General features: G+C 32.8%; 1 protein-coding gene and 3 long non-coding RNA genes across 11 annotated transcripts; 1 reads left to right on the top strand and 3 right to left on the bottom strand.

Moving 5' to 3' along the window:
* Window positions 1–14,279: 14,279 nt before the first annotated feature.
* Window positions 14,280–16,877, bottom strand: LOC143231950 (uncharacterized). Its single transcript, XR_013017309.1, has 2 exons — window positions 16,082–16,877; window positions 14,280–15,036 (listed from the first exon to the last, which is right to left on the bottom strand). It is a non-coding gene; the product is annotated as an uncharacterized LOC143231950 (long non-coding RNA).
* LOC143231945 (uncharacterized) lies at window positions 15,861–24,222 on the top strand. 3 transcript variants are annotated; one of them, XR_013017298.1, is made up of 5 exons: window positions 17,397–18,321; window positions 18,943–19,021; window positions 20,250–20,405; window positions 21,170–21,339; window positions 23,806–24,222. XR_013017298.1 is itself a non-coding variant. In XM_076466838.1 (4 exons), exons 2-4 carry the CDS (start codon window positions 18,969–18,971, stop codon window positions 23,903–23,905), a joined length of 309 nt encoding a protein of 102 aa, XP_076322953.1. In that variant the 5' UTR covers window positions 15,861–15,943; window positions 18,943–18,968; the 3' UTR covers window positions 23,906–24,222. The 3 variants fall into 3 exon arrangements, 2 of the variants coding, with proteins under 2 accessions (XP_076322953.1, XP_076322952.1); XM_076466838.1 differs by lacking the exons at window positions 17,397–18,321; window positions 21,170–21,339 and adding an exon at window positions 15,861–15,943; XM_076466837.1 differs by lacking the exon at window positions 21,170–21,339 and having other exon boundaries at window positions 17,388–18,321.
* Window positions 24,223–27,610: 3,388 nt separating this feature from the next.
* Window positions 27,611–63,656, bottom strand: LOC143231946 (uncharacterized). 6 transcript variants are annotated; one of them, XR_013017301.1, is made up of 3 exons: window positions 32,778–33,199; window positions 31,131–31,375; window positions 27,611–27,901 (listed from the first exon to the last, which is right to left on the bottom strand). It is a non-coding gene; the product is annotated as an uncharacterized LOC143231946 (long non-coding RNA). The 6 variants fall into 6 exon arrangements; XR_013017304.1 differs by lacking the exon at window positions 32,778–33,199 and adding an exon at window positions 63,111–63,656 and having other exon boundaries at window positions 27,611–31,267; XR_013017300.1 differs by lacking the exon at window positions 32,778–33,199 and adding an exon at window positions 63,111–63,642 and having other exon boundaries at window positions 27,611–31,375.
* On the bottom strand, window positions 51,394–56,864 carry LOC143231951 (uncharacterized). The gene is made up of 2 exons (XR_013017310.1): window positions 55,983–56,864; window positions 51,394–53,221 (listed from the first exon to the last, which is right to left on the bottom strand). It is a non-coding gene; the product is annotated as an uncharacterized LOC143231951 (long non-coding RNA).
* Window positions 63,657–72,089: the final 8,433 nt, after the last annotated feature.

Here is a 72,089-nt window from a genome sequence, read left to right as displayed (position 1 = left end):
ATCCATCGCCTCACAGAGAAAAGAGAAAAGTAGAGATTGAAGTGGCCGAGACTTGATGAAATTCACCACTTGAATAACTTGATTCATAACAGACTGCAAATCTTTCGGCAAAGATTTGGAGGCGAGCGCCTCTCCGTGAATCATGCAGTGAACAATTCTAATGTTTGGATTTTGTTGGCGTACCAGAGTGACAAATCCCTTCTTTTTTTCCTTGCATTGAAGGACAGCCATCGATGCAAACGCTGACACAGAAATTCCAATGTAATTTGAAGAGCAAAATGTTTTAATTCACCAACTCGAAAATGTCTCGGCCTTTCGCTGTACTTTTTAAATATTTGCAAAGTAAGTATTCGTTTACGATTTTTCCATCTTTTATGAATCGAACAAAAGCCAGAACTTGAGCTTTTCCACTAACGTCAGTAGATTCATCAACTTGAAGAGACCATAACAGAGACAATTCATCTTCAGGCACTTCGAAGTGTTGGCAAACTTAATCCTTCAAATCGGACGACAAGTCTACAATGATGCGCGAAATTGTGTCATTGGACAGTGGAACTTGCTTTACCTTTTTGGCGGCATCCGTTCCAAGCATAATTTCAACGATGATCGCTAACGCTGGCGCAATGACTGATTCGGCCTCCGTATGCGCTTTGCCAACAATTAAGCAACCTTATAGCTTGCAATCAATCCTTTTTCGGGCAGCTTCATGTAGTTTACAAGCTTCCTTGATTGTTCATGTTGTTGAGCCGCGAGAATCTCGAAGTATTCTTTTGGTTTACCCTTCACAACTGAATGTTTTGTTTCCAAGTGTCTTTTCAGTTTGTTAGGAACAAGCGCCTCGTTCGATAAAGCTGCATTGCAGTGTAGGCAGAATAGTAATTGAGAATGTTCGACTTCCAAAGCGATTCTATGTATTCGTTTTTGTACTTTCGTTTGATTCCTTGCTTTTGATTCTCCTTTGCAGCACCAGACGTCTTTAATATTTTTTCATGGATAAATGACAAAGCTAATTCATACACGATAAGCACGAAGTTCTGCAGTTGATATAAAATTCCTACCTATAGCGTAGTAGCTGTAGCTTACCGCAGAATGAGAACGTGTTCCAGAAAGTAGTTTGATTGTTTGATGCAACATTTATGACGTACGAAGTGCTTGTTACGCCATAATTAAAATAACAGTCGAACTGCTGCAGTCGAGAATGAAATTTAAGTATGATCTTCTCAGTGCTCGAGTTCAATGAAAACCGTCGAATGTTTTGGAAGGTTTCAAAGTGTCTCTATAGTAGCTTTTATTAACTGATGTGTTCGACTTGCTTGTAAAATCCCACGAAAGTTGAACGTGTTTCAAAAACACCGCCGCACACCTGCCAATCCCCTCTGCGGCACACGAGTGCACACAGGTTGAGAATCACTGCTCCAAACCGTTGCAAAGTGGCACCAATTGCCACGTTCGTCCCACCTAACAAACAACCAGACGTCAATCTTCTTGAAACGGTAACTAAGCACAATATGCATACAATTTCCGCTTCGAGACCTCGACTCAAACCATCGCGAATTTAACTGCCGGAAAACACTCCACGATCGCAATATTCTACCCAATTATAACATGCGCCACAAAAAATTACAAAACATTCTAGATCTCACAATCTCTCATTCCATATATAATTTCAAGATGTAAGAAGAAATCGGAGACGATGACAACCATATTTCATTTAATGTAAACGTCAGCCCCAGTAACATAAACCCAACCTTTGATCAAAACTTTTTACACTTCACTAATATAAACTGAAACAATTTAAGGCAAACTACAGACTCGTGTTTACTTTAGCTTCGGTTAAAATCAAGCAATTTCATATCGCGATAATAAAGATGTTGAGCATCCATTTTGTCGGATAGACCTTCTCTAAGAAATCACGATATTTAACTATTTCTCTAACAATCAAAGAAATAGAAATTTATATTACTTAATTTTAAAATTAAGTTCAATGCACACGGATTTGAACTGCAAAAGTACAAATAAAAACGGTGTCATTTATAAATATGAACAGTCTCGTCATCATCAATAGTAACACACCCGCTCAGAAAATTTATTATTCCTCGTTATCGTATTTAGTCATTTATTGCCGCTGTGCCGATTGTTTACAGTATGTGTAAACGTTGGAGGTGATCATAACCTTGCTTTCGGGAAGTTGAAAGATAAACCCATCGATAGACCAACGTATTTGCACCCACCCAGTATTCAACTTTGGCAAGGCTAACTGGAAACGATTTCAAAGTAACCTGGAAAGTTTTCTATTCCCACTACACACGTCACCTGGTTCCTTGATTCGTTAGATAACTACTACCGACGAATTTCACTGATGCAATTTTAAAAAGCCGCAAAAAGAAAAGTATAAACCTTTAAATATTACATAAACGCATAAAAAGAATACGTTTTAAAGAGACGCCGACTTACAATAACCTTTAATCTCACATGGACACTTCTCTCCGAAATGAAATTAATAAAGAAAACAATATCATTAAAGAACAAAGACACTTAAACTGGCAATTATTTTCTTACTCCACCGATCACAAAATGTTGTAATTCCAAGTTATCTTCGCAAACAGAAAAGGTAATTTTATTTTGCAAAATCTATAAAACATAATGACACACAAACACGAAGTATAATTTCAGTTTTTCACAAAATATTTCCCACTTCCTTCCACCTACCCACATCTGCTACGTTAGGGGAATACTACGTTTAATATATTTAACAGATATATCGAAGACAACACTGATACCTTCCACTATTGATTCCCTACCCACCACTCTTTTACAATCTCAAATAACGCAAATACTTAAATAGACAGATCCTACTTAATCGCTGAAATCTTAAATTAACATTAATTCACTTGGAAATAAATCAAACGGCGGTGATCAAGTCCTACTTGCTGTCCTGAGACATTCCACTGATCTTCTTTCAAAATACTTCCATCTTTTGCGTGTAATGTGCCCCTTACTTAAGCCTACTGCACATTCTAGTGACAAATAACTATTGCAACAGTAATATCGAAAACAATTTTGGTACAAATAACCAGGATAACTTCCATCCGACCAGCTTCTCCTGTCTAATCGTCTTGTACCCATCCTAGAATCCAATATTCTACTAACTGAAATGTTTCCAGAAACAACCTTCAAACCGACCATCAACTTGTAAGTCTTATTACACAAACCGTATTTCAAGCGTTCAATAAAAACTGTTTATCGTAGCTGTTTAGCAGACTTTGAAGAAAAAGCACTTAACTCCGTCTGGCACAAGTGCTTTAGATACGAAACTGACTTTTCCATCTTCAATTATTCAATAGGATTTCGACAAACCAAAGGTTAGCATTTCTTAATAGCGGAATGAGTACTTAGGTAAAGTTAGCATCGAATTTGAAGAAAACGTAATAAACAACAACATGAAATAAATCAAGATGACCTCAAAATAAACAGTTTCCATGAACAATCTTCGATGTCGAATAGAAACAAAATTTAAACGTACCATTGTACATAAAAAGGAAAGAGTAATACACGAAAGTATTGTCAGAAGTGGGATTCGAACCCACGCCTTCACTGGGACACCAAAATACACAATCCCGTTATGCTAACGAAAGATTTTCATACCTTACATCAGGCGCCTTAGACGGCTCGGTCATCCTGACTTTGTGAACACACCTTTTAATTTCCAATCTACATATAGAAACATCATTACCTTTTTTTCTCCTGACTTTTTTTTATCTTTTCACAAATTTGTAGCTTTTACAAAGCCCTACAACCAATAATAAAATGTCGCATTTGCTTTGAATAGAAGTCACACAAGTAAAGTTATTTCACAAAAACTGCTCAAATTTGACCAAACTATTTGCGCATTCCCACTACACACGTCACATAGTTTTCTGATTGGTTAGATAACTACTGGGCCCGAAATGGTCTAGCGTGTTAAGGCGTGCGACTCGTAATCTGAGGGTCGCGGGTTCGCATTCCCGTCGCGCCAAACATGCTCGTCCTTTCAGCAGTGGGGGCGTTATAATGTGACGGTCAATCCCACTATTCGTTCGTAAAAGAGTAGCGCAAGGGTTGGCGGTGGGTGGTAATGAAAAGTTGCCTTTCCTCTAGTATTACACTGCTAAATTAGGAAGGGCTAGCGCAGATAGCCCTCGAGTAGCTTTGCGCGAAATTCTGAAAAGCAAACAAACATTCTTATATTGTGGGATGTTCACAGGTAATTTAACTGTAAGTTATTTATAAGTTATGCTCATGATATTTATATTTATGTTGGAAGGAGTGATACGGGCATCTACTTCACAATTTATTCTTTACAAATCCATAACTGTATTAAGCCATATTATTTTGTCAATTTGTTTTCAACTTCGCGCAAAGCTACACATGGGCTATCTGCAGTCCTTAATTTAGCACTGGAGTGAAGACTGCTCGTCATCACCACTTACTGTGAACTCGTGGACTACTCTTTTACTAACGAATAGTGAATTGATCGTCATATTATAACTCCCCACTGCTGAAAAGGCATGTTGGATGTGACAGGGATTCGAGTTCTCGACCCTCAGATGACGAGTTGAGCGCCTAACCACCGAGCTGTGCTGGACCACAACCTGAGGGACTTATTAAGCACTCAAACAACTTTATTTGCAAAAGACTATAAGATATAATAGAACCACCCATTGAAGGAGTTGATAACCTTCTTTTCTGAATCGGCTAATAACACTTATTAGCATATAACCTCCTCACCTTACCGAGCTTAACCAGGAATGAATTTTAAAATGTGAATAAATATGTCCAAGTAGCTTAACTATTTTTAACATTTTTTATAATTACACGAGTGTGGTCAGCTGATAAAAAAAATGGTTCTAAAAATTTAACAGATTTTATTAATCATTGTACTAAACGTGCTTTGAATCGACAGTAGATTTGTTCTTAAACTATGTCTCTATTTACTTTGAATATATTGTAACGTTGTTGGAAACCAATATTATACTGATGCGGTTAACCAGTACTGCATTTGGTAGACATGAAACGGAATTGAGTTGATACCGTTAAATAAAAACGCGGTTATATTATCAACTGAATATTTTAAAGCATTTTTAATTCGTAATGGTATTGTAATGTTATGATCACTGTAACAATACTAACTCTTCTTATTGTTTACTTATTACATGCTTGTACTTTTCAGAATTGCACAGGTGTTTCCAGTAAAATGTCACGAGGCAAACCACTCCAAGTGAAAATACCGTGCGAAAATTTCTGGATAATAATCGCCGTCCAAGTGTCCTAATAATTCCAATACTTCAAGACATAATTTAAGGAAGCGAAGCAGTAAAATGTAGCGAAATATATTTGTCCAAGCAAATAGTCTCGAAATGATATTTTATACGTTGAGGTATCTGAGTATCCTTCTTAAAAACTAACAAAAGTTACATCTATTTTACACACTCTCTACATCTACCAATCATTTATGGTGTCAAAATAGAAATACTAATTACTAACAGCTACAGTAAAATTGTTAGAACAAAGATTATTTAATCCCATTGTAATCGTAACAGAACCATTTACAGAACAAGTGAAACGGTTCGTACGCAATTACGTAATTTTTCAGCCAATAGCGAATAGAATTTGAAAAAGATTTTAAATTATATTATTAAACGATATTTACTGGTACGCACGTGGTAAAAGTGTAACTTAGGGTTTCGATAAATCGTTAAAGATGGAAGTGTTGCAAAAATTGTTTGATAACACGTATGTTGTTGTTTGTCAGGGCGAGAGGCGTTTTCAAGCGGAAGTTGGACATGCATTCTTGGGAATACAATTCGCAAGCCCATTCCTACAAAAGCATCCAGTAACACACTGTAGTGTGCAAACTTTCTACGAGTGTGAAGGATTCCTCAAGACGTCTGCACTCGTATAAATACCACAGGACATGTAAGTTTCATTGGGTCGGGCACACAATTCTCCATGTTTATGATGAACACTGTGACCTTTTGAAAGAAAAAAAAAAGTAATTTTTACTTTCTGTAAAATCTGGCCCCTAAATAATGGTATATTGTGAAATTGCAAGAACACAATAAAGAACCGAAAATAATTATTGATATGTATATTATTAGTAAATCTTAGTACTACACATCTTAGATCTTCAAATAGAAATGTTTATGCTTTGCTTTTATATAAGATATAAATCACCATAAGTTTTGATGACCACAAGAGTCGAACGATTTTGGACGACTTTGCTTGACATGTTTCGCCCGATCCATCACTACTACTCTGTCATCTTTATTGGAATTTATATCTTATAGCTCCTTCAAAATCTATGAATTGTCACATCAAAGACTAATGTAGTAGGAAGTATGATCTGCATTTACCATAGTTTTTTCTGGTTTCACTTAATAGGTAAAGATTAAAGGTAATTTGATATACACATAAGCTAGTAAAAATGATTTCAAAGTTACACAAGGATGATCAGTGCATAATAATCCTTAAAAAACTGCAAATTATTGGGGTGTTCTTGACTGACAGACTAATAGATTTAACTGTCCTCTATAAAGCACCCACAGCCCCAAGTGGAAGTAAGCTTTTGATACATTAAGCGAACATTTTATTCTGAGATTTAACCGTTCCTACAGCTGACCAATGGATTACCTTTAGTCCAACATAATAGCAGACAAAACGACAAAAGTTTAGAGCCGGATGTGGCCTTACGTTTAGCCTGTTAGACCGTGAATTCAAAGGTTATTTATTAAACCACTCCCAACCCTTTGGGGCCGTTGTTACTCTGTAACAGTGAAGGTTAAATCTCATTTATCATTTTGAGTGGTTGCTACTGACTATTTATTTCTCATTCAATATATTAGTTCAAAATTAGGAACGACTAGCGTAGAGAGCCCTTGTGTAGCTTTACAGGGAAATTCTGAAACTAACAATAAAGATATATACTTATTTGTATTTTAGTTAATTTTATCTGCAAGTCATTTGGATAAATACAGTCGCTATGCCCAATTAGCATTCGCGACACTGAAAAGAAGTTTAACACTCAATGTCACCTAAACTAGCAAGCAATGACAATAAATTGTTTTTGTTTATTTGAAGTTAATCACAAAACTACATAAGACTCTGCTCTGCCTATCAGGAGTATCGAAACTTGGTTTCACGCATTGTTAGTCAGCAGACATAACGTGTAGCTGCATGATGTGTGGTATGGAAGGCAGCTTATGATCAAATATAAGCCACAAAAACTTTGTTTTGAGGAACATAGGAAACACAACTTTAACAGGATAGAGCTCGAGATTGGGGCAAATACCCCATTGGTGTCAAAAGTATATGCAGACAGTTTTAGAGTGAGAAAAGGTAAAACGGTTTGCAGTGGTCCACTTCAGTAAACAATTGAGGGCAGTCTGTAGCTGCCGCTCAATAAAATCATGCTCAGTGACTTAGACAAGATGTGGAAGCCATTGACATACAGTCAATTTGCAACCGTAGTGGGGTGTTGTACAGTAATAGCACTAATCTTTATAATGAAAGTGTGGCACTCAAAACATAGCCCTGGGAGACTCCAAATTTTGTGGAAAAGAACGGGAAAGTTTCAAACCCACACAAACTTGGAATTACCGGTCCATTAAATGGCCTGGCATGGCCAAGCGTGTGAAGGCGTGCGACTCGTAATCTGAAGGTTGCGGGTTTGCATCCCCATCGCACCAAACATGCTTACCCTTTCAGCTGTGGGGGCATTATAGTATGACGGTCAATCGCACTATTCGTTGGTAAAAGGTTAGCTCAAGAGTTGGCGGTGGGTGGTGATAACTAGCTGCCTTCCTTCTTGTCTTACACTGCTAAATAAGGGACAGCTAGCACTTGATTAGCTTTGTGCGAAATTCAAAACAAACAAATAAATTGATCCATTAAATTTTTTTCTTATAAAATAGGCAAACAGCCCCATAAACTACATGAATGGAGGTCTTGCAAAATATCATATCTCCAAGTAGTATCATAAGTTTTCTCAAGGTAAAAAAACAAAAACTGAAATAAGATGCTGTGTCTTGAAGAATGATTCCCTGATCAAAGTTTCAAATCAAATCAGGTGATCCATGGTGGAGCTCTATCGTCAAAATCCACATTGGGTGGGTAAGAAGTGGTTGTTTGATTCGAGGAAACAAACAAGACTAGCATTAGCCATCCTCTAAGAACTTACAGAGACAGTTTGTGAAAGAAAGTGGACAGTAGATTGAAGGTATGTTAGAATTCTTGCCATTTATTCTTGAAATACAAACAAATGCAAACTTACAGTTTGTGTAACTATTAAAAACACAGAGCTGTGTTACTTATAACAATAGCTGATTCTCTGCATTTTGTTGTTTTAGTACTTACAAATTTAGTTTCAGGAAGAGAATATGTAGCAGAGATCTTTAACACTGTTTATGAAGTTAACTTTTGATGTTCCTTTTCACAATGCATGATTCATGGATGATACTTGCTTTTTTTGTCATTTATAAACGTTTTTGACGTCTGTACATGTCATGCTCATTTAGTAAGTAGTACTTCTATACTTCATCTTCTGATAAGACTTCATTGCACATCTACTGAAGGTTCATGAGGATATGTTTTTCCTAATTTGGTAGTTTTCCAATTAATAAACATTATTCACAACTGATATCGCTTCTCAACAATCTTACAATCTGGTAATAAGACAGTTAGCTGGAGAGTTATTCAACACTTACTCAAAGCCAAAAAAAATTTTATATGTATTATATATAACAGTTTAAAACATTACAAATAACATCTCTTTATGAACTGCTGCAATGACAGAAAAGGAAGAATTTATATAAGGTATTGAAACAAAGAAAAACAAACCAGAACTTTTGTTTTTTGCATTTATGATGTATTAAAATTTCCACTTGTTAAAGTTATTTATCTATCATTTAGCATAACATGTATTGGAAGTGGAGTCAACTTAACTCACTGAGAACTGGCACAATGAAGGAAGTTCAGGGTTTTGGACTGACTTTCCTCTTGGCAGGTAATATAGGAAAAAAACATCACTGAATTATTCAAATGGAACATAAAACAAATGATCCACAAAGAAGGGTAAGAATAATGAGCATACCTAACAGACTACCGGAAGTTGGAGTTAATTCATGTGATGAGAGGACTTGCCATGGGAAGCATCAGTGAACAGGTGCAGCCTCAACTTAGATAAAGATTGTGCCACATTGATGTTAGCACTAGAGAGGTAAGCCAACAATACAAATCCTTGGCTGGAGGAAAGGACACATGAACTATTTTAGTCAAGATTACAGTCAGTGATTCTTCTGCACATGCAAGGCCCAGTAGAGAAGATGCATATGTGTCTGTGGGATCAAAGAGTTAGCTGGTTTTAGTAAAGCCATGGTCCTCATCATCAAATTATTCCTCATGAACTATAAGTTGAACAAGTGTAAATCTCAGTAACAAATCATTCATAGGCAGATAAAAAGGGCTGAGCAAAACTGAGAAAGAAGCTGTGAGGCATCACTAGATATTTGGATGCCTCATAAAAGTAATTGTAATAATAAATAGAAAATAATGAAGTTTAAAAAAATGTGTTAGAAGCAATGATGTTTATAGAATAACAACAGTTAAAGGAGACATCCCAAAGAACTTGTTGCCATGTGATTAATTTATAGTCAGTTTATGAAGAACTGACACTATCAAGGACAACAGAGGAGTTATATGAAACAGAGATTTAGAGAAAGCTGCTAAAAAAAATAGCTGCTTGTTTAGATTGGAACAGACAGACACTATCAGGGTTAAAAGGGGTTAGTCATCATGTTGATAGAGTTAAAATGATTGCCTGTGATAAATATTAATGAAATAAACTGTATAGATACACGTGTGTAAATATTAAGTGTTTGATGATTTAAATAAAATGTGTTATTGGAAGCCCTAATCTCAAGTCTCTTTGGTCTAACTATAAACCCTCGAATTAGTGCCTGCTTGCTCCATTCACCCACTACATCCTCACTTTAAATAATTATTTCATGTAACAGCATGTAGTATGAGTTGAACTACAATGGCTACACCCAGAGAATCCTCTCAGTCTGCCTGCAACCATATTACAGTTGAGAAACACTCTCAGGTGAATATTAAGTGTGAAAAAGGAAAATTCAGAAGTATTAATGAACAACATATTTTTGATATACTGTAGAGAGTTGAAACTGGTTGGAAGAGGAAAAAGGATAAGGAGGGTAAGAGAAAGAATTGGGGAGAAAGACTATTGGTAAAAATGCAGAATTATCCCTTTGTGCACATAAAAGTGAGACCACAAGTACTCAAACCATGACAAACAGTTGCTCATAAGATCCAAGCGGATTTAGTATTGACTGACAACCTCATGAGTCATAAACTAGGTAGTAAAGGAAAGTTGTTAATTAGAAATTAAATAGAAAACTGGGGACTAAAACAAGGTATAGTGGTGGAAGTTTCAGTTTGAAATAGTGCAGAAACCAACAACAAAATGAAGGACTGATTTTGGTAGCCTCAGCTTGTGATTAAATCCAATAAGGACTACCACAAAAATGTTGTGGATAAAAGAACACAGGTAACGATAATCACCTACGAAAATTTTCTGGGGCACAGTGCAGCACCTCAGACTTTGGCATAGAGAGGAGAGGTAAAGTATGGTTAAAAGAATCAAGCAAAGACAAAAATACTGAGAACTAAAAAGTGAAACCAATACTGAATAACCTGACCCCATTCTCCCATAAACAAACTTAACAAGAGAAATTCCAATTGTTGGAATCAAGGAGAGGAAATTAAGAATCATTAAAATTGAGGATATAAAAATCAGACAGATGTGCAGGTGAAGCTTGAAGTTCCAAGAACAGAGTTGGTCAAGGAAAGATAAAACAAAGAGTAATGGTTAGGGTTAGAAAAAAGTGAATAAGAATTGCATGACACAAGGGATGGAGAAAGAATGATACATAACCATAAAGGATGAAAGTTTTCTTCCAATCATGAGAAAAGAAGACAATGAAATCCATCCTCCTTATTGTCTTCTCAAAATACCAAAAGTAATACCTGATGAAGGTATTCTCCAGATTGCATGTAAAAACAAACTTACATATGCACAATGGCCATTACATTACCCACTGTCAACGTACCTATATAAGCCATACATAACTTGTATGAGGAAATTATTCACTTATACAAGTAACAGATGTTACATGAACAAGTCAAGTTCATAGTTTGTACACAAAAAAAACTGAGTGGGAAGATCCTTAAACATCACAAGTTGCATTGAATTAAAAATGAAAAACGCATCTAATGTGTTCAGTGCTGAGGAAAGGGATGAAGATTAAAGGGAGTGAGTGCACAACATGTATCACCCACTTACTTGTGAAGGGCTTTTGTTTCATAATAATCTCATTATGAAGTAGCACAATTCACAATAAAATATTGTAAGATTAGGTGGGAGTTCACTGAGGATAAGTCAAACCCTAATCTGTAAAACAGAAGCATAAGATATAGCTATGAGCAGAGGTGTGGTATTGTCTTAAAATTATTACTCAAAACACTTGGATACTCTTAACCATTGAAAACAGCTCAGGCAATGACACTTTTGTAACTAATCTTAACAATGTAGTATTTAACTTTTCTGATTTTGTTTAAAATAAAACAGAAAACAGTATTAACAAGTCTCAAGTTTGTAACCCCTCCTTTGAAATGTAAGATTTAGTATTATCTGTCCTCTTTCAAAAAATCATTACAATGAGTTTCAAAATGAAAAATACAAGCTGATTGTAACAAATCGTTTAATAGTTTGGTGTAAGTTTTGAGCAGTGAAAGACCGTAAAGGCAGCTAGTCGTTACCACTGACCATCAACTCGTGGTTTAACTTCTGCCAACGAATAGTGAGATTGACCATCATTTAATGGCTTAGAAGATAAACAACTGGAATAGTTCTACTATTGTTTATCATTAATAAGTATATGGATATAAGAAATGTATTAAAGGAGAATTGCTTTTAATAAGAATTATTAGTAAAAACTGATAAAACAAATAAAATTAAAAATAACAAATGTAACACAAAGTTCTTGTGAATAAAACAGATAATTCTAAAATTAATAATAATTTAAATTACAATACAAAGATTACTATGTTAGAAAAGAATTGTACAGAGAGTAGAGAAATATCATGGAATTATTTGTGAAACTACAAAATATTATAAATTATATTTATAGTCAATGATAAGGCCATTAAACAACCATATGGCTATATTCTATGGAATTTCTAAGATATTATTAACAGGACTGTATGTAATTATTGTAGCCTGAGTTAGCTAGTTTGCTGTTTAAGTTTTTCAATATGAAAATTATACTTAGAATGAGTATACTGTTGAAGAGAGTTGTTATTTTTCTAATGAAATGAAAAACAGTTTAGTAAAAATACTTTTTATGGACATTTTGAGGTACATTCTTTGTGCATTAACATTCAATTAGTGAAGACTTTAACAGTTAATTATTACATTATAAAGAAGGTAATTCTGAAACATACATTTCAGAAATGATTAGAATTTGTTACCAAGGTATCTCATTTTCAATTTAATAACAATATATCACCAAATTCGTGTGATTATATCTATTAGCACCATCTTGTACAGATTACAATCCATGTTCTCTGCTTGAGCATTTACCTATCTCCCACTTGCAGCAGCCACTTCCCATGCTGCACTTGACGTGACGCCCATACAGGCAAAGTTCAACCTTCACTTTTAAAGTAAGAGAACAGGCATAAATAATGTTGATGCCAAATTTTATTTGACAATAAAGATATTCTACACTAAACTGTTAGAAAAAATCAAACTATCATTCATATTTCAAAATATGATGTGATTGTAACTGAAATACTAAGGATTTAGATTTACCATGTTATTGTTGAGTGGGTCTTAACATGTCTGAAATGCTCAAACATTACTTCACATGGTGGGTGGTATAAGTAGCTTATAGCTTTGGTTCTGAGTAAAACCAAGAGTGTAATATAATGGAACATTTTTAAGGATGAGAAAATAATTTAAACTGATAGACTAATTTCAGCTTTTCCCACCACTGGAGATGAATACTGTTACTTGTCATTTACTAATCTGTTCACTTGTCTTTATGAAAAACAATATTTTGGAAAATTAGTAGAGTTTTTTACTGTTCTAACCCTGATATTTCTTAATACTTATTATCTGTAAAAAATATTTATTTGTTTTGAATTCCTTCATTTCTCTTTTCTTAACATTTACATTTTACTCAGTTTTAATGTCATATTATTTATTTACTTTATAAATGCTCATTATAATTTATCTTTCAAGTTAATGTTTTAAATAATACCTTTTTATACTCTTTATATCCAAACTTATTGTTTCATAGTTTATTCTTATAATAAAACATAGAATTCTGTGTTCCTGGTCCCCTCATTCCTTTACAAAGCCCTAACAAGCTAAAGGGGTTAAATGTGAGGCATGTGCTCAAGAATCGTGGGTTTGTGTCCTAACAATATTGTTTAATATGTATAATCCCCTCTTCAAGTAGGATATAAATATATCTGGAGATAATGGAAGAATTTCTATTACACTGGGGTCTCTGCAGATCATGAGATGGTTTCAGAGCCCAACAGTACAGACCAAATATTTTATACTTGTTCTAAAAACTAAGCTAAATGTATGGGTTTGTTGAATTTTCATGAATTATTCTAGTGAATGATCCATTAAAAAGTAACACTTCACACATTTACTTCACTTTCAAACCTGACAAACAAAAAATTCAAACTGCTTAAACAACAAAAGGAATGTAACCGTTGGTTAAGTGAATTTCACATATTATTGTTTTAAAAACTTCAACAGCTCAAACTCAGTATATTTATTTTATATACTTCAAACTTATAATCACTTCAAAGTGTTATATACAATTTTGAAACATCTTAGATTTGTAGAATTCAACAGGAACGATACAGTTGGAGAATTGAAATTTAGTTGAATGCCATTATGTCCTGGCACAGTTAAAGTAATCTCAGTCAGATCCAGTATAATAGCTACCACTTGAATTGATACAAGAACATTTCTGTACAATGCATTGCAGTGATAACCAACAGGACAGCTGCTTCTTGAACACTATGTGAAACTTTTCCAAATTTGCTCCGAGATTCAGCTTCTAGAATTTTACAATTTGGTGAAAGAGAAACTATGACTGTAAAAATATGAAAATCTGATTTTCAATAAAAATAAGACAACCCCGTACATATTTCAATTTTATTTAGGAATTATAAATAACACATTAACAACTCACTGGTTGAAAAAGTTCTATACCAGTAAAGTTACACAACATTTAATTGGAAAACATTGACTGGAAGTTAAAATCAAGAAATAAAGTTGGTAGGCCAATCATAAATATATAGAAAAAGAAACTTGTATGTGAAAAAAAAAAAAAATTTATTGTATGTTAAGAAGAAGGTCAAGATAGGTAACAATATTTTTGCTAACAATATTCTTGGTTGCAATTAATTTATGTATATTTTGATTTTACATACATTAAAAAGTCCTTTTATTTATTTGTATTGCTTGACTATAATACATTTAATAATAATATTCAGTACTTAGGGATTTCATTTACATTTGAACCACTGGAGTATTTTACCACTGCTACTGCACACTCCATACATAAAAGACTGTCTTCTCATGCACAAATATTTCTATAAATTGTGAACAAATACAACTTAACTCATTGTATATGAAATTGATCCATTGGACTGACCCCATATTGAAAAAGGAATATCTACTGAAATTATAAACCTATCAGAAGTACCTATAAGAAATATAGAAGGCTTGTAGTGAAACATACAAGTCTGTTATACACAAAATATCCAGATAAATCACAAAGATATGTTTGCGAGTTGACGACATTTGTTTGACTCAGACTAAGATATCAGAGTCCAAGGCAATGCTCATGTGAACAATAAGGTTTCTTTTTTGTCATTGTATAATTTCCACAGCCTCTGAAATGAATATCTGAAGTTTTTGAAAATATTACCATATATATATATATATATATATTGTACCTATTACCCACTTTCATCTAACATAAAATGCTTTTAAATCAGTAATAAAGTATAAAATAAACACATATTTAATAACTGACATCAAATACATAATACTATGTTGAATGGTTCTCTCTAAAATGTCATAAAACATGATCTTTGACATCTACACATACAAATAGGCCTAACATGAAAACATTTACAGGGATGAAAAGAATATCTAAAAATACTATAATAAACTTCTAAGAACCTTATGTCAATGTCTTTTAAACTTTCCACAAAATTATGTTGTTCATATGTACAGAAGTTACATTTAAATCACATTATCGTGGAAGTATAAATTATTCCTCATGTAAAAAGTTGATAATATTATCCAGTGATAACTAAACTTTTGCTCCCTTACTACAAGCTACTTTAAAAGGCGACAAACGTTAATTGAATGATTGATATTTTGTAATTAAGCACAAATTTACACAACTGGTTATCTTTGCTCTGCTCACAACGGATATCGAAGATTCTCAGTGTAACTATTTCTTGAACAGTGAAAGTTACGAATCCGGTAAAAGAAGGAAATAAAAGGCATATAATACAGTATTATTCATATCCACAATAAAATTTTCGATATTTTGGATATTACTCCCAGTGACAAACGATATATATACGGACTTACAACATTAAAGATCTGGTTTCGATACCCGTCATAGACAGAACGCAGAGAACCAATTGTATAGCTTTATCTTAACTTTATAGACAGATAGAGGTTTGGTTAAATATATATATTTGTTTCACTAGGATAACAAAAAAAGAAAAACTAGGAACAAGCCTAAAAGCTTGAATTGTTCCAAGGAAAGTTTCAAAGAAGAAGGTAAAATATCTCTATTTTTTGTTTGTCTAGTATTAAAAGTATTAGCAAATCTTTTAAAATTTATGAAATGTTTTCCTAAAATATTTATTTTATCATGTACTACACCCAAGAACAAAACCGCCTCTTCCTCCCACTTACCAAATTTACACCAATTGCAAAACTTCAATACAAGCATCGAAAGTATGGAATTTAAAAAACCAACCTCAATTCAGTTACTTCTCTTCACCATAAAAACCACAAAAAGATTTCTCAAACAATTTCAATTCAAAATCGGAGTTAAGAAATCTGCAAAGAAAATATTTCATATCAAAATACTTATTTCAACACATGAATTTCCACTTCCTGAAACTAAATTTCTTGTTCCTTTTCAAGCACTAAACAAAGTCAGGTGACTTAGTCAAAAACGAAACAGTTGGTTTATCTTTACAAAAGCAAACTGAACCTGAGTTTCGTTTCAAACATTTAATTAATCAACCTACATGTCGCAATAGTGACGATAATTGTGTAATTTGTGCAGATCGTGTACAACTACCAATATCACATCCACCAGGATGTAATAAATCAGAGTAGTCTCAAGTGATTTAATGGAGAACAATCGTTAGTATATACATTTCCCTTTTGGCTGTTACATCTAAAACATTTAAAGAACCGGTGTAATAGTTTTAGAGGTAAAGCTCATTATCATCGGTTAACAATAATTTTCAATACTTGAAGAAGATGGAAAAATTCACGTTTAATTTAATCAAAAATTCAAAATATACTCGGAATATTCAGCTGATAAAAGCGACTAATCATGTAGTTGTAGTAAATAAATATCCTGAGCTCTTGTTAGAATAAAGAAAGATTACATGAGCCTAATATTTCAAGCCATAGTTATAGAGGACTATGAAAACAATTCTGGAGATTACAAAATTGACACATATCTGTACACAGATACCAGGTACTTACCAAACCAAAGTTAGTTAAAAAGGATCAAAACGTAGAAAGCAAACCATGATTATTAGAGGCCAAACCTTTATCCTATAGATGTACATCTCAACGAACATTCGAATTAAACACCACCTTCATGTGCTTCTGTTGATTATACTAGGCTAAACACCAAAGTAGGAACTGTGTACTTCGTGTTGAGTTCCTACAATTCTAACATAAGTCTCGACATATTCTTACAAAGAAATGCATCTCTGTTTCATGATTCATTAAATCTGTTTACTTTTTGTTATTTCCAATTGTTCCCAGATATCGTTGGCTCTAATACTTCATGGTTAAAACAATATTTTAAAATGTGTTTTTTCTCTTGTAATACTTTGTTATGACCAAATTTTCAATATTTTATGTCTTCTACATACTTAATGTAAATGATATTTTAGATCACGTTTTATTTATCCGTTACAGTTTCTTCCATGTATAAATTTAAGTATTTTCTATTAACCGTATGTTGCTTTTTTCATTACCTAAAATCTACTTTATCTTTATTAACGATTAAAATATATTTGTTGATTTTCAGCACGTTAAACAAAACAATAATTAAACCTGAAACATAAGGCACAAGAAACATTGCTTCTAATGCTTCAGTAAAGAAGCACTTTAGGCTAATATAACAATGAGTTGGTAAACAATAATTTATAAACACAATAAAGTGATTTAGTTTGGGGAGAACGTGCAACACTTTTCGAAAGAGTATTGGTCTGTCTTCTTCAGACATGGTTTATATACAAGTTCAAATACAAGAGATACAAGAATCTATAGTAAAAGAAATGTTTTCACCAAAGCTACACAAAGGCTATCTGCCTTAGCTGTCCCTAATTTAGTAGTGTAAGACTAGAGGGAGCATGAAATGGTATGTCGGTAGAACGGCTAGGGTTATTGTAATACATTGTGTGGTTTTGAACATTAATACAACATGATCGTATAACATGGAATAATTCGTAAAGATATCAGTTAAAAATTTCTTAGATGTCAAATTGTTAATGAAAAGAGTTTTATAATATTTTTTCTTCAGGTTTAAAATCAGACAAAACCAACCATGATGTTACTGAAAAAATAAAATCTTGCTTTTGTCAGGATACCACATTTTTTTTCCTAGGGCAATCAGTGACACCCTGTGTGAACTCTGAGAGAAATCAGTTCCGCCAGAGAACGCTTAACATTGTAATTTGTAATGCGATTATATCAGTAAAACGTGTACGTGCCATAAATCACGAAAAAATTATACAATCTATAGGATACAAAACAGTATGAGATACGAACTTGTAAGCAAGATAACAATATTTTTAACCTTCATTTTGTTTTTATATGCTCTTGAAACAAAACATGTTAAAAGAGTCTTCACCCAACATCTTGTTTGTTAATATAGTTCGTGAGTGCAAATCTAAGAAAAGGTGAATGGATGATATGTTCAGTTTATTACTTTCAGTTTAATTCATTATTGGGAAAACAAAATTATTGAGGCAAATATCATGAGATGATCCCTCAGAAAATAATGTAACCGTTAAATTAAAATTACAATAGCAAACAGTTTGAGCTCGTGATGATGCCATACCAAAGAACGAAGCTAGGCCATGACCAAATCGGTTAAGGCGTTCGACTCGTAATCTCAGGGTTGCAGGTTCAAATCTACGTAGCATCAAACATGCTCGCCTTTTCAGTGGTAGAGACGTTATAATGTGAGGATCAATCACTCTATTCGTTGGTAAATGAGTAGCCCAAGAATTGGCGATGAGTGGTGATGAGTAGCTGCCTTCCCTCTCGTCTTACAATGCCAAATTAGGGGCGGCTAGCGCAGATAGCCCTTGTGTAGCTTTGCGCGAAATATAAAAACAACAACAAAGGACAATACGATGTAGTTATTAAAGTCATAATTTACCTCGTGTAGAAGCTGCTGTTATTGTCTTTTGAATTTAATTATTTAATCCAGCAGATTCCTTACTAGATAACAAATCAGAGCTAGTTTAGATATTATTTAGTTTTATAGAAATCAGCATTTTTTTACCTTATTTTAGGTGAATCTTCGGCAATCAGTAACATCATGTGTGATGAACAAGAAACATCAGTTCCTCCGGAGATTTCCGTACCCAAAAGGTATGTATTCTCAAGTAAATCATGACTCCTAGCTTTAATGGTTGCCAGGACGCTCTACTCACAATTTGCGGAACGCTGTTTTGAACTCCCATCACACCAAATATATACACCTATTTAGCTGTAAAGAAAAACTAAACTATGACGGTCAATTTCGCTATTCGTTCGTAAAATGAGTAAACAAATAGTTGAAGTTGTTTGGTGTTGACTAGGTGTCTTTCTTTTGCTGGTTAGTGTATTATAGCCTATGAATAGTTTCGCGCAAAATTTAATAGAAACCAAATCACATTGACTAAGTATCGAATAAACATTTTAAAACTATAAAACATATGTTCATATCGTTTCTTAACCAAATGGATCACAAACGGTTTAAGATAAATACGTATCAGTTCATGTACTGTTGTTCTCATTTGTCTTTATCTCACCATGGTGAACTTATGTTTTTATAAGAATGTGTACTATTGATGATTATAATCTGTTATCAAGCAGAAAAACTGTTAACTTGAAATGCAATCAAAGATATGTAATCCAATGATGTAATTAGGTTTCATAATTACTTATATAATCTATGTATTTCTTCAATACTTTGCACCTTTCCTGCTAGACTAAAACCAGTTAAACACTACCTGTCATATCATCTTTGCCCTCAACATCTTGTAGAGTGGTTTTTACTTATAATTTCTTTTATTGTATTTGTGATTCAAGCAGACAAATTTGGTAAAATATGTTTTATGTGACCCTGAAATAATCATAATTCGTTATCTATTCCACCATATAAATATTCAAGTACGTTTAATAATCATTTTACGAACCTCAACTACTGTTTTTCTCTATACACAATTCCAACCATTTCATATTTTAAGTAACTTTAGTGTGGATATTATAGTAACTTGTGAATGAAAGTAGAGAAGAATATGTCAACTTCATTACATCTCCTATATCCACTATTATCGAGGACCTCTCTACAATACCAGTAATCCACAGTTTGACTGGTACACGACAGATCTAGTAGTTGTTGAAATACTGTTGTCATTTTGTCTGAGCAATGACTGTTTTAGAGTGAATCGTGATATTTATCAATTTTATCTAAGTTGTTAACCATTAACACTAAGGTACTGATTTATCAATATAACACTGTCCATTTAAATAAATATTGATTTCTCATACAAGTCACTTATGTGTAAATATACTATGACATATTCATTACATGTAAGTATTGCTTCTATTCCAGTGACTTTGACGTGAACAAAAAATCACTTAGGAAGAGAATCTGGAATGGCCTCAGAAATGTGTTTTGTTGTCAGCATGACTACAAGCCATTCAAACAGGAGACCATAAGAGGAATAACAGATCCTTTAGACGAAACAGAGTCCTGGTGTCACGACTCGTAAGTTCTAGGTTTTTATGATTTAAATAGGATACCGTATTTTCATACTACATATACTCAAAGTAATGTATCGCTTTACAAAAAGCAAGTTTTAATACATAAAAGTGGACAAGCTATGGTTTGACTGGATACCGATATTTTCTATTGATGGGTATTCTATGCTCACAAGGGCCAAATGATAAGTCAGAATCACTTAACATTCCTAATTCTAAACAACTGACTAACAACTCATTCCTATAATAAACTTTAGTCATCTCCTAGAGTCGAATAATGGGGCTGACTGTCATTATTATAACGCGAGCACAACTGGAATTGCTGACTGTATTTAGTTGCATTGTGGATCATATTTTAGATACAGAGAAACGCAATCCTGCACCCTGAATATCGGCTACTGCTGGTCTGTCCAAGTATAATATAATAAGTATAAATTAATGTTAACTTTCAACCTCTGTGAGGATCTCTTTGAAGAAAGAGTGATTTTTAAATGTGAAAAATGGAACAGTTTTTTACATGACTTTGGGGTAACCGAGGATTTATAATTTAAAATATATTTTATAGTGAACTATAATTTTTATTGAGTTTGTATAATCATACAGCTTCGTTGGACTTCTTTTAACAACCATGTCGTGGTTTTTTTGTCTCTTACTATCATCCGCGTGGTATGACATTAATTAAATGTCTTACCTTTTTAATTCATGCTTGTAAAAAAGGAAAACAACAATATGCGCTTTAACAACATTTTTTCTCTCCAAACCATACTGTAGTCCTAACAACACTGAACAGGGATAAATGAACAACTTATACCTTGCAGACTGCACGAGTGGTCGTGTAATTGAAATTCAATCAAATGAAAATCGTATAGTGAATGTAATAAAACCTAAGAACAAGCCCTACGGATTCTTCGTAACAAAGTGGAGATTGAAGAACTGTAAAGGTAAGCAGCTTCTTGTTTGTATCAGAACAGCGTTTCTTTTGTTATTATTATTACAGTAAAAGATGACCTGGAGAGATCACCTGCTTTAACCATTTCCACTACTTTATAGTAGTATGTTGTCTGTCTATAACTTAGTTATGAGACACTGAAATGTTGTCACTTAAGGGACGCTTAACATTGCATTTTGTATCACGAAAATAATTATAAACTCTGTAGGATACAACACAGCATGACGTATGAACTTGAAAAGCAAGAAATAAAAATATTTGTTATTATTCGTTTTGTTTTTTACCTACTCTTGATACAAATAACGTCAGAGGTCCCTTCGCTAAACATCTAGATTATTAATATATTTCGTGAGTGCAAATGTAAACAAAGATGAAAGGATTATGTGTTCAATATATTATTTTCAGGTTAATTAATTATAGGGGAAACAAAATTATCATGGCATAATCCGGTAGAAAATAAGGTGGCGGTTAATTTAAAATTACAATAACAACAATTTTGAACTAATGATGATGATGTCATATTAAAGGTCGATATGATGTAGTTATTAAAGTCAGGATTTTCCTGCTGTAGAAGTTGCTGTTATTGTATTTTGAATTTAATTATTTAGTCTAGCAGGTTTTGCATCGTAACTGAAACAATTTTATCTTAACGTTTTTAAATTTCACTTAAATAGTTTTGAGCCCAACATGGCCCGGTGGTTAACGCACTCAACTCCTAATCCCAGGATCGCGAGTTCAAATCCCCGTCTCACCAAACATGCTTGCCCTTTGAACAGTGGGGGCGTTATAACTACGGCCAATCCCACTATTCGTTGGTAAAAGAATAGCTCAAGAGTTGGCTGTGGGTGGTGATAACTAGCTGCCTTACCTCTTGTCTTACACTGCTAAATTAGGGTCACCGAGGTTAGATTGCCCTCGTGTAGCTTTGCGCGAATTTCAAAAACAAACAAACTTTATTAGTTTTACATTTTGCGCTGAAAAAGGTTTGAAAAATAAAGTTTATAAATAGTTAGGGTGAACATAGTGCAGATAGACCTTTGATAAGATTAAACGCGCATACACACAAATTTACACAGAAGTGTCATGACAGATTGAATAATTTATGTTTTAGCATATTCTTTACTCAAAGCCACCCATGGAATAACTGCTCATAGCAGTTGTAGATTTTAAACTGATGAACAAGATAGAAGTTAATTACTGAATCATACCCTTGTCCTTTTCAGCCTACTACAGTCCCTACCCACTTAACAGTTTCAACAAGGAAAAACATAGAAATTATTCTGTATGACCTAATATGTTGTCTCGCCACCTGTAGTTATCAGCCAAGAATAAGTTTCTAATTTGATGATTAAGTCAGGTAATAAATATGCGAATTGAGCACAGCCAATAATGACCCATTTGCTCAAGGTACGATGTATTACCAATAGTTACATAACAAAGCCTGGAAACAAAATTGTGTAATCACGTCTACATAGTTGTAAATTGCTGTTCCACGTGTCTTTCATTGATTTCTTGTTATTTTAAAGATCGTGTATGTTGTGAAAAGAGAAGAAGATAAAAACAAGCCGCAATGCGTTGTTATTTTTTGTGCCAAAAATAGTTAAACATTCAATATAACTGTTATAATTAATTTGTTTGAAACATTGAACTGTCAGTTTGGGAAATACTTACCTATAGAAAATGATAAAGAGTAATAAGAAAAAAAGTAGTTTCCCCAATCGCAACTGTCGAATGATCAACGGGAAGAAGATAAATTAATGGAAGAAGGATTTTAATTGGCTAACCCGATCTAAACTTTGAAGCATTTTGTTTCCTTATATAAACAATATTTTTTCAAGATATTTTGTATTCGTGTCCAACCTCACTTACATGTTGAACAAAGGAAGTCAGCTATTCACAGATGAATTTTAGTTAAGTGACATGTAGAAATCACTACAAAGTGTATATTGTATATATATTGGTTCAGAAGTTTTCATGTCCAGGATCAAAGATCATGAAACATTCATTTCGTTAAGAGGAATACTCTCAGTATTGTTATAATTGAGATTAAATATCTATATAGCCAAAAATGTTACAAATATACACAGGCTTTCATAGGGTGTCCTAACTTTTTCCCATTACTGTATGTAAAAGTACTTTAAATGACATTTTCGTTAAAATAGTAAATTGTAAAAAAAATGTATAAAATTATCTGTGTATTTATTTATGCTACTTTTAATGTTTAGTGTTGTAAAATAACAAATTAAGAAAAGTTTAAATTATATTCCTCATTGTATTAAGTGTATTGCAAAGAAAATTATATTGGATTTTATTACTAAAAAAATGAAATAAAACCAACAAAATTCAAGACAGACTGGTGTCATACCAGTCAATTCAAATTTCTTAAATTTATGATGATTTTAATAAATCTTATCTCTTAAACTGTGTGTGAACCAAGCTGTTTATTGTTTCCTTGCAGGTATCCTTTTCATTCTATAAGGAACATGTTTACGTTGAATACTGAAGAATTTACCTTTAAAAAAGTTCACACATCTAGCCAGTGTCGCCAAATAACTTAATCTCACAGTTAGTTTTGCAGATTATCCCTGACAAAAATTATTTCTTAGCTTTTTTATTCTTTAAATTATTTTATGACCTCACGACACTTCTGCTAGTCCTCTTCATTAAATTTTATGCTTTGTCAGTTACATCCTCCATCTGTACCCTTAGGTAGTAAAATATTTTTTATCTCTATTCACAACATTGGTTATTGTCCCCCTCTTTGGAGTAATCACCTATAGCTGATGGCCTACTTGTCTTCTACATCTTTCTCTGACCCTTTGGTTTTCTTTCCATCCAACATTTCCTCATCTGCACAAACCAAAGACTGAAATTTATTATTTAACAGAATGGACTTATTATAAATAATTTTATTACTCTTTCTGCTTTCTTGAAATTTATTGTCAGCTGATGTATCCCTTGTATGTAAAAACTTTAGTTCCTTCAGAAACTGTGCTTCTATTTCCCATAGTGTGTTCTTCTCTTTTACTATTACCTCTACTTTATTAGGATTGGCTTTAATTTCTCCTCCATCCTACATACTGCTTATAAAAATTGCATATCTCTATTACTATCTTCCTTAAAAGTATAGGGGTGACTTACATTACTAAATAAAATCGACCATACATTGCACTCGTTACATCTGACAAACTGTGAACACTTTACTCCAACTAGTCTTAACCACTGGATTTATACTTGTGGCTTGAAAATAAGTAGTCAGTACCAAATGTCAGTATTCTATTTTTTAACACTGTTACTGTTAAGACATATGTTTAAGAAACAATTGACCGGCATTGCCAGGTGGTTAAGGCTCTTGACATGTAATTCATCAATAAATGTTTGAAATGTATTTAGGATGTTTTAAAGATTATGTAAATAATGTTTGAGATTTTGAGGATGAAAAATAGTTCTCTTAATCCTAACATGAAATCCCTTTACATTCAGACTAGTTACGAAACAGGCACTATTTTCGCAAATACATTTCTAGTAAAAATATTTCATTAAACAATCTGTAATCTTTACTAAAAGTATACCAAATTTTGTAAAAATACATATGCTATATAAAAGGTTATAGCACAAACACTTAATGCGTGGAAGAGTGTAGACGAACTCGTGTATGTTATATCAAGCCCACAGTGAAAGGGTTAACTAAGTTTGTGACACCCAAATTGACCTTTATTGTGTCCATTCAATAACTTATATGTTTTGTTCATCTCTACTAAATATCAAAAAACTTTCAGTAGTCATCAGGAACCATTTTGTGACAAAAATACAGATTTTTTAATGAAGTCTTTTCAATAAGTATTTCTCCATGAACATATGGAGTCAAAACGTTGGCTGCTCGGAGTGCAAAATGATTTTTATGTTAAAATTAGAAAGTACTTCCACTTATCTGAAAATATGAAATTTCATTTCCATAACCTCTTAAAATCTCCTAAAAAATTTGAAATGTTTTCATCAGTAAAACATTATATTTTATCTGCCATTTTCTCTACTGTAACTTTATATGAGGTTGTCCCATTTCACTGACCTTGTGACCGCCAAATAAAAAAATCAGTATATACTTATATTACATTTTTCTTTCTAGAATAACTTCAGATTGTAACATGAAACATTTCTTTATTCTAAATAGCTTGAAAGGTACAACAGTATATATCTGTTTATACTTATAGTTTTATTGTTCTTTTGAATCATATTTAACTGATATTCTCGCCATAAAATTTGTAATTTACTTGGTAAATGTGAAGATCAAATTACCCAACTGAATCACATAAGACTACTTATGAGTTGCTTGCAAGCATACCTCATATAAACTTATTATTTCTTATTTTATGTAATCTAACTTAAAATGGTTACAATGGAATAAAGTTTGAATTTCCAGTGAAAATAGACAATTTTCAATACAGAAAACAATTTATCTCATTTGATAGATTAAAACCTTCACTTCCTATTGAATATAAAAATATTGTATTAAACACAGAGAAAATCAACGGCACTTCTGAAAAACAGGATTTGATGGGTCAGTGTGAATGTGGGATAGGATTTCCTATTTTGTAGCACTGTAACTAAATAAAATTGAAAGCTATAAAAATTATTCTTTGCCTGAACACTGTTAATATCATAAGCAATTTATTTCATATTTAATATTTCTTGGAGGGATTGTAAACACATTAGAGAAGAGGGATGTCAAGAAGAAAAGTCACAATTCTCGTACTAATGTTGCCTTGTAAAGTTAAGGACTGAAACCTGATGTGTTACTAAAATTTGGATTATTAACTATGTTTCTATGACAAACTTATTCATAAACCATGATAAGAAAGTAGTTCAATTAAATTTAAAATGTAATTCACTAAAACACCATGACATTCACAGAAAAAAATTAAACATGGGTGGAAATATCTGACTTTGGACCTGACTATTCAATAAACACACATGATAATCTAAAACAAGACATTTCTTTCTCTTCAAAGCTCATACAAATGGAAAAATGATAGCATTTGAAAAATATGAAATGCAAAAAGAAGAAAAACTGTAGGTGCCCAAAACCCTTTAATTGTCTCTCAACTACAGAATTAGCATACAATTTCAAGAAGTAAGGTCATTCTAAAGCTGTGAAAAAAAAATCTGCAGAAAAATATGTGGATGTCTTAGGAATATTAAATGGAGAAATGTACCTTTGTTAATTTATCATATGTGTTTGTTTGTTTAGAATTAAGCACAAAGCTACACAATAGACTATCTGTGCTCTGCCCACCATGGATATTGAAACCTGGTATTTAGCAGTGTGATTCTGCAGACATACCGCTATTCCATTGGGAGACGTGTTTGTGAATTTGTTCACTGTCCACATACCTCTCCCACAGTTTTGAAGATGTCAAAACAAAATGTTTTGGGCAAGATTCTGGTTAACTCAAGTAGAGTAATTATCTATATAGTATAGCCACTCCCACCCCCCATCACTAAGAGGAGGTAAAATGCACCACAAGGTTAAATCAGGTAAAATAGTTGTCTAGGAGCAGGTGTTTTAGGGATCTTTAACCTAAATCTGGCATTGGATTTTGTGTTCCTACACCCCTCATTGATTTATATGACATTCACAAGTTAAAGGTGCAAAATGTGGGGTATGTACTGAAGGATCATGGATGGATGTTCTAACAATATTTCTTCATGGTTTTAACCTCTTCTTCAAGTAAAATAAAAATACATCTGGAGATAATGGAAGAATTTCTGGTATACTGGAGTCTCTACAAATCATGAGAGGACTTTAGAGCACAACAGTACAGATCAGATATTCTATGCTTGTTCTAAAACTAAGCTGAACTCACTTTATGGATCTGTTGAATTATTCCTGTAGATGATCTGTTAAAAAGTGATTCTTCAACAGGACAACTGTTTTTCAACACTAAGTGCAACTTTTTCTAATTCACTCGAAGTTTCATTTTCTACAATCTTAACAATTTGCTTAAGAATAAGTTTTATCAGAATGATTAAATTTTGATTTTAAAATCTACCTTAGTGTTTATTTTTAATTATAAGGTCTATGTTTGCATATTAATATTGGTATTTTATTATTAAAACACAGTTGTCAGTGCTAATAAAACCAAGGCTAGCTGGTTTTCTCACTCTAGATTACTGCAAAAAACAAGGTTCTCTTGAGTATCAAACATTTTGTTTTTCATACTAAAATATATGTAAGTGAAATAATTTCAATGCAAAAACAAGTAATTATGGAAATGTTTAATATTTCTACAATCTTCACAATTTGCTGAAAGATAACATATACTTGTCAAAAAACGAAAATCTAATTTTCAATAAAAATGAGGTAAACCTGGTATGTATTTCTGTTTTATTCAGGAAATATAAACGATACATTAACAGATCATTAGTTGAGAAAATTCTTCTTATATAAAAACAATTACAGTATTGTTCCATAGTCTTCACTAATAAAACATTGATTGGTTGATTGATTTAGCATTTAATGGCACAAAGCAGCTAGGCTATCTGTGCCAAACATCCTGTAAAAAGGTAAAAGTAAAGTAAATGTAGTAAAACACATAAATGGAAATGAAGGTAAAACAAAACAGAGTTTAAAAACATATATAGCATAAAACCAATGTTAACATCTAGTCTACAAAGTTGAGAGAGAAATTACAGTAAATGAAGTCATGACTTTCTGTAGCATAATGGTAATTATAATAACCCACCACGAAGACTAACAGGTAAGTACAGGAACTACTGTCAGTCACCTGAAGTTGGCCTTTCCAGTCCTGGTTCGGATCTATGAGTAGGAAGGATGAGAGCCATTACAATTGACACAATGTGGGTCCATTTCACACTCATATGCATCCTGGTCCTTGCCACCTCAATGAGCACATTTCAGGGAACCATAACATGACGTCTTTGAGTGACCAAACCTGTGACACTGGAAATATCGGAGAGGCTTTGGAATGTACGGCCATACCCTGCAATTAATATAACCTGCCTTGATGCAGGTGCACGTGGTGATGTAAATGTCAGAATGAGAATATTGGTCAAGAATGTAACTCCATCTTTGCCAGTGGAGATATGCCTCACTGCAGAAAACCCCTTGAGAGGAGAAACCAGCGAGAATCTCCAATGTTTCCACCAATATGTCACCAGATCAAAGTTTCCTCACTGACTTTGGAAAGTCAGCACGTCCCGGCAGTCCCTTCTGAATAAAAAAAGGGAAACATTTGCCCTAAAGTTTTCTCTAAAAGAGAATGTAGGATAAAAAAATGAGGTACAACAGGTGGTGCAGATGTTGAAGATTGCTCCTCAGAAAAGTCAAGACGAGGTCATTTACCTATTGACTGTTTTTTCACGTTATTATTTGAAATTTTCTTTGGAGGATCCATAAGAAAAATGGAAATTTCGATGCCCTCTGACCCCATCCACCATAGAGCCATATGAGGAGACGCACTACAATGTCAAGCAAGGACATTGCAGCAATGCCAGGGTTTCATGAGCACTATACCCAAATGCCAGCATCAGACAAAATGTACACAACACCTTTTGAGAACTTCCAACACTGGTACTTGGTTGACTCTAGCCTAAGGGGGGCAAGCCAATTGACCCAAGGGGGGGCCACCCCAAGCGAACCCGTCCACAGGAATTCAAGGCTAAAGTGGTGTGTTAGGGTTGGGCCCCTCAACCACCAGTATCCTCTCCTCCCCTTCATGGGTTGCCACACACGGCAAACACGTGAGTAGATGTTTAGATCTCAGAGAAGGTAAACTGAAAGAACAGAACCTTCCCTCAGAGGTCCCCTCACCAAGTACAGGAATCCACACCGAGGGGAATAAAAGATTGACTAAAAGTTAAAAAAACAACAACAATGTTGGCCAATCATAAATATGAATAAAGGATACCTGTTGTTTTCATTCCAAAATATATAGAAAAAAATTTACTTGTATGTAAAAAAGACCAACAATTTACTCAACAATATTTTCGCTAACAATATTCTTGGTTATAATTAATTTATGTATATTTTGTCTCTACATAAATTAAAACTTCTTTTATTTATTTGTGTTACTTGAATATGTTACATTTAACAATAATGTTCAATACTTATGGATTTGAGTTACATTTGGACCAATTTGATATTTTGCTATTGCTATTGTTCACTCTTAAAACATAAAAAGGCTTGTATAATGTCTTCTCATACACTAAAAAATTGTCATAATTTGTGATCAAATACAACTGAATCCAGCATGCATGGAACTGGTCCAACTGACTGACCCGATAATGAAAAAGGAATACTTAATAAAATTCAAAATATACCATATGTATGTACAAAAAACATAGCAAGCTTTCAGAAGAACATAAAAGTCTGTTATGCACCAAAAATAAATGAGTTACAAAGATATGTCTGCAAATTGATGATATCTGTTTTGACTTTACATATCAAAGTACAAGTCAATGCTCATGTGAAAAATAAGGTTTCTTTTTTGTCATTGTATAATCTCCTTACTGTATTTGAACAGCCATTGAAATGCACACCCAAAATTTTTGTAAATACTATCATTTATATTGCATCTGTTACTTACTTTCACCTACCAGGAAATGTTTTTAAATCAGTAATAAAGTATAAAATAAACACGTATTTAATAACTGACATCAAGTACACAATACTATATTGAATGGTACTCTCTAAAATGTCAAAAAACATGAACTTTGACATTTACACATACAAATAGGCCTAATGTGAAAACATTTACAGGAATGAAGACAATATCTAAAAATACTATAATAAACTTCTAAGACTGTGACTTATGTTGATGTCTTTTAAACTTTCCACTAAATTATGATGTTCATCATTGCATAAGTTATATTTAAATCATATTATCATGGAAGCATAAATTATTCCTCATGTAACTAGTTGATAATCTTAATCCAGTAATGTCTAAACTTTGCTTTTATTCATCTCTAAAGCTGTTCTCTATTAGTAGCTCTTACCCTTTTATGGTCTTGCACCATATGATGAGACTTGAAATGTGTAATAATGTCTTCAAATACAAAAATAAACCATAAAAGAAACAACAGTTGGTTAATTGTATTCTTAATGGATGACAGTTTCTTAACAAATAAGAACCTATACTTTGAGATGAACAGAAAATTCTTAACATATTGATAAGTGTGGAATTTTATTGATAAAGGTGCTTTATTCCGTGGAGCTGTTATACTCACCACATATATACTCATTGAAGAATATACAACTTAACACTGTAACAACAGTAAAGAGAAATAAACACAATTACAAATTTTGACTCTTTAATATATTCTAATTACATATACCAAAAGTGGAGATTCATAAAAATTATTTGCAGTGAGAAAAACAACAACAGGAAGTTACTGTGTAAAACAAATTAAGTGTGTATTTTATCTACCAATTTTTGGGTCACCACAGCAAGTGCTTTGAAGTGAAGGTGATAAAATAAGTTCATTGATTACTCAATACAAGACCACCTTGCTTATTTATACTTCAAAAGTTTTTCTTACACAGTAAGAGTAACAGTCCAGTCATGATAAAAGTTTTTTTTAACAAGGTATAACAAATCAGAAGTACATAAAATGGAAATCCTCAGTAAAATTGCTCACTATTCAAAATTGTGACAGCAATGTAATACTGTGGTTTCACATAACAATACTGCACAGATATAATCCTCAAAAATCTTATCTAGTCAATATAATTCTTTGTCATATTTCATATAAGTGTGACGTTACTGATATAGCTTGTTGTTCAGAAAACAACATTCAACATGAAGATACCACAGACAAGAAGCTGCATAAATCTGGATATCTTGTATGGAAACAGAAAAATTTCAGGATGTGAAGGTGGTGAAGTCTGAAGGTACATTCATCTGAATAACAAGTAAAAGCAAGCTGTTGGAAATGCTGAACAATATCTTCCAAAGACACAACAAGTTGAGAATATAAGTTACAAAAGCAAGAGGCCATAAGTCCTGGCTCTAAGGTAGAAAATGTAGAACAGAACCAACCACATTATGCACAATAACAGTAATACTGCATATAATAAAATAACTCAAACAGGAAACTAATCTTGCATTATATTATTTAAAACCATAATACCAGATCAACTGCACTAACTTCATTTACCCCCTATCCTTCTGAGAACAAACATTAAAAATGTTAAAATTACGTTAGTAAAGACAAAGTTAACACTTTCTTCAAGATTTAACATGAAATATTAAGGCACATCCTAACACAAAAAAGAAACTAATTTTATAGTATATGATTTGATTTGTAACACCAATATAAAATCAACTGACAGCTATGACCAGGAAACTGTCAAATTAAAACAAAATTTCAAAAATAATTTCACATTATAAAAATATTTTGTGAAAATATTTAGCCTAGATTTTATTTATATACACACACATATATTTTTCTTCTTTTAACTGTGAGAGAGGTCTTAAAACAGACCTTACACTAGTTTTAAAACTCAATTTTTATTTATTTTATGGGGTTATGAGTAGATGTTAGATATTTTAATGAGCTTCTTTCATAATAATTTTGAAATATTAATATCTCATTCAAAACATCAACAACTATTAAAATCACTATAATAGCAGTTAATATCACATAATTTATTTCATAACAACCATGTATATACATATAACAAAAGAAAAGAATCTTAACCTTCGTAAGTAACAAATTTCTGAGTCTTAAAATAAATATGAGTCAAGTTATCATTCAATTTACTACTTGTCATTAAATTATACCAGTTTCATGGAATTTTACCTTTCACTCCAAATGCTGGTCAAAAACAAATACTAAAGTAACAAAGCTAAACATTTTGATCCTTAACCCTCATACACACGGTGGGGGGTCAAAAATGGGCCCACTTGTGTTTAAGTTGTTATAGAAATATCAAAGGTGTGACTTTCGGGCCTAAAAATGTACCTAATTTAATCTATACTAATAACATACTATACTAATACGTTTAACATGTATTTTATGCAAATGGGGTATTACACCCCTTGTCTAATGTCGAAATTCACGTTTTCCACATTGGGGGTCATTTTTGACCCCCGTTTAAAAAACTCAATTACATTTCTGGTAAACAATCAAATAATATATTGATATGAAATTTTGTGTTCTAGAACATTCTAGAACACTCTATAAATGTTCTCGAGCATTCTAGAATATTCTTATCTACGTTGCATAGAGAGCCCTCAATTGATGATGAATCAGGAAAACCTGAAATAATATCACACTATAACTCCACCAAAAGAGGAGTCGATACACTAGACCAAATAGTTGGATTCTTTTCCACAAAAAAGAAAGACCAGAAGGTGGCCAATGGCACTATTTTATAACATTCTTGATGCTGCCGCATACAATGCTTACCTTCTCTATCGCCAGCGCCATCCAGAATTCGCATCAAAGTACCAAAAAAGAGCAAGACGTGAATTTATGAAGTTGCTTACTGATGAATTACTGCCTGAAGAAGATACAAATGAAGTGATCCCTCCAAAAAGACAAAAAGTTACCGAAGAGAACGTTAGGAAATGGTGTCAAATATGCGCACGTGATTCAAGGAAAAAAACTTTAGTGAAGGTTTACTGAACCATTTTCTACATTGCCAGAAAACCTAAAATATTTCCCCTAAACTATACTAATGAGCATGAAATGTCTTCAAATTTAAGGTACAGGAATTTCATTTTAACGTAACCATTTTCCAATTTGCTTAAATACACTCAAATTGTATTGGTGACAAATAAGTGACAATTCGCACATTATTTTCTCATTCAGTGCTGCCCTCTTTATACAAATGTTTTTCCCATGGCCTGCAATTCTTTTCATTGCCTCCAACATTTCCAATATAAAAATTCTACATACGGGGGGAATTCGAACTCTTGATTTTTTGTTAATATCTCCAATTTTTTCTTTTAATGTCTTGCGGGAAAACAATTATTAAAAAAGGAATAACATATATGTATTGATACATGAATATTTTCTACGACTCTGATTGGACAGCTACTTTGGAGAATTCAACCAATAATGATTCTACTGCAAGAGTATCTTAGCAACGTTAATGTTAGGAAAAGAATTTCAAAAATTTAGTTAAGTACTGGGAAGCCTGACAAATATTGATATTTCATCTTATAAACAGAAAGTAAGATATTATGACAGAATTATCATTAAGAAGTATTTTTTTTTGCTTAATTATATTTGTTGTCAAAACCCAAACTCAAATGTATGAAAAATCTATTTTATTTCTTTAAAATGTAAAAAATATATACCATTATAACCAGAAACGATATAATAAGCAGTTAGTTCCTTGTACACCACTTGTTTTCAACCGAAAAACCTTGAGTCACTGCTTCTGTTAATTACGATTGGAGAGGCTAATTTTTCATAATTTTTAGACATAGTTTCTTGTCTTTTGTGTTGATTTGGGTCAAAATATTCAAATTAATCAAAGATGTTGACCGTGAGTATAAAGCAGATATAATACTGATAAATGTGATTTAGTGGCGGTGTGATAAAGACATTCAAACTCAAAACGTTTAACTAATTGATCATTTAGATTTGTAAAAATTACTTGTAATTTAAAAGTAAAACTTTCCTTAAACAGAAAAACGAAAGATTGGAGAATTTTACCTTTCGTCGTTAAAACTTACTGTACAAACACAAATAAAACACCTTTTTTTAATATTTTCATGAAGATGGTTATGTTGGCACTTTTTACAGTTTTATTTAATTTTTTATTCAGTTTATTTGGTACCTCAAAACACTATCAACTGCTCTTGTGGATACAAGTTAAGGATAATCATGGCTGTAAGTTGTGAATATGGACGTACTTTGGTTTTTATTCTTTTCATCTTTTCACGTAAAAATTTGATGGGCATAATCTGTTTTGTAGAAATATGTCTATAGTAATGAAATGAGAAAACTCTAGATAAACAAGAAATGCATTTGGAATCTTTCCAACGTTAAAACTTTTACTGAAACGAAGTGTTTTTGCTAGTTTATTTTTAAGTATATTTTACACAAGACGGTAATTAAAAGCCGAATAAGAATTTGAATTTCCTTACACAGAGGCACAACTCAACTTGGAATAAATGGAAAGAATATGTTTTATTATAATGTGCGAAGTAAGCAATATATGCAATGAGATTGTTGTGAATTTCAGTATAGAAGGAAATATTATAAAAAGAAAAACATCTGTACTAATTACATCGTGTCATAAAAGTTAGGCAAAATTTCTACAAGACTTACAAATTAATATACGTGGTAGAAGTGCTAGGTGTTATTTAGTGGCTAGCGTTGGGGTCACTAATTGATGGTCCAATGTTCGAGTCACAATGTGTCGCTGAACACGTTCCAAGCTGTTAACTACCAGGTATTTTAACTAACTTAATCGGTGTTGTTTTTTCGGTTCAGAATGTTACGTAAGAGTAACAACTACTGCTTGATAGTTGTCCTTAACTTTTTAACAGCTGTAAATAAAGAACGGTTGTGTCTGAAACTTAGGAAGGATTTGAATTGGATGTTCATACTTTCTATCGCATGATGTGCCGTATCTTTAGCTTTTGTTTTGGAAACATTACTTCGGATGTTTTAACAGCTGTGTATCTCGTATTGTAAGAATACTACTTCCAACACTTCCATGCCTGTTCTCTCTTCACTTATTACAGACGTTAAGGCCATCTGTGTTATTATATTGTTTTGTCACCATGTTTTTTCTTATCAGCCTCCTTTTTCTCTTGTATTCAGCTATTCGTTGCATCAAGTTTCAGAGTAAATTTACGTATTTTATGCCATAAACACAAACGAAACATTGAGATAAACATTAATAAGTGCATTATGGGAAATACCACATGTCAAAATCTTGGTTACTATTTTACCAACGAATAGAGGGTCGAACGCCCTCACCACCTGGACATTCTTACATTACAAGTTTTGTTGGACTAAGTTGTTAACGGATTTTCTTTCCGGTTATCACAAAGTGAAGTCAGCTCTAAATTTGAATTGAACGTAAATTATATTCATAAATTTCATTTTCGCTAAAAATAATATTAACATTTTAATAACTGTGGTTCTGTTTTTAATACTTACCGAAGCAAGCTTAAACACTAAAAATGTGTTTTCCATACAACAAAGCCACATCGGGTTATCTGTTAAGTCCATCAGGGAGATTTCAGACCCTCATTTTGGTGTTGTAGGTCTGAATACTTCCCGCTGCACCAGCTGCAGACTTTAGAAACAGCACATCATTGTTGATTTATTACAAATACATATTAATATTTACATTAAATGTCGCTGTAAAAAAATATTAAGAACTCTTTGAATACTCTTTCACTAATGAAGAGTGAGATTTACAGTCTCATAACAATGACCTCACCGCTTAAAAAACGAGCTTCTTTGATGTGATGGAGATTCGCACCCGCGCTTTTTAGATCACGATTCGGGTGTTTTAACCACATGGCAAAACCGTGCCGTTTTACTACACACCTGCGACAAAAGTAAAACATGCATATACCGTTTTCTCAACTAAACATAAACAATCTATAATAAATACATATGTTGGCCATATGTATACACACATCATACAATCCATATATAAACTATTTATTAAACAATAGCCACTTAGTATATTTTCCTTTTTAAATTAAAATGTTATTCTAATTATACTTTTATTGTTATTATAACAAAAATGCAATTTATTTATGCTATAACTTCACACTTTTACTTACTTTTTCATATCTTTCAGTCTTAGAAACTTTTCACAGTTCTTGGTGGCTGTACGTAACCAGTTTCTATGCTCTCTTACTACTAGCTATTTAAAAAGGCGACAAACGTTAATTGAATGATTGATATTTTGAAATGAAGCACAGATTTACACAACTGGTTATCTTTGCTCTGCTCACAACGAATATCGAAGATTCTCAGAGTAGCTATTTCTTGAACAGTGAAAGTTACGAAACCGGATAAAGAAAGAAATAAGAGACATATAATACAGTATTTTCTTATTCATATCCACAATAAAATCTTTTCGATATTTTGGATTGTTTTTTGTTTGTTTTTGAATTTCGCACAAAGCTACTCGAGGGCTATCTGTGCTAGCCGTCCCTAATTTAGTAGTGTAAGACTAAAGAGAAGGCAGCTAGTCATCACCACCCACCGCCAACTCTTGGGCTACTCTTTTACCAACGAATAGTGGGATTGACCGTCACATTATAACGCCCCCACGGCTGGGAGGGCGAGCATGTTTGGCGCGACTCAGGTGCGAACCCGCGACCCTCAGATTACGAAGCGCACGCCTTAACGCGCTAGGCCATGCCAGGCCCCAATAGTTTGGATATTACTCCCACTGACAAACGGTATATATACGGACTTACAACATTACAGATCTGGTTTCGATACCTGTCATAGACAGAACGCAGAGAACCAATTGTGTAGCTTTATCTTACCTTTATAGACAGACAGAGATTTGGTTAAATATATATATTTGTTTCACTAGGATAACAAAAAAAGAATGACTGGGAAGAAGCCTAAAACCTCAAATGATGCCCAGGAAAGCTGCAAAGTGAAAGGTAAAATATCTCTATTTTTGTTTGTCTAGTATTAAAAGTATTAGCAAAATTTTTTAAAATTCGTGAAATGTTTTTCTAAAACATTTATTTTATCATATACTACATCCATGAACAAAACCGCCTCTTCCTCCAACTTACCAAATTTACACCAATTGCAAAACTTCAATACAAGCATCGAAAGTATGGAATTAATGAAACAACCTAAGTTTAGTTAATTGTCTTTGCCAGAACTACCACAAAATGATTTATCAAGCAATTTCAATTCAAAATCGGAGAAAAGAAATCTGCAGAGAAAATATTTGATATCAAAATACTTATTTCAAATCATGAATTTCCACTTTCTAAAACTGAACTTCTTGTTTCTTTTCAAGCACTAAACAAAATCAGGTGACTTAGTCAAAAACGAAACAGTTGGTTTATCTTCACGAAAGCAAACTCAACTTGAGTTTTGTTCAAACATTTAATTGAACAACCTTCATGTCGCAATTAGGACGATAATTGTATAATTTGTGCAGATCGTGTACAACTACCAGTATCATATCCACCAGTATGTAATAAATCAAAGAGTAGTCTCAAGTAATTTAATGGAGAACAATCGTTACAGTATACATTTCCATTTTGACTGTTACATCTAAAACATTTAAAAAACCGGTGTAATAGTTTTAGGGGTAAAGCTCATTATCATCATGAGAGAAACTCTGGGATTAGAAAATTGACACATATCTGTACACCTAACCAGGTACTTACCAAACCAAAGTTAGTTAATGAGGTTCAAAACGTTGAAAGCAAACCATGATTATTACAGGCCACACATATTGAAGACAAAGGAAAATCTTGTTCATCATCGTGTTGCGATCTAACAGATATGTTTCTTTAGAAGGATTGGAAAGAAATAAAAATATATATTGGACTGTATTCTAAGTGAGAATGATCTATCGTTACCTTATGATAGTATATAAAATAATCTGACAACTGGAATAGACTACACACAGACAAAATAGGACAAAAATCGAATCTCACATCAGAGCCAATGAATTCCACATACTTAGTGGAATCACCAATTTATAACCGACACCACGATCGGGTAATGAAGGATTAAAAAAGTGAAATCATTTACACCACTCTTATCCTACAGATGTACATCTCAACGAACATTAGATTTAAACATCACCTTCACATGCTTCTATTGATTATACTATGCGAAACACCAAAGTAGGGAATGTGTACATCGTGTTGAGTTCCTACACTTCTAACATTTATAAACATTCCCCTACTGTGTCTAATAAGCGTATTTTAGATTTTAAACAATTATGACAAGTTTCAACATATTCTTACAAAGACATGCGTCTCTGTTTCATGATTCATTAAATCTGTTTACTTTTTGTTATTTCCAATTGTTCCCAGATATCGCTGGCTCTAATACTTCGTGGCTAACACACTATTTTAAATTATGTTTTTCTCTTGTAATACTCTGCTCTGACCAAATATTCAATATTTTAATGTCTTCTACATGCTTAATGTAAACGATATTTTAGATCACGTATTATTTCTCCATTACAATTTCTTCCATGTAGAAACTCATATTTATAAATTTAAGTATTTTCTATTAACTGTATGTTGCTTTTTGTATTACCTAAAATCTGCTTTATGTTATTTTGTCGATTAAAATATAGGATAAGATATTTGTTGATTTTCAACACGTTAAACAAAATAATAATTAAACCTGTAACATAAAGCACAAGAAACATTTCTTCTGATGCATCAGTAAAGAAACAATTTAGGATAATATAACAATGAGTTGGTAAACAATAATCTATAAACACAATAAAATGATTTAGTTTGGGGAGAACGTACAACATTTTTCGAAAGAGTATTGGTCTGTCTTGTTCAGATATGGTCTTCAGCAAAGCAGTACACGGTTTATGTACAAGATCAAATACAAGAGTATTTTATTGTAATTGAATTTATTGTAAGAGAAATGTTTTCACCAAAGCTACACAAGGGCTATCTGCGCTATCCGTCCCAAATTTAGTAATGTAAGACTAGAAGGAGCATGAAATGGTATGTCGGTAGAACAGCTAGGGTTATTATAATATATTGTGTGGTTTTTTTTAACGTTAATACAAACCCTATTATATAATTTTGGCTAAACCTCTGGATAGTACTACATTTTCTATGTAGTGCAATTTAGTTCTAAGTCTTCTTTGCGGTTACAGTGTTGTAACAAAATATAATAAGGAGTTTGTGATTCTAGTATTCTCCTCCTAAAACCAAAAGATAATCGTTCCCTTATTATCTTATATACATGTATTTAAATATCTGTGTTCGTATAACATGGAATAATTCATAAAGATATCAGTTAAAAATTTCTCAGAAGTCAAATTGTTAATGAGAACAGCTTTAAAATATTTTCTCTTCAGGTTTAAAATCAGACAAAACCAACCATGATACCAGGATACCACATTTTTTATTATTTCAGGGCAATCAGTGACATCCTCTGTGAGCTCTAAGAGAAATCAGTTCCTCCAGAGGTTGTAACATAAGGGACGCTTAACATTGCAATTTGTAATGCCATGATATCAGTAAAACATGTACCTGCCATGAATCATGAGAAAAATTATATAATTTATAGGATACAAAACAGCGTGAGATACGAACTTGTAAACAAGAAATAAAAATATTTTAAACCTTCATTTAGTTCTTATATGCTCTTGAAACAAAACACGTTAGAAAACTCTTCACCAAACATCTAGTTTATTAATATAGTTCGTGAGTGCAAGTCTAACTAAAGATGAAGGGATGATATGTTCAGTTCATTACTTTCAGTTTAATTCATTATAGGGAAAACAAAATTATTGAGGCAAATATCATGAGATGATCCCTCAGAAAATAATTTAACCGTTAAATTAAAATTACAATAACGAACAGTTTGAACTGATGATGATGCTACACCAAAGGACGAGACTCGCCCTAGCCAGGTGAATTAAGGCGTTCGACTCATAATCTGTAGGTTACGGGTTCGAATCCTCGTCGCACCAAACATGCTTGCCCTTTCAGCCGTGGGGGCGTTATAATGTGAGGGTCAATCCTACTATTCGTTGGTAAAAGAGTAGCCCAAGAGTTGGCGGTGGGTGGTGATGACTAGCTGCCTTCACTCTAGTCTTACACTGCTAAATTAGGGACGGCTAGCGCAGATAGCCCTTGTGTAGCTTTGCGCAAAATTAAAATAATACAAAGGACGATACGATGCAGTTATTAAAGTCATAATTTACCTCGTGTAGAAGCTGCTGTTATTGTCTTTTGAATTTAATTATTTAATCCAGCAGATTCCTTACTAGATAACAAATCAAAGCTAGTTTAGATATTATTTAGTTTTATAGAAATCAGCATTTTTTTTACCTTATTTTAGGTGAATCTTCGGCAATCAGTAACATCATGTGTGATGAACAAGAAAAATCAGTTCCTCCGGAGATTTCCGTACCCAAAAGGTATGTATTCTCAAGTAAATCATGACTCCTAGCTTTAATGGTTGCCAGGACGCTCTACTCACAATTTGCGGAACGCTGTTTTGAACTCCCATCACACCAAATATATACACCTATTTAGCTGTAAAGAAAAACTAAAATATGACGGTCAATTTCGCTATTCCTTCGTAAAATGAGTAAACAAATAGTTGAAGTTGTTTGGTGTTGACTAGGTGTCTTTCTTTTGCTGGTTAGTGTATTATAGCCTATGAATAGTTTCGCGCAAAATTTAATAGAAACCAAATCACATTGACTAAGTATCGAATAAACATTTTAAAACTATAAAAAAAATATGTTCATATAGTTTCTTAATCAAATAGGACACAAAAGGTTTAAGATAAATACGTAACAGTTCATGTACTGTTGTTCTCATTTGTCTTTATCTCACCATGGTGAACTTATGTTTTTATAAGAATGTGTACTATTGATGATTATAATCTGTTATCAAGCAGAAAAACTGTTAACTTGAAATGCAATGAAAAGTATGTAATCCAATGATATAATTAGGTTTCATAGTTACTTGTATAATCTATGTATATTTCTTCAATACTTTGCACCTTTGCTCCTAGGCTAAACCTAGTTAAACACTACCTGTCATATCATCTTTGCCGTCAACGTCTTGTAGAGTCGTTTTCACTTATAATTTCTTTTAGACCCTTAATTATTGTATTTTTGATTCAAGCAGACAAATTTGGTAAGATATGTTTTATGTGACCCTGAAATAACCATAATTCGTTATCTATTCCACGATATAAATATTCAAGTACATTTAATAATCATTTGACGAACATCAACTACTGTTTCTCTCTACACACAATCCCAACCATTTTACATTTTAAGTAACTTTAGTGTGGATATTATAGTAACTTGTGAATAAAAGTAGAGAAAAATATGTCAACTCCATTACATCTGCTAAATCCACTGTTATCAAGGACTTCCGTATAATACCAGTACTCCACAGTTTGACTGGTATACGACAGTTTTAGTAGTTATTGAAATACTGTTCACACTGTCATATTGTCTGAACAATAACTGTAAATATACTATGACGTATTCATCACATGTAAGTATTGCTTCTATTACAGTGACTTTGCCGTGCCCAGAAAGCCATTGAGAAAGCGTATTTGGAACGGTTTGAAGAACGTTTTCAGTTGTCACCACGTCTACAAGCCATTCGAAGAAGAGACAAGAAGAGGAACAAAAGATCCTTACGACGAGGAAGAGTCCTCTTGGTGTCACGACTCGTAAGTTCTAGGTTTCTATGATTTAAATAGGATACGGTATTTTCATACTACATATACTCAACGTAATGTATCGCTTTACAAAAAGTTTTAATACATAAATTCTCACCGTGTAAGAGTGTACAAGCCATGGTCTGCTGGATACCGATATTTTCAATTGATGGGTATTCTATGCTCACAACGGCTAAATGGCAAGTCAGAATCACTTAACATTCCTATTTCTAAACAACTGACCAACCACTCATTGCATTAAGAAACTTTAGCCATTTCGTAAAGCCGAATAATGGGACTGACTGTCATTACTATAACGCGAGCACGACCGAAATTACCGACTGTATTTAGTTGCATTGTGGCTCGTATTTTAGACACAGAGAATTGCAATCCTGCACTCTGAAGATCGTTCACTGTTGGCCCGTCTACGTAGAATATAATAAGTATAAATTAATGCTAACTTTTAATCTCTGTGAGGATCTGTTTGAAGAAAGAGTGAATTTTAGATGTGTAAAATGCAACAGTTTTTTACATGATTTTGGGGTAATCGACGATTTCTAACTTAAAATACATTTTACAGAAAACATTAAATTGTATTGAGTTTCTTTATCATTCAACTTTGTTGGACTTCTATTTAAAACCATGTCGTGGTTTTTGTTTCTTACTAACATCCGTGGGGCATGACATTAATTAAATGTCTTACCTTTTTAATGCATGCTGGAATAAAAGTAAAACAACAAATGTGCTTTAACATCATTTTTTCTCTCCAAACCATACTGTAGTCCTAACAACACCGAACAGGGAGAAATGGAGAGCTTACTCCTTTCGGATTGCGCGTGTGGTCGTGTCATTGGAATTGACTCGAATGACACACGTGTTGTAAGCGTCCTAAAACCAAAGAACAAGCCCTACGGATTCTTCGTAACAAAGTGGAAATTGAAGAACTGTAAAGGTAAGCAGCTTCTTGTTTGTATCAGAACAGCGTTTCTTTTGTTATTATTATTACAGTAAAAGATGACCTGGAGAGATCACCTGCTTTAACCATTTCCACTACTTTATAGTAGCATGTTGTCTGTCTATAACTTAGTTATAAGACACTGAAATGTTGTCACTTAATGGACGCTTAACATTGCATTTTGTATCACGAGAATAATTATACAATCTATAGGATACAACACAGCATGACGTATGAACTTGAAAAACAAGAAATAAAAATATTTGTTACTATTCATTTTGTTTTTACTTGCTCTTGATGCAAATCACGTCAGAGGTCCCTTCGCTAAACATCTAGATTATTAATGTATTTCGTGAGCGCAAACTTAAACAAAGATGAAAGGACTATGTGCTCAATATATTATTTTTAGGTTAATTAGTTATAGGAGAAACAAAATTATCATGGCATAATCCGGTAGAAAATAAAGTGACGGTTAATTTAAAATTACAATAACAACAATTTTGAACTAGTGATGATGATGCATAGTAAAGGTCGATATGATGTAGTTATTAAAGTCATGATTTTCCTACTGTAGAATTTGCTGTTATTGTATTTTGAATTTAATTATTCAGTCTAGCAAGTTTTGCATCGTAACTGAAACAATTTTATCTTAACGTTTTTTGAATTTCACTTCAATAGTTTGAGCCCGACATGGCCTGGTGGTTAACGCACTCGACTCGTAATGCCAGGGTCACTAGTTCGAATCCCCGTCACACCAAACTTGTTTGCCCTTTCAACGGTTGGGGCGTTACAACTAACTACCAATCCAACTATTCGTTAGTAAAAGAATAGCTCAAGAGTTGGCTGTGGATGGTGATAACTAGCTGCCTTACCTCTTGTCTTACACTGCTAAATTAGGGTCACCGAGCTTAGATTGCCCTCGTGTAGCTTTGCGCGAATTTCAAAAACAAACAAACTTTATTAGTTTTTCATTTTGCGCTGAAAAAGGTTTGAAAAATAAAGTTTACAAATAGTTAGGGTGAACATAGTGCAGATAGACCTTTGATAAGATTAAACGCGCGCACACACAAATTTACACAGAAGTGTCATGACAGATTGAATATTTTATGTTTTAGCATATTCTTCACTCAAAGCCACCCATGGAATAACTGCGCATAGCAGTTCTAGGTTTTAAACTGATGAATAAGATGGAACTTAATTACTGAATAAGACCATTGTCCTTTTCAGCCTGCTACAGTCCCACAAACTACCCACTTAACAGTTTCAACAAGGAAAAACATAGAAATTATTCAATATGACCTAATATGTTGTCTCCCCACCTGTAGTTAACAGCCAAGAACAAGTTTATAATTTGAGGGACAAGTCAGGTAATAAACATACGAATTGAGCGCAGTCAATAAGGGCCAATTTGTTCAGGGTACGTAGTATTACCAACAGTTACATAACAAAGCCTGGAAACAGAATTGTGTAATTATGTCTACATAGTTGTAAGTCGCCGTTCAGCGAGTCTTTCACTGATTTCTTGTTACTTTAAAGGATTGTTTATGTTGTGAAAAGAGAAGAAGAAAACAAAAGCCGTAATGCGTTGTTATTTTTTGTGCCAAAAATAGTTAAACAATATTCAATATAACTGTTGTAATTAATTGTTAGAAACAATGAACTGCCAGTTTAGGAAATACTTACCTATAGAAAATGATAAAGAGTAATAAGAAAAAAAGCAGTTTCACCAATCGCAACTGTCGGATCATCAACGAGAAAAAGATAATTTAATGGAAGAAGGATTTTAATTGGTTAACGCGATCTAAGCCTTCAAGCATTTTGTTTCCTTATATGGACAATATTTTTATCAAGATATTTTGTATTCGTGTCTAACTTCGCTAACATCGTTGAACACAGCAACTTAGCTATTCACAGATGAATTTTATTTTAAGGACAGACGCACTAACATGTAGAAATCACTACAAAGTGTATATTGTATATATATATTGTTTTAATAGGTTCAGAAGTGTTCATGACCAGGATGAAAGATTATGAAGCATTGATTTCGTTCAGAGGTATTCTTGATCCTGGTGAAGAAATCTTAGAAATTAACAACGTTAGTGTGAGCGAGGAAAGCATCGGACAAATCAAGAATTTAAGAGTTGTTACGAAGAATATACGTTTAACAACCGTGTGTCTTTCGAATCCGAAAGACAACTGAATATACAGTCATGTGAAAAAGTTAGGACACCCTATGAAAGCCTGTGGATATTTGTAATATTTTTGGATATATAGATATTTAATCTCAATTTTAACAATACTGAGAGATGATTGGAATATAACTAAACAATTAAAACTGAAGAAAAGACCTTTCAAGATCTTCTGTAAATGTCATGCTACAAATATGCATATTCGAACTGAGGAAAAAGTTAGGACACCCTACCCCCTAATAGCTAGTGTTACCCCCTTTGGCTCAAATAACTGCAGTGAGACGCTTCTTGTAGCCATTTACTCGTTTCTGACATCAGTCTGAAGAAAATTTGCCCCACTTCTCAATGCAGAATTCTGTCAGCTGTAAGATATTTGAGGGGTTTCTTGCATGTACAGCCCGTTTCAAGTCACCCCACAGCATCTCAATGGGATTAAGATCTGGGCTTTGACTCGACCATTCCTGGGCTCTCCATTTCTTAGTTTTCTGTCAGTTCTTGGTGGATTTACTGGTATGTTTTGGTTCATTGTCGTGTTGCAGGGTCCAGTTCCGTTTCAGCTTTAATTTTCTTACACATGGTCTCACATGATCCCCAAGCGCCCTCTGATACACAGTAGAATTCATAGTAGATTCTGTTATTGTGAGCTGTTCAGGTCCTGCTGTAGCAAAGCAGCCCCAAACCATGACACTTCCACCTCCATGCTTTACAGTGGGCATGAGGTTCTTTTCCTGGAACGCTGTATTTGGTTTACGTCAAACATGTCCTCTGTTATGGTGTCAAAATAATTCAATTTTGGACTAATCTGTCCAAAGAACATTATTCCCGGAAGTCCTGGTCTTTGTCTACATTCTCTCTGGCATACTTCAGTCTGGCCTTGATGTTTCTCTTAGAGAGCCAAAGGTTTCTTCCTTGCACACCTCCCATGCAAGTTACACTTCTGCAGTCTCTTTGTGATTGTAGAGGCACGCACTTTTACATGAACAGTAGCCAGAGCCTGCTGTAGGTCCCGTGATGACATGTTAGGGTGTTTGAAGACCTCTTTTAGCATCTTGCAGTTACTCTCATGTTGAACTTGCTTGGACGCCCGGACCTGGGGATGTTGGCAGTTGTTTTGAAAGCCTTCCACTTGTTGACTATTTTCCGGACAGTTGAATGGCTGATTTCAAACTCTTTTGATATCTTTTTAAATCGGACACTGGTAGATGGCGACAAGAAGCTTCTCACTGCAGTTATTTCAGCCAAAGAGGGTAACACTAACTATTAATGGGTAGGGTTTCCTAACTTTATATGCATTTTTGTAGCATGACATTTACAGAAGGTCTTTTCTTCAGTTTTGTTTAGTTATCTTCCTATAATCTCTCAGTATTGTTAAAATTGAGATTCAATGTCTATATATCCAAAAATGTTACAAATATACACTGGCTTTCATTGAGTGTCCTAACTTTTTTCACATTACTGTATGCAAAATACTTCAAATGACATTTATGAAATTTTCATTGTGAATAGTAAATTATAAAAAAATTGTAAAAAAATTATCTGTGTACTTATTTATATTACTTTTAATGTTTAGTATTGTAAAATAATAAATTAAGAAAAGCTTAAATTGTATTCGTCATTGTATTAAATGTATTGAAAAAAAAATGTGTATTGGATTTTATTAGTAAAAAGGTGAAATAACACCAATAGAATTCAAGACAGACTTGCTATAGAGGAATTAATCTGGATAGAGGTATAATTTATGAGCAAAACTTTACTGAATATAACAGTTTTTCAGACCTGACGGACGGTTTGATTAAAAATGTAACTGTCTTCATGTATGTAAAAACGTCTGGTATGGGAAGAGAAAGCACAATGTAGCGAAATGAACATAGTGTTTTCTCTACCCAAACCAGCCGTTTTTACATATATATTTTTCTCTACACGTGGGTTTTCTCGTCATCACGGATTGTAACTGTCTTTAGATACTCGGTTCAGGTGTCACTAGAATGCATTCATATCGTTGTACAGTTACATCCTTTCCTATCTAGCATCATTATGTCCTAAATTTATATGTCTTGCTTCTGTCACCAGAGGAAGTGTTACCAGATTGCTATGACTGGTGACAAAAATGTCATTGTTCCTCAAATATAAATATAATTAATAAAATCAGTTTAAATTAGTAATCTACCAGTTAATTAACTTTCCTTACCGTTCAATTAAACCATCCTAGAAAAGCATGATACTCTAGAATAATTAAAACGAGCTCTTAGATATTAAATTAACTCAATAATGATTTTCGGTAACATGAATACAATGAAATAATCAGGACATATTTCTTTTTAACAATTTCTTAATTTTCTCACAACATAGATTTTGCAATATGACATGCACACAATGACACGTCTTGTAACATAACATTTTCGAAAAGCACTAGTCAATCTCGGTTGTGCCATCGTCTAAACTAAATTATAATAATTTAAAAAGAATTACAACCAGTTGTTGTCATTCATATACTTATCAAACGTTTTGTCTGAACTCACATTTACTTCTTCTACAACGTCTGAAGATAACCCATCCCAAAGGCAAACCAACCTCTTAAATAATTGAAACTGCTTTAGCTAAAAATGACCCCTACCCTTTCATAAGTTATACCTATGTCCACTAGTTCTACTATTTTCATTGGCAAATATGGAAAAAAAACTATTATGCATCAGCACAATAACAACCCTAATTTGAATCTGAAACAGTTTCATCAGACCAATACAACTCTTCTTTTATGTAGAGAAAACAATTTGATAGATGTCAGCATCTCCACGTATGACAAAACAACATTTTCTTTACTTGTAATGAACTTTAAAAAGTCATTACTGGTAATTTTTAAATCTACAGCAAACCTTTTCTCATATATCCCTTTTGATATTTTGATTTATTGTTTCACCAAGTTTTTGATCTTATGAATCTGGTGTCATACCAGTCAATTCAAATTTCTTAAATTTATGATGATTTTAATAAATCTTATATCTTAAACTCTGTGTGAACCAACCTGTTTATTGTTTCCTTTCAGCTACCCTTTTCATTGAATACTGAAGAATTTACCTTTAAAAAGTTTACACGTCTGATCAGTTTCACCAAATAACTCAGATGACCAATTCAGAACAGATTATTCTTGTTACATCCTTTCAATTTTTATTTTAAATTATGACTCAAATATCGTTGTTATTTATCTCTATTTGCAACAAAACATTGCACCTAATAGAGCACTTGTCATATCCATCCAGATGTTCTACAATTTTATAATCATTTCTGTATTTGAAATTAGGAATATATTTTATATAGCATTGTTTTAATAGGTTCATTGAGGAATTGCCTACTGAAGCTCAACAGTTTCCAAAAGCATTTCTCCCTCATGGTTTGACTTTAATATTACCCAATATATATGTTCCATCATGATTTCATTAAGAGCTGAAATCTTAATCTGATTATATAGATTCTCACTAATTTCATCAGTACTATTGAGGTTTTTAAGAAATTCCCACTAAAAGACCTTTCCATTTATATCCACTAATAAAGACCCAAATGAATTTTATCTCCAAACTAATATCTTTAATTTGAACAGAATGTAACCCATACTTTACATACAAATCCATTCTTCTCTTCTCGCTTTAATATTTCATTCACTTTAAATAGCCAAAAACTCTCTATTTTAGAAAAATTCTATATCAAAAACATTTACATTTAACCATGTTTCAGTTATTCCAATTATATCAAAATCCTCTATTCCTACCAGTGGCATAAAGTCATCTATTTTATTTGTTTTATCTTTCGAGTATTATAATAATAACAGTTAAGCTTATTAGTAATTATAATTCCTATTTCCTATAATAAACATGTCTCTTGCTTTTAGTTTCTTTCAATTTAATTTCTCCTGGTCCTCATTGCTATCTAGATCATTTTTAAATATTCTATTAAAGCCGAGTAAGTAGCCTTTGAAAAAAAGTCAGCTCCTATCCTATTGAAATGTAAACATCTAGTCAATGTGTTCATCCTTACGTACAGATTTCAGCCTAGCACTTAGCCCTAATGACCTATTTATAACTTCATCTTACAGTTAGTTTAGCACAATATCCCTGACAAAATTACTTCATGGCTTTTTTTTCTTTAAATTATTTTATGAACTCACAACGCTTCAGCTAATTCTCTATATTAAATTTTCTGCTTTGTCAGTTACATCCTCCATCATTGATGTAATATAATCTTTTTCCTCCCTATTCACAACATTGATTATTGTCCCCCTCTTTGGAGTAATCACCTATAGCTGATAACCTACTTATCGTCCACGTCTTTCTCTGACTGTTTGGTTTTCCTTCCATCCAACATTTCCTATTACTAAAAACAATACAAACAGTTGTAATGTACACACCTGATTTAACCATTCTTCCTTCCTTCATGAACTGCTGCAATGACAGAAAAGGAAGAATTTATATAAGACATTAAAACAAAGAAAAACAAACCACAACTAAAACTTTCAGTAAACGTGCAACAATTACATTCACATCAGAATATGTAACTCAGTAACGTGTGTAACCCCCCACATGCTTCAATAATGTCCGCTAGGTGGCGTAGCATACTCTTCAATAAAAATGAGATAAACCTGGTATGTATTTCAGTTTTATTCAGGAAATATAAACGATACATTAACAGATCATTAGTTTAAAAGTTCTATTCCATTCTTCTTATATAAACACAATTACAGTGTTGTTCCACAGTCTTTACCAATAAAACATTGATTGGTTGGTTGATTTAGTGTTTAATGGCACAAAGCAACTAGGCTATCTGTGCCAAACATCCGGTAAAAAGCTTAAAGTAAATGCAATAAAATTCATAAGAGGAAATGAAGGTAAAACAAAACAGAGTTTAAAAACATAAATATCATAAAACCAATGTTAACATCTAGTCTACAACGTTAAAAGAGAAACTACAGTAAGTGAAGTCATAAAGGACTTTCTGTAGCATAATGGTAATTATAATAACTCACCAGGAAGACTAACAGGTAAGTACAAAAACCACTGTCAATCACCTGAAGTTGGCCTTTCCAATCCTGGTTCGGAGCTATGAGTAGGAAGGGTGAGAGCCATTGCCATTGACACAATGTGGATCTGTTTCACACTCATATGCATCCCGGTCCTTGCCACTACAATGAGCCTTGTCAGGGAACGACGACATGACATCTTCAAGTGACCAAACCTCTGACACTGGAAATATCGGGGGAGGGTTTGGAATGTAAGGCTGTACCCTGCAATTAAAATAACCTGCCTTGATGGTGGCATGTGCAGGTGGTGATGTAAATTTCAGAATGAGGATACTGGTCAGCAGTATAACTCCATCTTTGCGAGTGGAAATATGTCTCACTGCAGAAAACCCCTTGAGTTTTGAAACCAGCGAGAATTTCTGATGTTTCCACCAGTATGTCACCAGATCAAAGTTTCCTTACCGACTTTGGAGAGCCAGCAAGTCCCTCCAGTCCCTTCTGAATAAAAAAAGGGAAACATTTGCCCTAAAGTTTCTCTGAAAGATAACGTAGGATAAGAAAGTGAGGTACAGCAGGTGGAACAGATGTAAAAGATTGCTCCTCAGAAACGTCAAGACAGGGTCGTTTACCTATTGGCTGTTTTTTCACTAATTTATTTGAATTTTTGTTTGGAGGATCCATAAGAAAAAAAGGAAATTTCGATGCCCTCTGACCCCATCCACCATAGAGCCCTATGAGGAGACGCACTACACTGTCAACCAAGGACACTGCAGAAACACCAGCATCAGACACAATGTACACAACACCTTTTGAGAACTTCCAATAGCTGGTACTTGGTTGACCCTAGCCCAAGGAGGCCAACCAACTGACCCAAAGGGGACCATCCCAAGGCCACCCATCTACAGGAATTCAAGGCTAAAGTGGTGGTTAGGGTTGGATCCCTCAACCACCAAGATCCTCTCCTCCCCTTCATGGGTTGCCACGCATGGCAAACACGTGAGTAGATGTTTAGATCTCAGAGAAGGTAAACTGAAAGAACAGAAACTTCCCTCGGATGTCCCCTCACCAAGTACAGGTACTTAGGGGTACAAAACATTGACTACAAGTTAAAAACAAACAAACAATGGAGCAGGAAGGCCAATCATGGATATGAATACAGGATACCTGTTGTTTTCATTCCAAAATATATAGAAAAAAAGAGACTTGTATGTAAAAAAGAACAAAAATTTACTTAACAATATTTTTGCTAACAGTATTGTTGGTTATAATTAATTTATGTATATTTTGTCTCTACATAAATTAAAACTTCTTTTATTTATTTGTGTTACTTGAATATGATACATTTAACAATAATGTTCAATACTTACAGATTTGAGTTGCATTTGGACCAATTTGATATTTTACTATTACTACTGTCCACTCTTAAAACATAAAAAAGCTTGTATAATGTCTTCTCAAACACTAAAAAATTGTCGTAATTTGTGACCAAATACAATGCTCATGTGAAAAATAAGGTTTCTTTTTTGTCATTGTATAATCTGCATATTGTATTTGAACAGTCTTTGAAACGCATACCTAAAGTTTATGTAAATACTATCACATATATTGCATCTGTTACTTACTTTCACCTACCACAAAATGTTTCTAAATCAGTAATAAAGTATAAAATAAACACATATTTAATAACTGACATCAAATACATAATACTATGTTGAATGGTTCTCTCTAAAATGTCAAAAAACATGATATTTGACATCTACACATACAAATAGGCCTAACATGAAAACATTTACAGGGATGAAGACAATATATAAAAATACTATAATAAACTTCTAAGACTGTGACCTATGTCGATGTCTTTTAAACTTTCCACTAAATTATGTTGTTCATATGTACAGAAGTTACATTTCAATTACATTATCACAGAAGTATAAATTATTCCTCATTATAACTAAACTTTGCTTTTATTCATTTCCAAAGCTGTTCTCTATTAATAGCTCTTACCCTTTTATGGTCTTGCACCACATGATGAGACTTGAAATGTGTAATAATGAGTCTTCAAATACAAAAACAAACCACAAAAGAAACAAGAGTTGGTCAATTGTATTCTTAATGGATGACAGTTTCTTAACAAAAAAGGACCTATACTTTGGCATAAGCAGAACATTCCTAACATATTGCTAAGTGTAAAATTTTATTGATAAAGATGCTTTATTCTGTGGAGCTATTATACTCCCAACAAGTTTACTTATGGAATAATATACAACTTAATACTTTAGGAACAGTAAAAAGACAAACAGAATTACAGATTTTGAATGTTTAATGCATTCTAATTACATATACCAAAAGTGGAGATTTATAACAAATTGCACTGAGAAAATTAAATGTCAACAGGAAGTCATTGCATAAAACACATTACGTGTATATTTTATCTCCAAATTTTTGGATCACTGCAGTAAGTACTTCACAGTGAAGGTGATAGAAAAAGTTCATTGCTCATTCAACACAAGACCACCTTGCTTATTTATACTTTAGTAATGTTTTTCTTAGAGAGTGCAAATCACAGTCCAGTCATGATAGAAATGTTTTTTTTAACAAGGTATAACAAATTAGAAATACATAAAATGAATATCTTCATTAAAATTGCTCAATATTCAAAATTGTGACAACAATGTAATACTGTAGTTTGACATAACAATAAGTACAGATATAATCCTGTAATGTAATACTGTGGTTTGACATAACAATAAGTACAGATATAATCCTGTAATGTAATACTGTAGTTTGACATAACAATACAGTACAGATATAATCCTGTAATGTAATACTGTGGTTTGACATAACAATACAGTACAGATATAATCCTGTAATGTAATACTGTGGTTTGACATAACAATAAGTACAGATATAATCCTGTAATGTAATACTGTAGTTTGACATAACAATACAGTACAGATATAATCCTGTAATGTAATACTGTGGTTTGACATAACAATACAGTACAGATATAATCCTGTAATGTAATACTGTGGTTTGACATAACAATACAGTACAGATATAATCCTGTAATGTAATACTGTGGTTTGACATAACAATAAGTACAGATATAATCCTCAAAAATCTTATCTAGTTAATACAATTTTTTGTCATATTTTATGCAAATGTGATTTTATTGATACAGATTGTTGTTGAGGAGAACAAGATTCAACATGAAGATACTACAGAAAGGAAGCTGCATAAATCTGGATATCGTGTGTGGAAACAGAAAAATGTCAGGATGTTTGAGACAAATGTAACAAGTTTAAGGTGATGAAGTCTGAAGATACAGTCATCTGATCCTCATCTGAATAACAAGTAAAAGCAAACTGTTGGAAATGCTGAACAAAATCATCCAAGTTGACAAAATAAGTTACAAAAGCAAGAGGCCACAAGTCTTGGCTCCAAGGTAGAAAATGTAGAACAGAGCCAACCACGTTATGCACAATAACAGTAATACTGCATATAATAAAATAACACAAACAGGAAACTAATCTTGCATTATATTATTTAAAACCACAATACCAGATCAACTGCATTAACTTCATGTACCCCCAACCTTCTAAGAACAAACATTAACAATGTTAAAATTACTTTAGTAAAGACAAAGTTAACACTTTTTTTAAGATTTAACATGAAATATTAAGGCACATCCTAACATAAAAAAGAAACTAATTTTATAGTATTTGATTTGATTTGTAACACCAATATAAAATCAACTGACAGCTATCACCAGGAAACTGTCAAATTAAAACAAAATTTCAAAAATAATTTCACATAAAAATATTTTGTGAAAATATTTAACCTAGATTTTATTTATATACACACACATATATTTGTCTTCTTTTAACTGTGAGAGAGGTCTTAAAACAGACCTTACACTAGTTTTAGAACTCAATTTTTATTAATTTTATGGGGTTATGAGTAGATGTTAGATATTTTAATAAGCTTCTTTCATAATAATTTTGAAATACTAATATCTGATTCAAAGCATCAACAACTATTAAAACTACTGTAATAGCAGTTAATATAACATGATTCATTTCATAACAACCATGTATATACATATAACAAAAGAAAAGAATCATAACCTTCTTAAGTAACAAACTTCTAAGTCTTAAAATAAATATGAATCAAGGTGTCATTCAATTTACTACTTGTCATTAAATTATAACAGTTCATGGAATTTTGCCTTTCACAAAATTAAATATTTTTATCCTTAACTATACATCATACATATGACATTTTTAGTTGTCTCTTTTTCAGCCACAGCAAATGTATTTGTATAAAACTTAAGAATAAGTTTCATCAGAATGATTAGATTTTGATTTTAAAATCTACCTTAGTGTTTTATACTTAATTATAAGGTCTGTGTTTGCAAAACAATATTGGTATTTTACCATTAAAACACAGTTGTCAGTGCAAATAAAACCAAGACTAGCTTATTCTATATTACTGTAGAAAACAAGGTTCTCTTGGGTATCAAACAAAATGTTTTTTATTCCAAAATAAATGTAACTGGAATAATTTCTATGCAAAAACAAGTCATTATGGAAATGTTTAATATTTGCTTAAATGTTGTTGTTTCTTTATATTAAGCTACAGTTAGTTGTAATGTTATTTGTAAAAATTATTCTGCAGTATTTGTTGTGCTTATTTCTGTAGCTTAATATAAAGAAACAACAACATTTAAGCAAATATTAAACATTTATATATATCTTTGTATTATAAATAATCTGATTTGAACTCTGTTCTAGACAAGTATAATATATTAATATCAGATTAAGTAAATGAGGCCTTTTGACTTTCAAGAACAAAATTAATGCAACATCATAATTATAGCATATTTGTATATATCATCTTGCATATATAAATTTCTAGTAATAATGGTTAAACATGTTTTATTTGGGGGTCATTTGCATCAATGATCATCAGATTTATTGAGTAACGACAGGTAATCTCCGATATTTTGACAAAAGACCACTAAAAACTTGCATTTAATGTCGGATGGTAGATCTATTATAGTTTTATATTTATCATATCATGATACATAAGCCACAGTAAGATAAATACGCTGAAACACACAAAATCTGTACTACATCTCTAATTAATTGACATAAAACAAATATTTTTCAATCAACATACACAAACATTTTAACAAAAGCACATTTGTGATAAATAATAAGTCGTTTACTTGAATTTAACACAGTTCAACCATCCCATCCAAAGACAAAAACATTTAAAATGTTAAATTTATAATATTAAAGATGAAACTAACAATTCTTTTCACAGGTTTTCTCTACACTTTCTGCAAGTTGACCTCCTCATAATGTCAGCATATGTACAAAGACATATTCATTCCACCCCACTCCCACATCACTGGCATTTTAATCAGCTGACAGAAATTTTTATTTTTGTAAAGGTTTACTCAACCATTTTCTACACTGCCAGAAAACCCAAAATATTTCCACAATACTAAACTACAGAGCATTAAAAGCCTTCAAATGTGAGGTGCAAGAATTTCATTTTAATGTAAGGACTTTCCAATTTGCTTAAATGCACTGAAATTGTATTGGTGACAAATAAGTGACTATTCGCACATACTATTCTCATTCAGTGCTGCCCTCTTTATACTTCCCACTATCTTCAAGACTTTCATCTAAGCTCATGTTTATACATGGAATTGCCACATACTAATAAGTACAAAAAAAACCTCCACAATATGAAATGTGACTCATTAATAGCACAGCTCACTCCCTCTGTATTCAACCATCATTATGAAAGAAAGAAATGATGCGCTAAAAAAAGGGTGAGAAGTGTGAAAGGAAGTATCTATCAGAAATATATTTCAGTCCATGAAAATGTTGAATGCTAAATTCTATTCCCATACAAGTTGATACAACTATAATCCAGCACTGAAACAGTGAAGGGATCACAAAAGTAAAATTTACTTCAAGAAGCACTCAAAATGAACCAATAGCATGGGACATTGTATACAATGGAACAGTATAGAGACAAACAGTATCAATATTCTTTTGAAGTAGTTAAAAAGGTTTGGATATACTTACGTATAGATCCTCATTTTAGTCAGGGTCATTTCTAAAATAACAACGTCACTTTATTCTTATTCTTTTTGTGTTTAGTTTTTTATGGCCCTCACCACTGTTTAGTTTCAGTTTAAATCCTCCTTTATAGTTGAGTTAATAGTCTTAGAAAACAAGCCAGTTGCTACAGTATTTAAAAATAAACCACCCATTCCAAAAAGCACCCTCCCTCCTCTGAACTAGTTGATACAAGTCCATCAGTCCGCTCATCCTTACAGTTTACTTACTAAAACCTAGTGACCTACTTGTAACTTCATTTACACAGAGATTATTCTATCCATATATCTTGTCAATAAATCACCCACAAATTCCACATCCTTCTCTGATCCTTTTATTTTCATTCTTACCAACAGTCCACATTGCAGAAGCCAAATTCTGAAATTTGTTTGTCAACATAATAGGCTCATTACAACTAAATTCGTTATTTTTTTACTCAAATACTAATAGCACTCTTTCTACCTTCCTGAAAGTCACTGTCATCTGATATATCCTTTGCATATAAATAAGTTAAGCTCCCTCAGAATACTGCTTCCATTTCCCATGATCTACAATTCTTTTCATTGCCTCCAACTTCTCCAATATAAAAATTCTACAAAATAAAAATCGTACAGCTTCGTCAGAGGTTTTCTCGTGTACAAGTAAATCGCGGCCCGGCACATCTATATGCTTAAAGAACTTCGCCTGTACTCTTGAGCGGCTAAAATGGAATTTACCGCCCTCTATAGCGTCCTTATGGATGAAAGAACACACACTAGAAAAGATAAAAGAGCATGTTAAGTGACGGGGAGATTCGAACTCCCGATTCTTTGTTAATATCTATCCAATTTTTTCTTATAATGTCTTGCGGGAAAACACTCATTAAAAAAAGAATAACATACATGTATTGTTACCTGAATATTTTCTACGACTGTGATTGGACACCTACTTAGTAGAATTCAACCAATAAAATTAAACTATAAGAGTATCTTAGCAACGTTAATGTCTGGAAAAGAATTTCAGAAATTTAGTCAAGTATTAGGTTAAGGAATAATTCGTGAGCGTTTTTAAATAATTTCATTCAAGCATTACATGCAAGACTATACAATACTTCAATGCATGAACACATTACACCCAAAACATTTATTATGATACTTTATTTCATATAATACCTAGGTATATAGTATGCATTGTTTTAAACGAAATTGCAAGAAATTAAATGCGAAAAGCAGATGGTGTCGAAAACGCTCGATTTTGTCCACTTGACATTCCATTTAATGAGCTGAAAATGAAAGCAAAAATTAAAGACATATGAAAATCAAACACACCATCTATTAGAGCAAAAAATTATCTACCAAATGACATGAAATATTTTGCAAAAGGTTTCATTTATGAATATATTTTTTAACTTGAAAAAACGCTTACGAATTATTCCTCAACCCAATGCTAAGAAGCCTAACAAATACTGATATTTCATCTTATAAAGAGACAAGTAAGATATCATGACAGAATTATCATTAAGAAGTATTTTTTTTTTGCTTAATTATATTTGCTGTCAAAACCGAAACTCAAATGTATGAATAATCTATTTTATCTCTTAAAAATGTGAAAAACATATAATATTACAACCAGAAACGAAACAATAAGATGTTCCTTGTACACCACTTGTTTCCAACCGAAAAATCCTCAGTCACTGCTTCTGTTAATTACGATTGGAGAGGCTAAAGTGGTACGATTGTATCTTTAGGGGATAAAATCAGAGTGTAAAACTTATACAGGTGATATTTTAATTTGGGTTGTATGAGTTCTTGATAGGGGCCATTTCTAATGTAATGTTGTATACTAGAAAAACAAATTGTGGAAATGAAACCAGCAAGAAATCGTTGTGCTGATTCATGATGACGAAAATCCCACTTAAGAAAAATGTATTGTAAAGACGTCTGATATTGGTATTAAAATTTTAATTAAAAATGAAGTACAGTTTGAGCTCCTTTTTCCCCCAAAGTATGTTATGGGTTACTGAGTTATGTGCAGGGGTGTAGATCCGGGGAGATGGGGTATACATCCCCCTTTTATTTTAGGTGGAGGTATGGTGCATACAATTATCTCCCCCTACAGTTTGGTCTGTTGAATTGTTTAATTATATCACAAGCCTACAAATTGTGTGTTTGTTCTTGTGATTCTCGTGTTCTTACCAATCGAATTACATAATTAGGCCTAGATGTAAGCTTTTTAAGTAGCCGAAATGTACATCTTTAACATAAGTGTGCTCCTAAGCTTTTCGATCTAGGCGATAGTTCGTAAGTATCAATCAGAGGACCTAAGTATACATGCAAGTATTGTGGCAACAAGATTACTCTGTGACTGCATGTTTACAGCAAATTACCAATTTGCAAATTGAACAGTCCACATAAGTGGTTGCAAAAATCATCCCCCCCATCGGGTGTAAAAAATCTACGCCCCTGGTTATGTGAACATGATTAAGTGTTACATCTCTTCGCTCCAGACAAACAAACACAGCTATTTTATTAAAGAAGTACGAAGTTACTTCTGTTGGAATGTTTTTCATAATTTTTAGACATAGTTTCTAGTCTTTTGTGTTAATTTGGGTGAAAATATTCAAATTCATCAAAGATATTGACCGTGAGTATGAAGCAGATATTAGACTGATAAATGTGATTTAATGGTGGTGTGATATAGACATTCCAACTCAATATATTTAACTTATTGATCATGTAGATTTGTAAACATTACTTGTAATTTAAAAGTAAAACTATTCTTAAACAGAAAAAAAAAAATCGAGAATTATACCTATCGTCATCAAAAATTCCTGTACAAACACAAATAAAACACCTTTTTAAATGTTTTCATAAAGATGGTTATGTTGGTACTTTTTACAGTTTTGTTTAATTTTTTATTCAGTTTATTTAGCACCACAACACATCATCAACTGCTCTTGTAGATACACGTTAACGGAAATCATGAATGTAAGTTATGAATATAGACATACTTTGGTTTTTATTCTTTTCATCTTTTCATGTAAAAATTTGAGGGACATAATCTGTTTTGTAGAAATACGTCTTTATAGTAATTAAATGAGAAAACTCCAGATAAACAAGAAATGCATTTGGAATCTTCCCAACGTTAAAACTTTTACTGAAACGAAGTGTTTTTGCTAGTTTATTTTTTAAAGTATATTTTACACGAGACGGTAATTAAAAGCCGACTACGAATTTGAATTTCCTTACACAGAGACACAAAGCAACTTGGAATAAATGGAAAGAATATGTTTTATTATAATGTGCGAAGTAAGCAATATATGCAATGAGATTTTTGTGAATTTCAGTTAGAAGAAAATATTACAAGAAAACACCTGTACTAATTACATCATGACATAAAAGATCACAAGTTACGTAAAATTTCTCCGGGTCTTACAAATTACTATACGTGATAGTAATGCTGGGTGTTGTTTAATGTCGAGTGTTGGAGGTCACTGACTAATGGCCCCATGTTCGAGCCACAATGTATCGCTGAACACGTTACATGCTTTTAATTGTAGAATGTTTTAACTACCTTAATCAGTGTCGTTATTCGGTTAAGAATAGTTACTTAAGAGTGGTAACTACTGCTGATAGTTGTCCGTATCTATTTAACAGTTGTAAATAAAGAACGGTTGTGTCTAAAACTTAGGAAGGATTTGAAATGGATTTTTGTACTTTCTGTTGTATTATGCGCCATTTCTTCAGCTTTTGTTTTGGAGACATTACTTCGGATGCTTTAACAGCTGTCTGTTAAGAAAAGTTTTTATTATTATTCTCACAACCATCGCCAGTATCTCGTGTTGTATGGACAGTACTTCGAACACTTCCACGCCTGTTCTCTCTTCACTTATTATAGACGTTAAGGCTGTCTGTGTTATTTTATTGTTTTGTAACCATGTTTGTTTGTTTTTTTATCAGCCTCCTTTTTCTCTTGTATTCAGCTTTTCGTTACATCAAGTTTCAGAATAATTTTACGTATTTTATGCCATAAACACAAACGAAACATTAAGATAAACATTAATAAGTGCATTATGGGAAATACCATATGTCAAACTCTTGGTTACTATTTTACCAATGAATAGAAGGTCGAACGCCCTCACCACCTGGCCATTCCTACATTATAAGTTTTGTTGGACTAAGTTGTTAACGGATTTTCTTTTCGGTTATCACAAAATGAAGTCAGCTGTAAATTTGAATTGAACGTAAATTATATTCATAAATTTCATTTTCGCTAAAAATAATATTAACATTTTAATAACTGTGGTTCTGTTTTTCATATTTACCGAAGCAACCTTAAACTCTAAAGATGTGTTTTTCTTACAACAAAGCCACATCGGGTTATCTGTTGAGTCCACCGGGTAAATTTGAGAACCTTCTTTTGGTGTTGTAGGTCTGAGTGTTTCCTGCTGCACCAGCAGTAGACTGTAGAAATGGTACATCATTATTGATTTATAACAAGTACATTTTTACATTAAATGTTGCCATTGTAACGCCCTCACCGCTTAAAGAACGAGCTTCTTTGGTGTGACGGGGAGTCGAACCCGTGATTCTCAGATTACGAGTCGGGTGTCTTAACCACATGGCCAAACCGGGCTGTTTTACTAAAACGCTGCGACAAAATAAAACATGCAAACCGTTTTCTCAACTAAACATAAACAATCAATAATAAATACATATGCTGGCCATATGTATACACACATCATACAATCCATATATAAACTATTTATTAAAAAATAACCACTTAGTATATTTTCCTTTTTAAATTAATATGTTATTCTAATTATAGTTTTGTTGTTATTATAATAAAAATACAGTTTATTTATGATATAACTTCAAACTTTAACTTACTTTTTCATATCTATAAGTCTTTATATCTTCTCACAGTTCCTAGTGGCTGTACGCAACCAGTTTCTTTTGCTCCCTTACTACAAGCTACTTTAAAAGGCGACAAACGTTAATTGAATGATTGATATTTTGTAATTAAGCACAAATTTACACAACTGGTTATCTTTGCTCCGCTCACAACGGATATCGAAGATTCTCAGTGTAACTATTTCTTGAACAGTGAAAGTTACGAATCCGGTAAAAGAAGAAAATAAAAGGCATATAATACAGTATTATTCATATCCACAATAAAATCTTTTCGATATTTTGGATATTACTCCCAGTGACAAACGATATATATACGGACTTACAACATTAAAGATCTAGTTTCGATACCCGTCATAGACAGAACGCAGAGAACCAATTGTATGGCTTTATCTTAACTTTATAGACAGACAGAGGTTTGGTTAAATATATATATTTGTTTCACTAGGATAACAAAAAAAGAAAAACTAGGAACAAGCCTAAAAGCTTGAATTGTTACAAGGAAAGTTTCAAAGAAGAAGGTAAAATATCTCTATTTTTTGTTTGTCTAGTATTAAAAGTATTAGCAAATCTTTTAAAATTTATGAAATGTTTTCCTAAAATATTTATTTTATCATGTACTACACCCAAGAACAAAACCGCCTCTTCCTCCCACTTACCAAATTTACACCAATTGCAAAACTTCAATACAAGCATCGAAAGTATGGAATTTAAAAAACCAACCTCAATTCAGTTACTTCTCTTCACCATGAAAACCACAAAAAGATTTCTCAAACAATTTCAATTCAAAATCGGAGTTAAGAAATCTGCAAAGAAAATATTTCATATCAAAATACTTATTTCAACACATGAATTTCCACTTTCTAAAACTAAATTTCTTGTTCCTTTTCAAGCACTAAACAAAGTCAGGTGACTTAGTCAAAAACGAAACAGTTGGTTTATCTTTACAAAAGCAAACTGAACCTGAGTTTCGTTTCAAACATTTAATTAATCAACCTACATGTCGCAATAGTGACGATAATTGTGTAATTTGTGCAGATCGTGTACAACTACCAATATCATATCCACCAGGATGTAATAAATCCGAGTAGTCTCAAGTGATTTAATGGAGAACAATCGTTACAGTATACATTTCCATTTTGGCTGTTACATCTAAAACATTTAAAAAACCGGTGTAATAGTTTTAGGGTAAAGTTAATATCAGATTAAGTAAATGAGGCCTTTTGACTTTCAAGAACAAAATTAATGCAACATCATAATTATAGCATATTTGTATATATCATCTTGCATATATAAATTTCTAGTAATTTTGGTTAAACATGTTTTATTTGGGGGTCATTTGCATCAATGATCATCAGATTTATTGAGTAACGACAGGTAATACTAATATCTGATTCAAAGCATCAACAACTATTAAAATCACTATAATAGCAGTTAATATCACATAATTTATTTCATAACAACCATGTATATACATATAACAAAAGAAAAGAATCTTAACCTTCGTAAGTAACAAATTTCTGAGTCTTAAAATAAATATGAGTCAAGTTATCATTCAATTTACTACTTGTCATTAAATTATACCAGTTTCATGGAATTTTACCTTTCACTCCAAATGCTGGTCAAAAACAAATACTAAAGTAACAAAGCTAAATATTTTTATCCTTAACCCTCATACACACGGTGGGGGTCAAAAATGGGCCCACTTGTGTTTAAGTTGTTATAGAAATATCAAAGGTGTGACTTTCGGGCCTAAAAATGTACCTAATTTAATCCATACTAATAACATACTATACTAATACGTTTAACATGTATTTTATGCAAATGGGGTATTACACCCCTTGTCTAATGTCGAAATTCACGTTTTCCACATTGGGGGTCATTCTTGACCCCGTTTAAAACTCAATTACATTTCTGGTAAACAATCAAATAATATATTGATATGACATTTTGTGTTCTAGAACATTCTAGAACACTCTATAATGTTCTCGAGCATTCTAGAATATTCTTATCTACGTTGCATAGAGAGCCCTCAATCGATGATGAAACAGGAAAACCTGAAATAATATCACACTATAACTCCACCAAAAGAGGAGTCGATACACTAGACCAAATATTTGGATTCTTTTCCACAAAAAGAAAGACCAGAAGGTGGCCAATGGCACTATTTTATAACATTCTTGATGCTGCCGCATACAATGCTTACCTTCTCTATCGCCAGCGCCATCCAGAATTCGCATCAAAGTACCAAAAAAGAGCAAGACGTGAATTTCTGAAGTTGCTTACTGATGAATTACTGCCTGAAGAAGATACAAATGAAGTGATCCCTCCAAAAAGACAAAAAAGTTACCGAAGAGAACGTTAGGAAATGGTGTCAAATATGCGCACGTGATTCAAGGAAAAAAACTTTTGTGAAGGTTTACTGAACCATTTTCTACATTGCCAGAAAACCTAAAATATTTCCCCTAAACTAAACTAATGAGCATGAAATGTCTTCAAATTTAAGGTACAGGAATTTCATTTTAACGTAACCATTTTCCAATTTGCTTAAATACACTCAAATTGTATTGGTGACAAATAAGTGACTATTCGCACATTATTTTCTCATTCAGTGCTGCCCTCTTTATACAAATGTTTTTCCCATGGCCTGCAATTCTTTTCATTGCCTCCAACATTTCCAATATAAAAATTCTACATACGGGGGAATTCGAACTCTTGATTTTTTGTTAATATCTCCAATTTTTTCTTTTAATGTCTTGCGGGAAAACAATTATTAAAAAGGAATAACATATATGTATTGATACATGAATATTTTCTACGACTCTGATTGGACAGCTACTTTGGAGAATTCAACCAATAATGATTCTACTGCAAGAGTATCTTAGCAACGTTAATGTTAGGAAAAGAATTTCAAAATTTAGTTAAGTACTGGGAAGCCTGACAAATATTGATATTTCATCTTATAAACAGAAAGTAAGATATTATGACAGAATTATCATTAAGAAGTATTTTTTTTGCTTAATTATATTTGTTGTCAAAACCCAAACTCAAATGTATGAAAAATCTATTTTATTTCTTTAAAATGTAAAAAATATATACCATTATAACCAGAAACGATATAATAAGCAGTTAGTTCCTTGTACACCACTTGTTTTCAACCGAAAAACCTTGAGTCACTGCTTCTGTTAATTACGATTGGAGAGGCTAATTTTTCATAATTTTTAGACATAGTTTCTAGTCTTTTGTGTTGATTTGGGTCAAAATATTCAAATTAATCAAAGATGTTGACCGTGAGTATAAAGCAGATATAATACTGATAAATGTGATTTAGTGGCGGTGTGATAAAGACATTCAAACTCAATACGTTTAACTAATTGATCATTTAGATTTGTAAAAATTACTTGTAATTTAAAAGTAAAACTATTCTTAAACAGAAAAACGAAAGATTGGAGAATTTTACCTTTCGTCGTTAAAACTTACTGTACAAACACAAATAAAACACCTTTTTTAACATTTTCATGAAAATGGTTATGTTGGTACTTTTTACAGTTTTATTTAATTTTTTATTCAGTTTATTTGGTACCTCAAAACACCATCAACTGCTCTTGTGGATACAAGTTAAGGATAATCATGGCTGTAAGTTGTGAATATGGACGTACTTTGGTTTTTATTCTTTTCATCTTTTCACGTAAAAATTTGAGGGGCATAATCTGTTTTGTAGAAATATGTCTATAGTAATGAAATGAGAAAACTCTAGATAAACAAGAAATGAATTTGGAATCTTCCCAACGTTAAAACTTTACTGAAACGAAGTGTTTTGCTAGTTTATTTTAAGTATATTTTACACAAGACGGTAATTAAAAGCCGAATAAGAATTTGAATTTCCTTACACAGAGGCACAACTCAACTTGGAATAAATGGAAAGAATATGTTTTATTATAATGTGCAAAGTAAGCAATATATGCAATGAGATTGTTGTGAATTTCAGTATAGAAGAAAATATTATAAAAAGAAAAACACCTGTACTAATTACATCGTGTCATAAAAGTTAGGCAAAATTTCTACAAGACTTACAAATTAATATACGTGGTAGAAGTGCTAGGTGTTATTTAGTGGCTAGCGTTGGGGTCACTAATTGATGGTCCAATGTTCGAGTCACAATGTGTCGCTGAACACGTTCCAAGCTGTTAACTACCAGGTATTTTAACTAACTTAATCGGTGTTGTTTTTCGGTTCAGAATGTTACGTAAGAGTAACAACTACTGCTTGATAGTTGTCCTTAACTTTTTAACAGCTGTAAATAAAGAACGGTTGTGTCTGAAACTTAGGAAGGATTTGAATTGGATGTTCATACTTTCTATCGCATGATGTGCCGTATCTTTAGCTTTTGTTTTGGAAACATTACTTCGGATGTTTTAACAGCTGTGTATCTCGTATTGTGAGAATACTACTTCCAACACTTCCATGCCTGTTCTCTCTTCACTTATTACAGACGTTAAGGCCATCTGTGTTATTATATTGTTTTGTCACCATGTTTTTTCTTATCAGCCTCCTTTTTCTCTTGTATTCAGCTATTCGTTGCATCAAGTTTCAGAGTAAATTTACGTATTTTATGCCATAAACACAAACGAAACATTGAGATAAACATTAATAAGTGCATTATGGGAAATACCATATGTCAAAATCTTGGTTACTATTTTACCAACGAATAGAGGGTCGAACGCCCTCACCACCTGGACATTCTTACATTACAAGTTTTGTTGGACTAAGTTGTTAACGGATTTTCTTTCCGGTTATCACAAAGTGAAGTCAGCTCTAAATTTGAATTGAACGTAAATTATATTCATAAATTTCATTTTCGCTAAAAATAATATTAACATTTTAATAACTGTGGTTCTGTTTTTAATACTTACCGAAGCAAGCTTAAACACTAAAATGTGTTTTCCATACAACAAAGCCACATCGGGTTATCTGTTAAGTCCATCAGGGAGATTTCAGACCCTCATTTTGGTGTTGTAGGTCTGAATACTTCCCGCTGCACCAGCTGCAGACTTTAGAAACAGCACATCATTGTTGATTTATTACAAATACATATTAATATTTACATTAAATGTCGCTGTAAAAAAATATTAAGAACTCTTTGAATACTCTTTCACTAATGAAGAGTGAGATTTACAGTCTCATAACAATGACCTCACCGCTTAAAAAACGAGCTTCTTTGATGTGATGGAGATTCGCACCCGCGCTTTTTAGATCACGATTCGGGTGTTTTAACCACATGGCAAAACCGTGCCGTTTTACTACACACCTGCGACAAAAGTAAAACATGCATATACCGTTTTCTCAACTAAACATAAACAATCTATAATAAATACATATGTTGGCCATATGTATACACACATCATACAATCCATATATAAACTATTTATTAAACAATAGCCACTTAGTATATTTTCCTTTTTAAATTAAAATGTTATTCTAATTATACTTTTATTGTTATTATAACAAAAATGCAATTTATTTATGCTATAACTTCACACTTTTACTTACTTTTTCATATCTTTCAGTCTTAGAAACTTTTCACAGTTCTTGGTGGCTGTACGTAACCAGTTTCTATGCTCTCTTACTACTAGCTATTTAAAAAGGCGACAAACGTTAATTGAATGATTGATATTTTGAAATGAAGCACAGATTTACACAACTGGTTATCTTTGCTCTGCTCACAACGAATATCGAAGATTCTCAGAGTAACTATTTCTTGAACAGTGAAAGTTACGAAACCGGATAAAGAAGGAAATAAAAGACATATAATACAGTATTTTCTTATTCATATCCACAATAAAATCTTTTCGATATTTTGGATTGTTTTTTGTTTGTTTTTGAATTTCGCACAAAGCTACTCGAGGGCTATCTGTGCTAGCCGTCCCTAATTTAGTAGTGTAAGACTAAAGAGAAGGCAGCTAGTCATCACCACCCACCGCCAACTCTTGGGCTACTCTTTTACCAACGAATAGTGGGATTGACCGTCACATTATAACGCCCCCACGGCTGGGAGGGCGAGCATGTTTGGCGCGACTCGGGTGCGAACCCGCGACCCTCAGATTACGAAGCGCACGCCTTAACGCGCTAGGCCATGCCAGGCCCCAATAGTTTGGATATTACTCCCACTGACAAACGGTATATATACGGACTTACAACATTACAGATCTGGTTTCGATACCTGTCATAGACAGAGCGCAGAGAACAAATTGTGTAGCTTTATCTTACCTTTATAGACAGACAGAGATTTGGTTAAATATATATATTTGTTTCACTAGGATAACAAAAAAAGAATGACTGGGAAGAAGCCTAAAACCTCAAATGATGCCCAGGAAAGCTGCAAAGTAAAAGGTAAAATATCTCTATTTTTGTTTGTCTAGTATTAAAAGTATTAGCAAAATTTTTTAAAATTCGTGAAATGTTTTTCTAAAACATTTATTTTATCATATACTACATCCATGAACAAAACCGCCTCTTCCTCCAACTTACCAAATTTACACCAATTGCAAAACTTCAATACAAGCATCGAAAGTATGGAATTAATGAAACAACCTAAGTTTAGTTAATTGTCTTTGCCAGAACTACCACAAAATGATTTATCAAGCAATTTCAATTCAAAATCGGAGAAAAGAAATCTGCAGAGAAAATATTTGATATCAAAATACTTATTTCAAATCATGAATTTCCACTTTCTAAAACTGAACTTGTTTCTTTTCAAGCACTAAACAAAATCAGGTGACTTAGTCAAAAACGAAACAGTTGGTTTATCTTCACGAAAGCAAACTCAACTTGAGTTTTGTTCAAACATTTAATTGAACAACCTTCATGTCGCAATTAGGACGATAATTGTATAATTTGTGCAGATCGTGTACAACTACCAGTATCATATTCACCAGTATGTAATAAATCAAAGAGTAGTCTCAAGTAATTTAATGGAGAACAATCGTTACAGTATACATTTCCATTTTGACTGTTACATCTAAAACATTTAAAAAACCGGTGTAATAGTTTTAGGGGTAAAGCTCATTATCATCATGAGAGAAACTCTGGGATTAGAAAATTGACACATATCTGTACACCTAACCAGGTACTTACCAAACCAAAGTTAGTTAATGAGGTTCAAAACGTTGAAAGCAAACCATGATTATTACAGGCCACACATATTGAAGACAAAGGAAAATCTTGTTCATCATCGTGTTGCGATCTAACAGATATGTTTCTTTAGAAGGATTGGAAAGAAATAAAAATATATATTGGACTGTATTCTAAGTGAGAATGATCTATCGTTACCTTATGATAGTATATAAAATAATCTGACAACTGGAATAGACTACACACAGACAAAATAGGACAAAATCGAATCTCACATCAGAGCCAATGAATTCCACATACTTAGTGGAATCACCAATTTATAACCGACACCACGATCGGGTAATGAAGGATTAAAAAAGTGAAATCATTTACACCACTCTTATCCTACAGATGTACATCTCAACGAACATTAGATTTAAACATCACCTTCACATGCTTCGATTGATTATACTATGCTAAACACCAAAGTAGGGAATGTGTACATCGTGTTGAGTTCCTACACTTCTAACATTTATAAACATTCCCCTACTGTGTCTAATAAGCGTATTTTAGATTTTAAACAATTATGACAAGTTTCGACATATTCTTACAAAGACATGCGTCTCTGTTTCATGATTCATTAAATCTGTTTACTTTTTGTTATTTCCAATTGTTCCCAGATATCGCTGGCTCTAATACTTCGTGGCTAACACACTATTTTAAATTATGTTTTTCTCTTGTAATACTCTGCTCTGACCAAATATTCAATATTTTAATGTCTTCTACATGCTTAATGTAAACGATATTTTAGATCACGTATTATTTCTCCATTACAATTTCTTCCATGTAGAAACTCATATTTATAAATTTAAGTATTTTCTATTAACTGTATGTTGCTTTTTGTATTACCTAAAATCTGCTTTATGTTATTTTGTCGATTAAAATATAGGATAAGATATTTGTTGATTTTCAACACGTTAAACAAAATAATAATTAAACCTGTAACATAAAGCACAAGAAACATTTCTTCTGATGCATCAGTAAAGAAACAATTTAGGATAATATAACAATGAGTTGGTAAACAATAATCTATAAACACAATAAAATGATTTAGTTTGGGGAGAACGTACAACATTTTTCGAAAGAGTATTGGTCTGTCTTGTTCAGATATGGTCTTCAGCAAAGCAGTACACGGTTTATGTACAAGATCAAATACAAGAGTATTTTATTGTAATTGAATTTATTGTAAGAGAAATGTTTTCACCAAAGCTACACAAGGGCTATCTGCGCTATCCGTCCCAAATTTAGTAATGTAAGACTAGAAGGAGCATGAAATGGTATGTCGGTAGAACAGCTAGGGTTATTATAATATATTGTGTGGTTTTTTCTAACGTTAATACAAACCCTATTATATAATTTTGGCTAAACCTCTGGATAGTACTACATTTTCTAAGTAGTGCAATTTAGTTCTAAGTCTTCTTTGCGGTTACAGTGTTGTAACAAAATATAATAAGGAGTTTGTGATTCTAGTATTCTCCTCCTAAAACCAAAAGATAATCGTTCCCTTATTATCTTATATACATGTATTTAAATATCTGTGTTCGTATAACATGGAATAATTCGTAAAGATATCAGTTAAAAATTTCTCAGAAGTCAAATTGTTAATGAGAACAGCTTTAAAATATTTTCTCTTCAGGTTTAAAATCAGACAAAACCAACCATGATACCAGGATACCACATTTTTTATTATTTCAGGGCAATCAGTGACATCCTCTGTGAGCTCTAAGAGAAATCAGTTCCTCCAGAGGTTGTAACATAAGGGACGCTTAGCATTGCAATTTGTAATGCCATGATATCAGTAAAACATGTACGTGCCATGAATCATGAGAAAAATTATATAATTTATAGGATACAAAACAGCGTGAGATACGAACTTGTAAACAAGAAATAAAAATATTTTAAACCTTCATTTAGTTCTTATATGCTCTTGAAACAAAACACGTTAGAAAACTCTTCACCAAACATCTAGTTTATTAATATAGTTCGTGAGTGCAAGTCTAACTAAAGATGAAGGGATGATATGTTCAGTTCATTACTTTCAGTTTAATTCATTATAGGGAAAACAAAATTATTGAGGCAAATATCATGAGATGATCCCTCAGAAAATAATTTAACCGTTAAATTAAAATTACAATAACGAACAGTTTGAACTGATGATGATGCTACACCAAAGGACGAGACTCGCCCTAGCCAGGTGAATTAAGGCGTTCGACTCATAATCTGTAGGTTACGGGTTCGAATCCTCGTCGCACCAAACATGCTTGCCCTTTCAGCCGTGGGGGCGTTATAATGTGAGGGTCAATCCTACTATTCGTTGGTAAAAGAGTAGCCCAAGAGTTGGCGGTGGGTGGTGATGACTAGCTGCCTTCACTCTAGTCTTACACTGCTAAATTAGGGACGGCTAGCGCAGATAGCCCTTGTGTAGCTTTGCGCAAAATTAAAATAATACAAAGGACGATACGATGCAGTTATTAAAGTCATAATTTACCTCGTGTAGAAGCTGCTGTTATTGTGTTTTGAATTTAATTATTTACTCCAGCAGATTTTTTACTAGATATCAAATCAAAGCTAGTTTAGATATTATTTAGTTTTATAGAAATCAGCATTTTTTTACCTTATTTTAGGTGAATCTTCGGCAATCAGTAACATCATGTGTGATGAACAAGAAAAATCAGTTCCTCCGGAGATTTACATACCCAAAAGGTATGTATTCTCAAGTAAATCATGACTCTTAGCTTTAATGGTTGCCAGGACGCTCTACTCACAATTTGAGGAATGCTGTTTTGAACTCCCATCACACCAAACACATACACCCATTTAGCAAAAAGAAAAACTAAAATATGACGGTCAATTTCGCTATTCGTTCGTAAAATGAGTAAACAAATAGTTGAAGTTGTTTGGTGTTGACTAGGTGTCTTTCTTTTGCTGGTTAGTGTATTATAGCCTATGAATAGTTTCGCGCAAAATTTAATAGAAACCAAATCACATTGACTAAGTATCGAATAAACATTTTAAAACTATAAAAAATATGTTCATATAGTTTCTTAACCAAATGGATCACAAACGGTTTAAGATAAATACGTAACAGATCATGTACTTTTGTTCTCAGTTGTCTTTATCTCACCATGGTGAACTTATGTTTTTATAAGAATGTGTACTATTGATGATTATAATCTGTTATCAAGCAGAAAAACTGTTAACTTGAAATGCAATGAAAAGTATGTAATCCAATGATGTAATTAGGTTTCATAATTACTTATATAATCTATGTATTTCTTCAATACTTTGCACCTTTGCTCCTAGGCTAAACCTAGTTAAACACTACCTGTCATATCATCTTTGCCGTCAACGTCTTGTAGAGTCGTTTTCACTTATAATTTCTTTTAGACCCTTAATTATTGTATTTTTGATTCAAGCAGACAAATTTGGTAAGATATGTTTTATGTGACCCTGAAATAACCATAATTCGTTATCTATTCCACGATATAAATATTCAAGTACATTTAATAATCATTTGACGAACATCAACTACTGTTTCTCTCTACACACAATCCCAACCATTTTACATTCTAAGTAACTTTAGTGTGGATATTATAGTAACTTGTGAATAAAAGTAGAGAAAAATATGTCAACTCCATTACATCTGCTAAATCCACTGTTATCAAGGACTTCCGTATAATACCAGTACTCCACAGTTTGACTGGTATACGACAGTTTTAGTAGTTATTGAAATACTGTTCACACTGTCATATTGTCTGAACAATAACTGTAAATATACTATGACGTATTCATCACATGTAAGTATTGCTTCTATTACAGTGACTTTGCCGTGCCCAGAAAGCCATTGAGAAAGCGGATTTGGAACGGTTTGAAGAACGTTTTCAGTTGTCACCACGTCTACAAGCCATTCGAAGAAGAGAGAAGAAGAGGAACAAAAGATCCTTACGACGAGGAAGAGTCCTCTTGGTGTCACGACTCGTAAGTTCTAGGTTTTATGATTTAAATAGGATACGGT

The sequence above is a fragment of the Tachypleus tridentatus genome, chromosome 11 (assembly GCF_004210375.1).
Source record: "Tachypleus tridentatus isolate NWPU-2018 chromosome 11, ASM421037v1, whole genome shotgun sequence".
Taxonomy (NCBI): Eukaryota; Metazoa; Arthropoda; class Merostomata; order Xiphosura; family Limulidae; genus Tachypleus; species Tachypleus tridentatus.
This window is presented reverse-complemented; position numbering and strand designations above follow the sequence as displayed.

Coding starts and splice junctions, on each gene's coding strand:
- LOC143231945 (XM_076466838.1), top strand. CDS start 18,969: ATGTGTGATGAACAAGAAACATCAGTTCCTCCGGAGATTTCCGTACCC. Junction 19,022..20,249: donor GAGATTTCCGTACCCAAAAG/GTATGTATTCTC, acceptor CTTCTATTCCAG/TGACTTTGACGTGAACAAAA. Junction 20,406..23,805: donor GAGTCCTGGTGTCACGACTC/GTAAGTTCTAGG, acceptor GTTTCCTTGCAG/GTATCCTTTTCATTCTATAA.